Source organism: Tasmannia lanceolata, unplaced genomic scaffold (genome assembly GCF_043159265.1).
Source record: "Tasmannia lanceolata isolate RefF3 unplaced genomic scaffold, GAP_Taslan_0.1 ptg000004l, whole genome shotgun sequence".
NCBI classification, from domain to species: domain Eukaryota; kingdom Viridiplantae; phylum Streptophyta; class Magnoliopsida; order Canellales; family Winteraceae; genus Tasmannia; species Tasmannia lanceolata.
In genome coordinates this window covers 3,052,058-3,124,146 of record NW_027518681.1, presented here as the reverse complement: position 1 = coordinate 3,124,146, position 72,089 = coordinate 3,052,058, and the positions used below count along the sequence as shown (strand labels likewise).

Below are 72,089 nucleotides of genomic sequence, written 5' to 3'. Positions count from 1 at the left end.
TACCTTCAGTTGTATCTGTCACTTTACACCTCCATCAAATTTGGTATCAGATCAGATCTGGAAATCTTTTTAGGCTTTCCTGATCTTTGGGACTACAACATGGTATCAGCATTCCTGGAAGTTTTGTCAGTTCTGATCTCTATCAAACTAAGTGTTTGCAAGATCTTACTAAAATTGATCAAGAACCGAGCTTCAATTGAGCCTTTCTTCACTGTTCAGAATTACTTCAACTCAGCTCATCGTAAAGTTCCTTCTTTGTAGGCTTACATTTGTTGAATTGTTCTTACAGCTGAAGCAGTAGTGTAAGGATCGCTTGATAACAGTCCTGGTTCATTGATCTTTACCTCCATCCAATGTTTTTTCACTAAAAATGTGTCCTTTAGGAGCTGTTTTATCGAAGCTATCCGTAGAATTTCATTTGCTCTGAAATGCTCGGTCAATCTCCTTTGCTATATGTTCGTAAACGAAGCGCCCTTCGTTCTCACCTTAGACCTCTCCATTTAAAGCTCCTCTAGATGTAATGAGATCATGATCTGATCTGTCCAATTGAAACAGATAGTCAGACTATAATTCATGGAATTGTTACCTGTTGCCTTTAATCAATAGAGCTGATAATTAAAGACAGGATCATTAGTTCCAGTCAGGAGCTACATGCTCTGTGCACATTTTCTGGAGCTAATTGGCTCAACTGGAATTGACGTGAGGGTGTGCTAGTTTTATGAATAAGTGATTGTACGCATGTCTTTAGTTCCTTCTTTGGATCTGACTGGCAGAGATCAAACTTTCGATTGGATCTTCCAGTTCCTCATAGAATTTACAGTCTAAGGTTCTGTGTAGTTTTCCTTTTTTCAAAGACCTTTTAGCTCTCCAAAGAACTGGTGTTGATTTGATCAATGTCCAGAACTGCAATGTTGGCAGTTTGTGATAACAAAGACAGAGCATCGTGTAATGCTCTGCCACGGATAATTCCATTTATGAATTCTTATGTTGTGAGCTTCAATTCTCTGAGGGTTTTATGATGTGGAAACAGGTGATGAATTGGAGTCTAATACTTTAATCTCCAAGGCAAACTAAGGAATTAACAGGTCCAGAAGATTGCAAATAGGATTACTAAACCTAAAGTAAAGAAGAAGACTGTGGAATGAGCTAGCAAAGAACATGATTTTTCCTTTGACCTTCATCATTCTGTACTACTCGGTAGAGCTAGCAGTTTCTAAAACAAACTATGACGTTCTTCTAATAGAATCAATGGCTTTGATCTCCTCCATCACCTACTTTCCAAATTCAGTAGAAACTGAATTTTCGGAACATGTGAAATATAAGCAATAAGTAGGGACTTTTGTCATTGAAATCTGGGACTGAACTGTTGGTTGTTTGCCGAGAAGTTTAAGGGCTGAATTGCAGAAATGAAATCTGCTGAAATTTTGCTGGATTCAAAGGCAACTTTGGCATGGAAGTAGAATTGATGAGGCAAAGTTCACCATGTTTACTGTCTCCTTGACAACGAACTAGGGGGCAAGGTTGCCTAATCTGCTGCTTGAAAGTTCTGCAAGTTATTGTTAAAGTATAAAAGATAAATAACACCTTTCTCCAACAGCTTAAGCTTTTGGAGAAGTTGGTAAGTTAACATGGTATCAGAGGTCTCGAGTTCAAACCTCTCAGATAACAAAAATCCACATGCAATGGTCGGCCTAAAGTGGGACCACATGTGCCACGTGTTTGCCAAGTGAGCCACACATGCGGGGGAGTTTTAAAGTATAAAAGATAAATAACGCCTTTCTCCAATAACTTAAGCTTTTGGAGAAGTTGGTAAGTTAACCGTTCTGAACTTTGGACGGCTATTTTGGTGGCAAAAATTCAGCAGCTTGCTGATTTTTCTAGGTGTGAAACAAGCAGGAATTAAGGCTGAATTTGGGCGATGAAAAATGATCACTATGATTAGTTCTTGGTGGAGATCTTGCATTGGACAAGATTAGAAGTGCTGGATTAGCAGCAATAAACCAGAGACCATTCTGTTTTTTTTTTTTTTTTCCGAAAATTGTTTATTAATAATTCCTTAAAAGCATTGATTTATATTTATTTCTATTGTTGTTTAGAAAATAAAAATATTTTGTTGAATGGTAAAATTAGGAGTATGTTTTATTTTATTTATTTATTTATTTGAGTGGTAAAAATGTTTAGTTCTATTATGTTCTTTTTTTAATAATACAATTATCACTTAATGTACTTGCTGATTACTCGTTGCCATATATTATTTCTAGAGATTCTACCCACGCAAGATCTGCTATGTCATTAATGTGCTCCATTTTTGGGGCACATCTAATGAGCTGATATGTTACCCTATTGGGGGCACATCTAATGGATGGGTTGATATGTTACCCTGTTGGGGTTTTAGATATCATGAGTTGAGCACACAATACATATATCATAATCATGTTGGAGATACCCTGTTAAGGTTTGGATATCATGAGTTGAGCACACAATATAAAGTGGTTCAGATTCTGGATTAATCGGCATGTCAAATAGTTACTCTTGGCACCAATTTATGGAGAAAGATTGAAAGCCCTCGTCTACCTTATGAATATAATATGTAGTGTGCGCAAATGGATTTCTATATTGGGTTGGAGAGTTTGGTTCGTGTTCATCTCCCCGTTGCAATGCCATGTCAAAATACCAGTTTTTTTGTTTGCAATCCGCCCAACCCAACTTTACAACATATACAAACCGACCGTTGAAAATGCTCCCTATGAATAATATATGTTGACGGAAAACACTTTGAAAACGGATTCCGTATGGGAAATAAAAATGTATTCCCATTTTCCTAGAAGTGCTCTATGATGATTATTGGAAGGATCTTACAATCTCCAGGTGCAACTGGGGCCCGGCTCAAACCAAACCTGTCTGGTTCAACCCGATTGTGATTGTGGTTGGGTTATAGTGTGAGTAAGTTGGGTTGGGAAAGCTAACTCGAATTTGTTTGGGTTCGGCCTGAGCCGTTAGCAACCCGACCCCAACACTGAACCCGAAACCCTTCTGTCTTCTTAAATTCAAAAATACCGAAAAATAAAAAAGAAATGCTATCAGCACAACCATATTTTGGAATTGGTATTTGCTAGGGACCATCGCAAAAGGCACTTCGCGGATGGTCTGTTGCACGAGAGAGGAGCCACATCATGAATAAAGACAAAATCTGTTGAAAAGTGAGCCTATGTGACTGCTCTCTCATGCAACAGAACATCCTTTTGAATGGTCCTAGCAAATCCCTTTGATATTTGCACAAGCCCAGCTATCTATTCTTCTTTAATTGGCTGGTGAGAGCTTACAAATAAGTCTATCTTAACTACACACAAACTAAAAAACAACTATTAAAGTTAGGGAAATGATTTATGCGCTCAATTGTTTTGATAAACACACGCTCCACTTGTTTGTTGTGTAGTATTTAAAGGGATGTCAGAGGATGTTACGGTTCTCAAAAAGCTCTTAAAACCCATACTACACGACAAACAAGTGGAGCGCGTGTTTATCAAAACACTTGAGCGCAAAAATCATTTCCCTAAAGTTATATCCTACAAATATAATTTATGAGGGATTTGCTAGGGACCATCGCATAAGGCATTTCTTAGGCTTGCATGAGAGAGCAACTACCTCAGATGAATTAAATCAATAAGACAAAATCTGAGCATATCTGGCTGCTCTCTCACGGAACAGACGCACTGCAAAATGCCTTCTGCGATGGTCCCTAGCAAATCCCAATTTATGAATAAAAACCCTAAAATACTATAAAACTTATACCCATATGGAAATATGAAGAATATTAGAATGAAGGAAGTCCTTGCAAAAATGAGATGAAAGGGCTCTCCCACTGGCTGCACATCACCACTGAGAATGGTTCCCTGCTTGAGGATAAAATCATCCCCTTTAACGTTTTTTCATACATTTGAAAGTCAAATAACGTTGTGGGGGGGGGGGGGGGGGATATCATTTCCCTTTTCTAAACAAAACATCCAAATTAAGCCCAAAAAAATGCAGAATATACAAAATCAACAACATAGAAAACCAAATAACACAACAACAGAAAACCAAATAACACAACCATTCCCAGAAGTTGATTATCAACAAAATATGACCCAATCTCCACACCAATGTGTGCAACAATAACTTGTACTCAGTGTTAATATCAGGGCAATACTAAATTGCTCCACAGTATATGTGTTGATATATTTATTCTATCTTGAGTTGTTGGTTAAGTCTATGCATGAGAAACATGGTATAGTTTTTAGTTTGTCATTCATGGTCCTTGGGGCAAATGATCCATGAAATGTCTTTGTACTCTTGATGAGAGACATTAGAAAAAAGCATCAAGACAACGAATCAAAATTCAATCTAGAAAATGACACTCTTATTTACAAACGCCGAATTGACAATGTAAATTCAATCGAGAACTGACTCTCTTATCTACAAATGTTTAAATGATAGCGTAAGGCAGGTTGATAGGCCTAAAATTGATGATTTTTGCACCATTCCTATGTGAAAACAAACACAGCTAGTTGTTTTGAATAAAAAGGCAGGTTTAGAGTTCCCATAATTCAAAACTCTGCCATGCGAATGCACCTGGATATTGTGAGGGTTATATGGTCAGCTTAGGAGAGTATGCTGGTTAGGTTATATGAGTCCACTTAGGAAGGGTTTTTTATTTATGTACAAGCTCAAGTGGGATAAGCTTAAATTAATTCCAATTCGGCCAAAGGTAGGTTGCTTAATCAAGGTTCTATTTAGCTCAACCCAATGTCCACCTAGTTAACCTAGAATCTTGTTTTGTATTCATGTGGAAGAAGGGAATTATTGTTTGCTCTCTTTCCCTCTTTTTGTTGTTGTCCTCATCTTCTTATGGTTGTTTTATTTTAGGGTTCAGTCTTGGCACATTTTTCTTCCCCCCTATTCGACACATAATGTCTCGGACAATGTAGAAAGAGATTGGTTATCGTTCCCTCTCTCTGTCTATTGTTTTTTGGTTCATGCAGATTATTTATTCATTACGGCATGTTCTTCGTGGGATGGTTTATGTTAATTATGTCTCCTTTGTTTGTTACCTCTACAGCTCTACTGCCTTTTGCTTTATGTTAATCGTTTATTCTATGTGGATTGTTGTTTTTTTATGATGATTTATGTAGATTAACTATTCAATCTTTTTTTCTCCATGCATCTCTCTCTCTCTCTCTTGCTTTTTTGTGGATGTTGCTTGTCTATTTTATTTGGCCTGATTATTTGTAGCTAGGCTTCAATATTTTTTAAATAGCCTAGGAAGCTGACATGGTCGAATGTTTTTAGGGTTCCAACATAAGGGCACAAAAGATCGTAAACGAGGGAGGTCAAAAGTGCAGATGAAGCAAGTATTTAGCTATTTTCATGGAACATGTGATATAGGAAAAAAAATAAAGGTAAATTCTTCTTATGCGAGATGCTAATGTATTATATAAGAAAATGTTCCTGAGCTATAGCTCAGATAAGCTTATCTTAGCTATAGCTCAAAAGCACATGTGGCCCCACATTTTTTGGGGGATCTAAAGCATTCATTTGGTAGGCCCTTCCATGAATAGGGTGTGTACCAAAAATCAGCCCTGTATAATCATCCTAACCCAATCAAAGGTGGAGCAAAGGTGGAGGGGAAAATGGACAGACATTCTGTCCATGTTTCTGCCCATTTTTTCCCTCCACAAGTGGCAGGGTTAGGATGATCCTATAGGGCTGTTTTTTTGTACACACCCTATCCATGGAATGGCCTACCAAATGAATGCTTTAGATCCCCCAAAAATATGGGGCCACATGTGTTTTTGAGCTATAGCTCAAATAAGCTTATCTGAGCTATAGCTCAGGAATACTTTCCTCTATTTTTTATACTTTATTTTGTTATTATAATTATAATTTTTTAACATGACTTTTACATGTCCCTGCCCTGCACACATTTTATCAAAATTTAGTGGTGCCCACATTATTTGATGATTGAGACCCTTCATTTATTGGGCCCAAACGTAACTAGGTTATACCCCAAAAATTGTCTCCATCGAATGATACTAACCCTCGAAGCATTAAAGGATTCTATAATATGTCATATTACCTCTAAAAATTAGAGGGTTAAAGGTACCCTATTCAGATGATATTTGAGGTATGCCCTATTTACTTTGGAGCCAAACAATGAATGGCTTGGATCATCTAACTGTGGCTTTCCTCTATTTTTTTTTAAATGCATACACACAAAATAAAACCTCATACTTCATAATATAACGTTTTAGTTTTGTATGTTTCTCAATTCATGCGAGGAGTGCATCGGCTGGTTTCTTCCGTGGCCGACTATTGGCGAAATAGGTAACAAACTCCCTACCTAACTCTCGAAAAGAAGATATGGAGTTAGGTTTAAGGCGGCCGTACCAACTATTCGTTCATCTCTTCAAATATGAAGAAAAGGTGCGACACATGACTGTGTCGTTAGCGCCTTTGAATTCCATCGCCCTCTGATAGGCTTGCAGGTATTCCAGTGGATCTGACGTACCATCATAGAGGTCGAGCCTCGGTAAATCAAAATTTGGTATCAATTGGGCCTATGCTATGGCCTCTATGAGTGGTGATTGTATTTCATTCTCACATTCAGTCAAGAGATCTGGCTCATAAGGTTTCTTAACATGACGCTGCATCTCCCTGACTTGTCGCTAAAGTTTGGCAAGGAGTCCCGAATCAGGCACATTAATTCCGTCTCTCAAATTTTGATGTGGGTTATCATGTCCTTGATTCGGGTTTCCCGCGCTATTAGCCCTTTGGGGGACGTTGTTATTCTGGGTTGGAATAGGCCTAAAAGTTAATTCTGGTGCCCACCGGTTGTTCGCCTCCCTGTTTCCGTGATTCGACCTGGGACTAGTAATTGAAGAAGAAGGTCGATGATTTACTAACCTTCTACTATGAGGGTTTCTGCCCTCAGGCGATTCATCTTGTTCTTCCTCTAAAGGCACATTCCCTACTTCCGCTATTGGAGGAACATTGATGTTTTGAACTATCGGTGGGGGAGGTGGCAAACATCTTAATATTTCCTGAAGAGCAACAGAAGCGTCCCCAACTTGTGTCGCTAGTTGGGTGAACATAGTCATAGTGACTGGAGTAGTATCTTCGTTGGTAGGCGCTTCCTCCGGAATAGGCCTTCCGGGGATTGTGGCATGTGCTTGACTCCTGATCATTACTCCTTCGCCTTGTGGGTTGGCAGTGACAGATTTCGAGGCTTTAGATCTCGAATTTGTCATGGTGGTCCCACGGATGGCGTCAATCTGATGATACCGAAATCCGCTCTACACGATCTAGCATTGATAGAGTTAATCCTGTGTGCGTAGAACCTATACTCACAGGAAAGATGTTAGTAGGCCTGGAGATAAGACTCAGGGTGATATCATAGTATTTATGCTAGAAATCGGAATTAGAAGTGAATTGAAGGGAAGGAGGTTAGATTCAGAAGCATTACCAACGAATAAAAGCGAAGAAAGACTGTGACTGAACTTGGTTGTTGCCAAGCTGCCTACGTACCCATTCTTTGAGGATCAAGTCTAACGTAGTTCCATTATGAATGTAAGGGTCCCTTTTTATAGAGAAAAGAGTTCGCGATGATTAGAATCTTGCTGTTTTAGGAGTCTTGCCTAATTGGCCGACTTCCCCGGGAGATGGGTTTATATCTATTTTTAATAGATATCCTGTCTCCCTAAACGAGCAAGTTACTTTTTAATAAAACTTCCCATGGATAGCAAGTCACCGCCTTAGGGTACGTTGTCTCTTATGAGAGGCGGTTTCCCAATTTGGACGTTACTATTTATTCGGAGAGGATAATACTTCGCTATCTTTTCGTCTAAAACTCTAGGTCTGTTTCTAAAGATCCGGACGTGCCACGTGTCGTTCATCAATGGTTAATGCCGATTTTACCCCAACAGTATCCACTTTATTTGATGATTGAGACCATTCATTTGTTCGGCCCAAACTTAAATAGGTTGTACTCCAAAATTTATCACCATAGGATTCTATAATATGTCTTATTATCTTTAAAAATTAGTGGGTTAAGAGCACCCCATTCAGATGATATTTGAGGTTTGACCTATTTACGTTGGGGCGGAATGGTTTGGATCATCAAACTATGGCTTTCTTCTTCTTCTTCTTCTTTTTGTAAATACATACACACTAAATAAAACCTCATATACTTTAGAATATAAGTTTTTAATTTTATATGTTTCTCAATTCATGCAATAGTTAATTGATTTTTATTTTGGCTTGAAATTTCTTGTGTGTATTTGTCCTACAACTTCTGACTATCATTTCTTTGTAGAGGAAATGAGTTTTGATTATTAACTCTATATTCTTAGTCAAGAATTCATAAGATTCCACTCATAATAAAGAAGAAAAGATAATGAAAACTTTGATAAATGACAACAATTTTTAATTTGAATTTCTTGAAAATGAGATTAAGTGATTGAGGAATGTTATCGAAAGTTGCTCAAAACTTTTTTCACAAAGGCCCTGTTTGGATTGTATGTGGAAAATGTTTCCTTGGAATTTTTTTTATGCACAATTTAGAGGGAAGTGATATACTTATGGCTTATTTAGAGGGATATCATAAAATAACTTGAAGGTCTCAAAAGAATAAAAAAACTTGAATTGATAGCACTGATGCCTTTTCTTTGGTTAAGTTACTTTTTACATTTGTAATCAATGAATGGAACAAGGTTGCCAAGGCGGGAATCGAAAGCGGGATTCGATTCGGGATTCGAAAGCGGGAATCGAAGGCTCCTAGGATGGTTGGAAGCGGGAATCGTGGGTTTGCCAGAGAGTCGACGGAGATTCGTCGGGGATTCGTCGGGGAATCGCAGGGGAATCGCCGGAGATTCGCCGAGGAATCGCTGGGAGTCCCTGGGGAGTTGGGATTTGCTGGGGATTCGCAGGGAATCGCCTGGGAATCGGGATTCCTATAAAGTGGGAATCGGGGTTTTCATAAATTGGGAATCGGGGTTCCGACGGAATCGATTCAGGATTCCCCAGAATCGGGGAATCGATTCGGGGAATCGCGAATCCCCACCCTTAGGTACGAATCCTGCTTCCCTGGAATGGAAAAGTGGGTGATTTTGGAATATGTTTTCTTTTCCTAACTTTTCGACAAAATTGCCTCAATCCAAATAGGGCCTAATGGAAAAACCAAACAAGAAAAGTTGATGAAAAACTTTTCTTTTCCCAACTTTTCCACAAAATTCCCTCAATCCAAACTGTTCTAATGGAAAAACCAAGCTAGAAAAGTTGAGGAAAAACTATTGGCAATCCTAGTAAACCAATGGTGCTTACACGAATGGTTGATTGTCAAAGATAGACTGATAAAGGACCAAGACTGGTAAAGAAAACTATTTTTTTGTTAGATAAGCTGGGGTTAGATAGGAATCTAATGTAGAGGCGGGTAGTGGAAGCTCTGCTACTAATTAATTCAGAGGTGGGTAGCAGAAGCTCTGATAATAATTAATGAGCATCTTAAAGCGGTTCTTGCAAGTAATGGTCAGGCGAGGGTATTGGGAAAAAGGAAAGTCTTAAAGCTTCTGCAACCAAGGGGAAAATTGTGATTTAAGCCATCAAAACCGACCCTCACTACTCGTAGTGGTTGAAGGTGTGTAATGGAAAGAAAATTCATCAGAAACTGAATTTTCTAAACGTCTGAAATCTCAGCAACAAGTAGGGCCTGTTGTCATTGAAATCTGAGATTGAACTATTGTTTGTGGAGAAGTTCAAGGATTGAATTGCAGATATGAAGTCTGCTGAAATATAGCTGAATTCTGAGGCAACTTTGGTGCGGAAGTTTGCTGTGATTGCTGACTTCTGGATGATGAATTCGAGGCGAGGTTGCCTAATCTGCCGCTTGAATGTTCAATAAATTTGAATTTTGGGCGGCTGTTTTACTGGCAAAAATTCAGCAATTTGTTGAGTTTTCTGGGTGTGAAACAAATATCAAAAGGGTGTGAATGCTTAGGCAACGCAATGGTGGCAACCAAAACAATGGCTGGATGTTTTAGTGGTGGAAATGGAGAGCAGCAACAAGGTGGTTTTGGGCTGAGAATCGAGCAGCAAGTGGTGGTGTTTTCTCAGTTGAAGTAAGTTCACTTGCCAGCAACAAGGCTTGAAAACATGGAATGTAAGAGTCGAAAAAAATAGCAATTTTTTGTTGTTTTCACAAAGAAAAACAAACAGGAAGCAGGGCTGAATTTGGGCTATTAAAACTGATTAGTAAGATCAGTTCTTGGTGGAGATCTTGCATTAGGCAGGATGAGAAGTGTTGGATTAGCAGCAGTAAACCAGAAACCAGTCAGTTTCTGATGCACTCTCCAAGAAGAATAATTCGCGTGACTTCACGTACTTCACAAAACTCCTTTTTTAACTCAATAAGGGATGCTCTCTTCATTGATACGTGGGGTATTTATAGAGGTAGAACCTCTTATTAATCCTTGCCTAAAATTTGTTATATAATTAATTTGTACATCATATATGGCTCTTGCAAATCTTTCGAGATAATTACTCCAAGATGTGTACTTCTAATTGCTTAGATCAACCTCATTTTGTTTAAAAATTTTCAGTTTTTTCTGAGCATTTTTTTTGATATTTTCAACCCCCCTGCATTACGCATGCGCTCCCCTTATAAGGTGATTTGACGTGAACAGTGTGCAACTTTAACGTTTTTTGACGTCAAATCATCTTATATAAGGGGAGCGAATGCGTAATGCATTGGGGGAGGGTTGAAAATATCATCGTCCTAGTTTTATTATGTTCTTTTTTTTAATGATACAATTATCATATAATCTGTGTTGATTTAAGGTGAAGCTTGGCGTCCATCTCTCCCTCTAACTCAATTCTTACATTTGATCTTAGGGATGAAAAGTAGGGGGAGAAAATAAACTGTGTGATGGTGAGACATTTACTAAACATTGAGATTCCATTTGACATTGAAGAAGCATGGATATATCAGCGCGCATGTATATTCCAGGACCCTGGTCTCGCCAATTGAAGTACACGGAAGGGTAGAAGAAGCTGATTTTTATAAACTTATCTCCGTTGTTTCTACCAATTTACATTGAAGACACGGACATGCATAGCGCATGCATGTCTATTCGAGGACTTGCCAATTGAAGTAGACAGAAGGGTACAAGCTGATTTTTAGAAACTTATCTCCATTCTATGCATGTCTATTTGAGGACTCTGGTATCGCCAATTGAAGTTGTTTTCAGTAAGACTTTTCTCATTTTTTTCCAGTTTAGAATTTTTTTTTAGAGTACATGATTGGTGAACACGATTGAGTTGTTTGATGCCATTCTAGTAGGCTCTTTTGCAAATGTATATTCTGATGCCCTTGTTTAATTAATGCCCTTATTTAATTGATGCCATTTTCTTTCCATTGAACCTTTTTGGCTTAGCAGGGCTGAAGGTGGGATACATTTTGGCAATCATAAATACATTTTGGCTTAACAGGTCACTAGGTAGTTCATTATGACAATTTTGCTTTGATCAATTAGATTGTTCACCTATTGCCATGATTTTAAGTTTCCACCGAAATCCTAAATTTTGGTCTGAAATTTCGGTCGAGACCGAAACCGAAATCGGGTCTACCCAAATCGTTACAAAATTTTGGCCGAAATTTCTTTTTTCCTGAAATTTCGTCCGAAATTTAAGAATTTTCTCCCAAAACTCTCAATTTTCTTTATCATTTAATATTTTCATTTCCAGGTACAACCCAACGCCTCAAGGCGTTCTTTTGTCCGTGAATCTGTCAATTGGAGGAGCGCTCTTTATGAGGATGCGGATGTAGTATAATGTGAGAATGTTAAATCATAGGATTCAACCGAACTACAACTACTCCCGAAATTTCGTATGATATAAAATATTAATTTAATAGATTTTGGTGGATCTCAACCGAAATTTCAGTTTTGGTGAGGACCAAAACACATTTCGAAACCGAAATTTGAAACCATACCAATTGTCACCCACTTGGGATTTAGATGTCCGGAATGATCCATCAATTAATTGGATGATCGCATCTATCCATTCAACACATATTAACTTTGAAATGCAGGAGTTGGGTCCACTTGGGCCAAAGAGCAGGGTCCGATATTGAAACTAGAAGATATGAGTATGGAAAGGAAAAGAAATGGAGTGAAGAAAATTATAGTGAGAGAACCAAGCTTCAACATGCAGTTGCTTGCCTGTGTGAGTCTACCCACTGTTGCAAAAGCCCTCCAAGTTAATCATTGTTTTGCCGTCCTTTTACCCTGCAGAATTCTCTTCTGCGTTTTTTCCTACCAAGTCAATTAAAAACTCTTTCGCCTGAGTTAATGAATAATTGTCCCCCTCAATCATTGACTTGCCCGAGTTGACTCCTTTTTGCCTTGTCCAAGTTCTTGTCTTGAGTGTTCTTGTCTTGAGTCCGAGTTTTTAAACACAGTCTTCCAACCACCAATGTTATGTCTCTCAAATTGCATTAAAGTATTAGGGAAACAAAAGCAGACTTGATGCTATAAGCTTTCTCATATAACCCATTACCCATTCCACCAAGTGGCATTATGTCACTGTGACCCTCTCCAAAGCAGGGAAGTTTAAAACATACATACAGATGCTCTTCAATTCTATATGCTCTATGATACGTATCTTTCTTAGTCTTGGGAACACAACTGACTCTTCTGCCAATTCATCTTTGCTTGCTAGTTTGTCCATTTCTGCACAATTGAATAGATAACTTGCTTTGAGGCTTTGAAGTTATAGAAACCGGGTAATGTTCTTCAACTTGTGGCAATGCCAGTTGTCTATGTAACGAAGGTTCCGAAGGCATCCATGACTTACCACCCTTCCCTAGATGGTCTTTAAGTTTGGAAGGCCATAGAGGGAGAGGAACTCTAGGCGCAAAAGCCAATTCTGTCCTAAATCAAAACCAACGATCAGCTCCTTCAATTCAGAACAATTGTTAGTACAAGCCTCCGTAGGCTCTTGGCATCTTGGTAAAGTTCATGAACCCCATTTTGCCCAACTCGAACTGATGATGACTCTGATGACGAGCAACTCTCGAATGCATGAATCAACAGTCTTTGTAGGAGGAATCTATAACGCACAGCCTATCGCATCAACCTATTCCATCTGCTTAGTTCATGTAGTACCATGCCAGGGATATTATAATCCGAATAGGAAAAGCTATGGGGCTCCGGTTTAGGGTTTCTCTGAACCACCTCAAGGCCTTCCTCTCATGCAATTAATTTAGGGCCCTTTTGGATACCTTGTATTTTGTATTTGGATTTGGAATTGAGTTTTGAATACAAATTGAATAGATCCACCAGCTCATGTTGAGGGAGACAGAGAGGGAAGGGGTACTTCCTACCGGAGGGGAGAGGTTGAGGAGCAAAGAGGGTGAAGGAAACTGCCAGATATGTGAATTTCCAATTACTTATTTCCACAGCATTTTTGGAAATCTGATTTTTTTCACCGTCACTCGCTGATTTGGAAATCAAGGATTTGATCCGGATCCAAATCACAACACAAAATGGGCTGCAAATGTGAGAAATCCAAATCAAAATCTTCTCGGCATCCAAATGGAAATGCACCTTTTTTCATCACTTGGGACACCCGGCTGCAGTGTATCTATGGCCAAAAAGAGGCTGATGCACTTCACTTTTGAAGGAATGAAGTGATCTGATTGCCATGTACAATGCAGCTGGGTGTCCCAAGTGATGAAAAGGGGCACATTTATCATTTCCCTTAATTTATAAGATAGATACGATAAAAAGTTACTATATACATTGAATCTTTCAAAATTGGGATTTGCTACAGTCCACAGCAGATGGCATTTTGCAGATGGTATGTTGCATCTGACAGCAGCCACCTCGTGAATGAAGACAAAATCTGCTAAAAAGTGAGCCTTTGTGGCTGCTGTCAGATGCAACAAACAATCCGTGAAATGCCTTCTGCAATGGACGCTAGCAAATCCCTTTAAAATTATTATCCCCATCTCCAAATAAAGAAAAAAAGTTACTATGGATAGAGGAGAAATGCTAAATTCAGGGGCGCTCATGCAAAAATAAGCGGAAAGGGTGCCTCCATTAGCTATACCTCACCAAACTCGTTTGACTTTGCAGCCATTATAAATGCACTTTACTGAGGTGAAGCCAATGGGGGAGCCCTTTCAGGTTAGTTTTGCATGGGTGACTCTGAGTTTAGCATTCCTCTAAATAGAGACATCAAAAAAAAGAAAAATTAGTATAGCATTCCTTCTTCTTTTTTCATATAGGTAATGCTGGAGTTTGTCAGGGACCCCTACCGGTTTATTAGAATGTGAAAGGTATTACAATCAGCATACAAAACACAAGCTCTATCACATGATTAGGGAAACAGAGTAACAGACCAAGAGAAGAAAGACAAGACCTATACTTTGAAGCAATATCTAAGGAAAAGTGAAAGCACAAAGTACCTCATGCTAATAATTAAGGGCGACTATCATCCTCTGACTCAACTTCCTAGCTCTTTGGCTCTTCCTCAAATTCTGGTGATTCTTTCTACTCACCTCCTGCCTCGCTTCATTTTCGTAGGGTTAGTGAGTTTGCTTTTCCTTTCCACGAGCAGTTCCATGAGATTGAGGTTCCTGGGATATGGTTTCCCCTGTTTCCTCTGTTTTAGCCTTCCTCTATAATAGAGACATCAAAAAACTTTTTCTTGGGATATGGTTTCCCTTGTTTAGTTGTTTCCTCTGTTTTAGCATTCCTCTATATAATAGAGACATCAACAAAACTTTTTCATTTGTGCCCATTAACATGAATTGGTCTCCACGGATCAACCTTTTTTCCACAAACCCCTTTAGCAAATTTCGTATGCAAGAAGCAGCTACTGAGTCAACACGCTGGGAAAAAATGAACCAACAAGCATATACATTGGCAAACCCTCCAAAGACTTCTGCAAACTTGCAAGATACATCCAATAATTCTATTTTTCTAATATTCTAGTTTCTCACAATTCCCATTAGACAATTCTAACCCTGCAATTTGTGGTCGTGAATATAAACCATCGTTTCTTTCTGTTGTATGGTTAGAATTGTTTAATAAGAATGAAGTGTGATGCATGTAGACCTGGCAAACGAGTGGGTCGGGCCGGGTCAACCCGCGGGTGATGCGGGTGCGGGTCCACGGGTTGGGTGAGGAAATGACCCGCGCGGCCCGCGGGTGGGCCGGGTCAACCCGCGGGTCACCCGCAAATATCAAATATATGGGATTGTAATAATTATCCGATTTTGCCCGAAATGTTTTTTTCGGTAATTGTCATAACCTTTTATATTTTATTATTATTTTTTTCGTAATTTTAGAACTTTATAAACATTTCTAGGTAATTTTTCATTTAAAACTTTATGATTTAGCTATTTTACTTTTTGGGTGTAATGATTACTTTTTTTTATATTTTATTTGCTAGCAACATTTGACATTTGCCATGTGCGCATCTTGCACGAGGATGGCCACACGCCTAGAAGTTGCCATAAGAGAAGTTTGGTAGCAAATTCTTGTAAAATAAAAAACCGAAGAAAATGTTATCCACAGTACTGTTTTCTTATAACCGCACTCTCACTTTATTAAAAGTATGGTATGGCCCACACCATAGGATGATCCAAACCGTCCATTAGATGGGCCATAGCCTAAATAGGTTATGCTCCAAAAATCATTTTCATAGGATGATCCTAACCCTCCAATCTAAATGTTAGAGGGTTGATTCTAACCCTCTATAGATCGGAGGCTTAGAATCAACCAAATGGAAATAATTTTGGGGCATAACCTATTTAGGCTATGGCCCATCTAATGGACGGTTTGGATAATCCTATGGTGCGGGCCATACCGTACTTTTTATAAAGTGAGGAGTTCCCTCCGAAAAAACAGTAGTGCTGATAACATTTTTGAAGAAAAATTAAAAAATAATTAAAAATGCGGGTGCTCGCGGGTTGACCCGACCCGACCCGTGTTTTGCGGGTTGGGTCACCCGCGGGTTAGTTTTTCACGGGTCACTAAAACTTAGACCCGTGCCCGCAAATTTGCGGGTAGGTCGGGTCGACCCGCGGGCACGGGTCGCTTTTGCCAGGTCTAGATGCATGGTCCATTCCAGTTTCCATCATAGTTAGGGGTGTTCGTTCGGTTATAACCGAATTGAATAGACCGAAATTTGATAACCGAAATAATTTCAGTTATCAAAATTTGATAACCGAAATCGAACTGAAATTTTAAAAAACAGAACCGAAACCGAACCGATTAAAAATTCGGTTATTCAGTTATAACCGAATAACTAAATAGTGGGAGAAAAAGAGGAAAAAAAGCAAAATCATGATTTGGATCGGAGGGCTAGGATCATCCTATCAAAATGATTTTTTGAGCACAAACTAATTAAGTTGTGATAAATCAAATGGACAATTTTGATCATCCTACGGAGTGACCATATAGCACTTTTTTGGGAAAAATAATGGTTTTTATCCATAATTTCAATAACCGAATTTTTTTTTTTGAGAAAACCGAATTTCTAAAAAAAAAAAAAAAAACGAAACCGAACCGCAAAGAAAAAAAACTAAACCTAACCGACCAAACAAATTCGGTTCGGTTCAGTTATTCGGTTATAACCGAATAATGAACACCCCTAATCGTAGTACCTGCTTATATTTTGCTTTGAAAATATGTGCTCATCCACCCCAAAATAAGATAACTTAAAATAAATATTAAAAAGGTCAAGTAGGAGAGAGAGAGAGGCTGACTGTTGTCCTTACATTTTTCTTTAAATAAATCAAAATGATATTAGAGAGAGGGGATTTTCTAGGGACCAACGTAGAAGGCATTTCGCGGCTGGGCTTTTGGAAGTGAGAGCAGCCACCTCAGATGAATTATTTGAAAAAGACAAAATCTGCTGAAAAGTTAGCCTGTGTGGCAGCTCTCACATGCAACAACCCAGCCGCAAAATGCCTTTGTTCCCTAGCAAATCCCGAGAAAGAGTAGTCCTTTTATTTTCCTTTAAAAAATCAAAATAATATTTTTAGGGAAATGATTCCAACGCTACCATGTTTTGATAAGATGCACGAAGTATCTTATCGTTTAGTACTGAAAGGGCTGTTAGAAGAATATTTCGTTTCTCAAAAAGCTCTCGGCGGCTTTAAATGCTAAGCGACAAGATGTGCTGCGCATCTTTATCAAACCGCGGTAGCGCTGGAATCATTTGCCTATTTTTAACAAGGGATTTGCTAGCCAATTTCACATAAAGCCATTTCGCGGCAGGCCCTCGCATCTGAGGATAGACAGGTTGACTATTGGCAGATTTTGTTCTATTCATTCAATTCATATGAGGTGGCTGTTCTCACATGCAGAAGCCAGCCACGAAATGGCTTTCACGAAATTGGCAGGCAAATCCCTTTTAAGAATATGGAAGATGGTGCATTTAAAACTTTATGTATTTCAATTTTAATGCACCCCCAAAAACTTATGAATGAGCTTCTCTTAATACATATAGTGTAGATATAGATTGTATGCACAAATAAGGGCGGGGATTGAGCCACTAGCTCAACGGGTTCTTTGAGGTCGAGGGTTCAATCCCATCTTACCAACCAAAAATAATAATAGAGGCAATTCTAATGGCATGGAGGCACTTGGTTTTGATTAAACAAAGAGGGTGTGCATGGCAGAAAAAACTACTGTGGGGCTCATATATTTGGATGATTTGTACCTTTCAAAATTTGTTCATGGCGGTTGATAAGTCATGCCCTGAAAGTGATAAGTCATGCATTTTTTTTTACCGTATATTCCCAGCAAAATACATTTCATTTTTTCACATGTAACAAATAAAATCTCCTCAAAGATACAAAAATGTGCGAGAAAGGTCAAAATATACTGATTTCTGTAAGTTTCTAGGAGCTTTTCATGCTCCTCTCACTCCCACCCTCCCAAGCCTCTCTATCTCAGGCTCATCTCCCACAACTTGCCCTACAAATATTCCTTGGAATACTTTTTTCATGGTGGGCAAACAACTTGACCTTCCTCTCCTCTCTACTATAGAGGGTCATTGAGACAAACAACTTGAACCATCACAGTTAGTTTGAACCACAAATGTGCTGTCTTCTATGGCCTTATCGAGCCCGCTATCTCATGAAAAGGCCATCTGATGCGGTGTGGAAGGAAGATCCATGAGTTTGGATCCAGTAATCAATCTTGAAATCAAAGAAGAAGCAAAGAATTTAAGAAGAAAAGATTATATACCTCTCAACTTTTATTCAAAATAAGAGTAAGATCTCAATAATCATAAGAACGAGTTTTTAAATGGCGCCCGGCTGTTAATTATGTAATACCTAATGTTCTTTATAATTATGACTTCTTATATCGTTATTTAAACAGAGAAATTATATGGTGTAAGGCCTTACAACAATAAGGCCTTTGTACGGTGGAAGTACCACCGGTGGAAGTACCACCCTTGACATTTGATCCAACAACAGCTCCTCAAAAAGCTCAAAAAGTGAGCTGCTGTTGGATTAAATATCAAGGGCGGTACGAAGGCCTTATTGTTGTAAGGCCTTACACCATATAAAATCTCATTTATACATACCATTGTGCACGTGAGACAAATGAATCGGGATCTAACATTGAAGTAAACATTATAAGGCTCATCAAGTTTCTCTTTGCATTGTCTTCATTCTTCTTCTTAAAAACCGAGAAAAAAGAGGAGTAAGAAGAAAGGGTATTTTTGTATTTTTATGATCAAAACTTGTGTTTATTTAAGGATGTAGGGACCTTGATGAGGTGGAGCTTCAGCAGCCTCATAAATTCTCAATTTTCATTCTTATTTTCTTTCCTAGTGGCTGCTAAGAGTTTTGGGGAAATGTAGTCTTTGACAACTGGTTAGATGACTTTTAAGTTTCTTATCTTTGCTTTCTTGTGCTTCTTGCCTTCTTGTTCTCCTTCTCACTTGTTGAGTCTGAGTGTGAGTGTGAAATGAATTGGAGCGTGAGGCCAAAAAGGAGCTCACACTCTAGGGAGAAGGAGATTTATACCTACCTCATTCTTTTCTACTCTCTTTCACCCTTCTGTTTACTTTCCCCGTTGTCCATTATATCTTTTCAATAATCCTATTGCGGTAAAAAATTGGAGATATGTCGATGTGGCTTTTGAAGATGTGGACCTGTGCGAGATAGCAATGACCGACCCGCATGGTTGCTCCGGAAAGGCCCTCCGATGCTTAAGTCAGTGACTGCAACAGATAAGGAAACTCTGCTATGACTAGTAAATTTTGGGATATGGACCCTTACCTTTGAGCCTCAAATGGTTATTTACAGTGGACTGTTGAGTAAGAGATTAATAAAATACCCTTGTACAGGTGTCATGTTGTGACTGGGTGAGGAAGTATCCTGGAAACTTTCAGGGTCAGGACTCGGTCAATGAACTCTTACTTTCAGATTTTATTATTATTATTATTTTTGAATAGTCAAACTGGTAGAAACTGAAACAAAACTGCATTGTTGTTCCTGAAATCCAGATCCCCCTAACCTTCACTGAAATTGTTCTGAAAGAATGGTCATTGAGCTTCTAAGTCCTATAATTGGCATTGCCACCCGTTTATGGCACTACGCTGTTACGCGTAATATACGGTTTGTAGTTGAATTTGATGATAATTTAAGCACTTTGAGGAGATCTCTGATGGAACTGAAAGATGCAAGGGATGACATCAAGAGAGAGGTTATCATTGCCGAGAGACAGCTATTGGAGTGCACAAGTCAAGCGAAAGGGTGGTTACAAAGGGTGGAGGACATTGAAGAAGAAGTGAAGACAATTGAAATTGGTTTGCAGAAAAGGAGGTCAGGTCTGAATTGTCGGTTGAGATACAAGCTCGGCAAGAGAGTAGTAAAGGCGATATCAGCTGTGGCCGAACTGAAGAGCAAAGGGGTCTTTCAAGTTGTACCAGAGAGATCACTTCCAAATCCAGTAAATGAGATGCCTAGCGCGCCATCTGTGGGTGTTGACTCAAGGTTGGAGAAGCTTCGCGGATACCTCAGGGAAGATGATGTGGGAATTATCGGTATCTATGGCATGGGAGGGGTTGGGAAGACGACCCTCTTGAAGAAAATCAATAATGATTTCCTTCAAGGGAACCATGTTTTCGATGTGGTGATTTGGCTCGTGGTTTCGAAAGATCCAGAAGTGGAGAAGATTCATTATGTTCTTGAAGATAGGTTGGGCTTGACTTGGCAAGACCATGAAAGTCAAGATGATAGAGCGGGAAATATATTCAGGGTTTTGAGCAAGAAGAAATTCATCTTGTTGTTGGATGATGTTTGGAAAAGATTGGATCTTGACGAGGTAGGAATTCCTCTGCCCAATGAACAGAATAAGTGCAAGATCATATTCACAGCTCGGTCTATGGATGTTTGCAGTGACATGGATGCCCATACGAAGCTCAAAGTAGAATTTTTAGAAGAGAAGGAAGCATGGGCACTCTTTCAAGAGAAGGTGGGTAAAAAGGTCAGAGATTCTCCAGAAATACGAACTTGCGCCGAGATCATTGTTAAAAAATGTGGAGGCTTACCACTTGCACTCATCACTATTGGGAGGGCAATGGCAAACAAGGACAGCATCGAGGAGTGGACTGATTCAGTAAGAGTATTGAACAAATCACCATCCGAACTTCGAGGTATGGAAGAAGATGTGTTTTCACTTTTGAAATTCAGCTTTGACAATTTACATGATGATACCATAAGAGATTGTTTCTTGTACTGCTCAATATTCCCTGAAGACTATTCTATCGAGAAAGAACAACTGATAGAGTATTGGATTGGGGAAGGACATTTAGATGAATGCAATAACATTAATGAAGCTCAAAATATGGGGCATGCTATAATTGGAAACCTAAAGGCTGCATGCTTGTTAGAGACTGGTGATGAAGAAACACAGGTAAAGATGCATGATGTGATCCGAGGCTTGGCCTTATGGATAGCATCTGAATGCGGCAAGAAGAAGAACAAGTTCTTGGCGCAAGCAAGTCTGCGATTAACTGAAGCCCCTGGAGTTGAAAAGTGGAAAGAGGCAGAGAGGATATCATTAATGGACAATGAAATTTTTGCACTAACAGAAAGTCCCGTGTGTCCCAATCTATTAACTTTGATTTTACAATGGAACATTGGTTTGCACAAAATCTCCAATAGCTTTTTCCAATTTATGCCTGTTCTTAGAGTCTTGGATCTATCATTTACCAGTATTAAAGAATTTCCTGTGGGAATTGGTGAATTGGTTGAGTTGCGGCATCTCGATCTGTCAAGGACAAAAATAACGTCATTGCCAGAAGATCTAGGAAATTTAGCCAAGTTAAAGCATTTGAATCTACAGCGCACACATTCTCTTGAAAGAATTCCTCGTGGGTTGATACCCAGGCTTTCAAGGCTGGAGGTACTGAATCTATACTACACTTTTGGGGGTTGGGAGGTGGGCGGTTCCGGCAATGGGAACGGGGCTGGTTTTGCAGACATGGAATGCTTGAGACACTTGACTACTCTTGGAATCACTATAACTAGTGTTGCTACCCTCTCTAGATACGCCTGTTCAGGAACTTTACCTAATTGCACATGCTATCTATATGTCAATGAGTGTGACTTGAGGCACTTCGAACTGTCATCGGATGCCAAGAGTCTACAGAGGCTTAGTATTAAGAAATGTTCTGAATTGAAGGAGTTAATCATTGGTGTGGATGTGGGAGAGAATTGGCTTTTGCGCCTACAGTTTCTTTCCCTCTATGAACTTCCCAACTTAAAGACCATCTGGGGAAGGGTCGTAAGTTATGGGTGCCTTCGGAACCTTCGTTACGTAAACATTTGGTATTGTCACAAATTGAAGAACATTACTTGGGTTCTGCAACTTCAAAGCCTCGAAGCGATTGCTCTATTCAATTGTGCTGGAATGGATGAACTAGTAAGCGGAGATGAAGTGGTGGATGATTCGATTATGTTCCCAAGGCTAAGAAAGATCTCTATCAGAGAGCTTCCAGAATTGAAGAGCATCTATATGTATGAGTTGAACTTCCCTGCTTTGAAGACGATTGCAGTGACAGAATGCCCAAAGCTGAAGAGCCTCCCACTCGGTGCCCACAGTGCTAGGAGCTTACAAACCATTTATGGTGAGAGAGAATGGTGGGATGGGTTAGAGTGGAACGAAGATAGCATCAAATCTGCTTTTATTCCCTACTTCAATGCAGTTTAAGAGACAGAGCATTAGTTGAAAGACCATTTAAAAACTCGGACTCAGACAAGAACTTGGCCATTGTAAAAAGGAGTCGACTCAGGCAAGTCAATGATTGATGTGGGCAATTGTTCATTAACTCGGGCAAGTCGGAAGAGTTTTAAAAATTTACTTGGTAGGAGAAAACTCGGAATTGAAAGAGAAGTATACCAGGGTATAACCGAGTTGGCTCAGGCGAACCGGTGATTAACTTGGGGAGATTTTAAACAGTAAGAAGACTCTCATGCAGGCAAGTAACTACCTTTTGAAGCTGGTTTTCTCTGCTAGAAAGGTCTTTACTCCATTTATCTTCCTTTCCGTACTCAAATCTTCTAATTTTAATATCAGCTTCCATGAGTAGTACCAATTTGCTTAAGCCTGCCAAGCAATATTGAACATGTCTGTCGAAAGAAGCTCACACCAGTCCCAGGCACTTGGTATGAAGCTAAGGCCACAAATGGGCCTGGCCCGTAGAAAGGGCCACAGCTAATTTCAGGCCGTTTAGTTAATCAGATGGGTGCACTGGGTACTCAAGACATGAGTTGCATTGGATTGTATTTGTGTATATTACTATTATTGTTGGAAATGATCTGCCCTTCCCTGTTTTAAGAAGTAAAGCAATTGACATTCCCCTCTTCATTTTGCACTTTTCTAGTTAGTTCATGTTCAATTCTACAGACTTCCACCAGCCAATTACAAGGGTGTTAATAAAAGTAAAGAATGCCCTTATCAAAACAAGATGGTGTCGAGAGTAATGGCCTGCTACTGTAATGCCCCCAGTATGCATGACATTGTTGCATTGAATCTGACCGACTAAAATGAAGTCATTTTCATGAAAGACAACCGAAAGGGTTGTCTTTCTCAATAATTGCGACAAATATCTTATTTCCTCTCTCTCTCTCTCTCTCTCATGGATTGCACTCTTTCGTTTCATATCTTCATTTAGGCATCTATCAGTAGATAATTTCCTTCTATTATTGTACATTATTTTTCTATACAGTAGAAAAACCTGAGCAGTATTTTACCAAGGAATTCTTCTAAACTTACATGATATCATAGGGCAATCAAGATGTGTGTTGATTATGATTTCGTTAATTTTTTAAATTTCCACCGAAATGTCTAAAATTTCGGTGTCAATTTCGGCAATTGCGGTACAAATTTCATATTTCGGTGGAAATTATAACATTTCAGTGCACATTTTTAAAATTTCGGTGGAAATTTTGTAAAAATGTTCCAAAATGAAATTTCAATTGAAATTTTGACAACATTTCGGCCAAATTTTGGAATTTTTGTAAAAATTTGGTAAAATTTCAACAAAATCTTGTAAAGAAACGACTTCATGTGAATTTCGTTTCGATTTGTGCCAAAACCGAAATATTAACGTTTCGGTCGAAATTTCATGTTTATGTCCCTGCCCTCTTTGATGAGTTCAATGCAATAGCAAAGCTAAATGTCATATCCATCCATCTTTGTTCATTCACATATCGATCATGAAAGCCATTGAGCATAAATTTTATTTAACATGATGGCTTGATTCAGAAAACTACAAGAATCATGATCATTCAAATTCTATACAGCTTACAGCTTATGCATACACTCTGAATAAAGAATTGATTTTGGATACCGATATAATAGATATGAAATAGTCAATTATATAATGTACTCCTGATTGCTCGAGATGAATGAAGAAAAGATAAGAAATTAGAGAGAACCTGCCAGCGGGAAAATTAAAAAGGAAACGATCTCGGCAGTGCACTCCCTTATTTTTTTTATAGCCCCCCTTTTTCCGGAGGCCACCCTTACAAGTTACAACTCGGTATTGGTAACATGTTAGCCTCTCTCTTTGTTTATCGGGATTTGCTAGGGACTATCGCAAAATTAAAAGGCATTAACCGGCTGTTGCATGAGAGAGCAGCCACCTCAGATGAATCAAAGAAATAGGACAAAATTTGTTGAAAAGTAAGCCTATGTGGCTGCTCTCTCATGCAGTAGCCGCTCCGCAAAATGCTGCGATGCGGTCCCTAGCAAATCACTTGTTTACCTCTCCCAATATAATAAGGGAGATGATATTTTCACCACCCTGCAGTAAACATTCGCCCCCCTTTAACATGATTTGACATCGAAAAGCGTTAAAGTTGCCCACTGTTCAAGTTATAAGAGGGGCGAATGCATACTGCCGGGGGAGAAAATATCATCACCCTATAATAAGGTATCTATTTTATCAGGAAATTATATGTTGAATGGGTGTACAAACTGGTATTTGTTGTGAGTGAAGTACCGCTGCAGTTGGATCAAATATCACCCAAAGGGTGGGATGATGAGTTCGAGTTTATTGACTTTATTCACCCATTCATCATATAATTTCTCCTATTTTCTCTATGTAACATATTTGCCTACCTCTTCCTCTAAAACTAAGAGACACACAGATGATATGGTATCCATAGAGGTCCAAACAAAGAAGTTGAATCAGTTCTTGAGAAGGGAAATGAAGCCAATGAGGAATTCTTCGGTGGCGACAACACCTACACCTTACCGCACCGCGGAGAAGGGATGCAGTGATGATGCACTTGAATTCATCATTATTTTAGAAAACCGCCATCAGTGTGGGAACATACACGCAGTAGAAAAATTATGTTAATCCACTGAGATATGGTATGCTACAAGTTCATATTTGAGACAAGAAATGAATCCTAATTTTTGGATGACGGATCCTTCTAATCAAGTCCATATAATGTCCTTTTGATGACGTATCCTTCATAAAGTTGAAAATTTTGTTGAGGTGTGAAGTATGTAAAGGGAACGAGGAAAGGGGAAACGTTTCTGTATTTTTGTTCTTCCAGGGACCTGGAGTTATCTCCTAGGTGTGGACCCCGATCCGAGAGAGGCGGGGGACGAGCCCCCAAAAGTCTCTAGATCATCCACGTGAAGGAGAGCTCTACCAAGGAATTCTAAAAAAGTGTGCCCCTCACAGCATGAGTGGCGATGTAAAGTGAGATACCTCTCGATTCGGGGAGTAGCCCGGATTCAAGACGTACCTTAAACAAAGAAGAGTCGTCATCCAAGGAAGTCAGCCCTCGATCCCATACTATGCTCTGTTGCAATGGATAACCAGAGATAAAAAAGGTTCGTGCCTGATTACAAATTTGGAAGGTCTGAAGAGCACATCATCCTCCCAAGTGCAAGCACCTAGTCTCTTATGTCATTTATTTATTGATTTTGAAGAGTTTTGGGCGAAAGTCATGTGAAATGGGAACATATATCTCAGAGAAGACGTCTACTTAATCATGCATGTCTCGGAGATGACTAATAAACACACGCAAAATAAATGAAAGAAGTGTCACCTAAGAGTAGTTAGGTTATGAGTGTCATACCTAAATGATGTCTAAGTTTTGGTGTGCAAACACATGCATGCTACAGCTAAAGGTATAAGGTCTGGAATTTTAGTCTCTTTGCTTCCCTTTCAGAAAATAAGCTCAAGAACTTTCTACAAAAACTCCACTTCCCTTACTTTTCTTCCTCCTTCAACAGAAACAATGGCTTTTAAAGATGAAGCATTGATGAATAAAGATGATCAGGCCTTTTTCTCTTTTTGCTGCAACTCTTATTTCAATCTCTTGTTTAGCAGATCTCAGATCCCAAAATTGCTTCAAATTTCTCAAGAAAACCTTCAATCTAGCTAACTCTCACTGATCTTCATATTCATATGATAAAAGAAAAAGATTCGAGGTTTCTAGAGGAAGAAGAAAAGAGATCTAAAACTTTTTAGCTTGAGGTACGGCTTGATTGATTTTTAAAAAAAATTTGTCTAGGGTATTTGCAGAGGAAAAAAAATAGAATTTGCAGCATAAAGGAAGATCAAGGAAGAATAAAAGGAATATATTGACCGGAGCTTGGTCGGAAAAATGGCCGGAAAAGGCAAGGATCGCCGGAGAAGAAGGCACAAAGGTTAGAGTGGGTTCTCTCTCTCTCTCTCTCTCTCTCTCTCTCTCTCTCTCTCTCTCTCTCTCTCTCTCTCTATTTTTCAAAGGGGGAAAATGAAAATTTTTTAAAATGAGCCTTGATTCGGTATATTTATAGAGATTTTTGGGGATGATATTCACACTATAAGTGGATTGGGTGCGCGAATTTGCGCAAAAAATTGATGCGCACACACCCGAATCGTGTCTTATTTGGCCATGCATGTCCCTCCCAGGATAAACTCACCCCCCTCTCAGGATAAATTCACCCCCTGCTGCAATTGCATTACGATCACTCTCCTGGCTCGTTTGCAAGGCAAATCAGCTCGGATTTCGACGAAATTTTGCAGGGACCTTGGTGGGACCCTGACTTAGCTTAGGGTGAAATGTGGGACCCTAATTCCTTGATTTGAAGGGTTTTATATTTACACAAAGGGGTTTAGGGCACGGTCAAAATTGGGTGTCTACAGATGCCCATCTTTGACAAAGTGTGCTTGTCGCGCGAATGTCAAAGCTGAACAGACAACACATTTTGACTGGCCCAAAATTGATTGGAGAATAAAGAAAATAATTTTGTGAAGGTTGGATTGTTGGAAAGATCAGATACCTCAGGGGTCTTGATTTGGAGTGGATGCCTCAGGGGTCTTGAAATCGAATGGGTGCCTCAGGGGTCTTCAAATGGAATATGTGCCTCAGGAGTCTTCAAATGGAATAGGTTTGGGTTGTTTGCTTGGTACTAGGGCTGCAACTCGAGCCGGGTAAAACCCGACCCGCATCGACCCGACCCGAAAATAGCCTGGGTCGGGTTCAGGTTTCATGGGTTTCGGGTCGAGCCGGGTTCAGCATTCAAAAGCCCGCATGAATCTCGGGTCGAGCCGGGTTTGAAGGGGCCCGACCCGACCCGACCCGAGTTACATAAGTTATAGTGTGTACATTTTTTTCTATTGTTAGTTAAAAGTTAAAGGGATAATTACATTTACACCCCCTCTAGTTTCTGACACATCCACTTCCACCCCTATAGTTTAAAACGTGACAAATACACCCTTGTAGTTTCAATTTGTTTAAGGTAGGCTCCCTCAGCTGAAGGTTCGTCCATAGATTGGAGGGTTAGGATGATCCGATGGAGCTGATTTTTTTGGCACACCCTAACTATGTCAGGACCCATCAAATGAACGCTTTGGATCATCCAAACAATGTGGGCCCCCATTATTTGGATGATTTTTTGGTAGTGTTTGGATTCGGGTAGGGGTCCACATTATTTGGATGATCCAAAGCGTTCATTTGATGGGTCCTGACATAGATATGGTGTGCCCAAAAAATCAGCTCCATCGGATCATCCTAACCCTTCAATCTATGGACGAACCTTCAGCTGAGGGGGCAAACCTTAAACAAATTGAAACTACAGGGGTGTATTTGTCACGTTTTAAACTATAGGGGTGGAAGTGGATGTGTCAGAAACTAGAGGGCGTGTAAATGTAATTATCCCAAAGTTAAAAGTGAAAACCCACGCACCCACTGTTACTGTATGTGAGTGTAATTTTCTGCTTCTATGAGTTGAGTTGATTCAAGTGTTTGATTCAGCATTCAACATTGTTTGATTACAGCATTGTTTGATTCAAGTGTGATGTGAGTGTAATTACATCATTGTTTGATTCAAGTGTAATGTGAGTGTAATTTCTGCTTCTATGAGTTGAGTTGCCTTGCCAAACAAGAATTTTCTTTAAAAATTTGCGTCAACGTGAAAAAACCCGACCCGACCCGAACCGACCCGAGATTTATCATGGGTAGGGCCGGGTTTGGGAATCGTGGGTTTTCCGAAAAAAAACCCGACCCGACCCGACCCGAGATATTTCTCGGGTAGGGTTGGGTTCTCCAAAACCCGACCCGCCCGACCCGAGTTGCAACCCTACTTGGTACTCTATCAATTTATATATATATATATATATATATATATATATATATATGGAAAAAGTGTTGCCACTCAATCCTGTAGCTAAGCTTATCTACTCGGTCGGGTTAAATACAGTCGGGGCCCACATTGTTTGGGTGATCCAAACGATTTATTTGAAAGCCCCTTACCTAGATATGGTATCCACAAAAAAATCAGATCCATAGGATCATCCTAACCATCCAACAGTGGAGGGAAAAATGGAAAAAAAATGAACAAACACAGTTTGTCCACAAATCTGCCCTATATATATATATATATATATATATATATATATATATATATATATATATATATATATATATATATGAGAAAAGAGAAGGTACTCCCTGGAGTAGATAACTTATCTACTCCCTACCTTAAAATAACAGTTTGGGCCACATTGTTTGGGTGATCCAAAGCATTCATTTGATGGGACCTCACATAGATAGGGTGTGCCCAAAAAATCAGCTCGATAGGATCATCCTAACCCTATGAACTATGGAGGCAAAAATTGACGTGTATAAACCTGCACAAATCTGTCCATTTTTTGCCCCCACAGTTCATAGGGTTAGGATGATCTTATCGAGCTGATTTTTTGGGCACACCCTATCTATGTGAGGGCGCATCAAATGAATGCTTTGGATCATCCAAACAATGTGGCCCCAACTGTTATTTTAAGGTAGGGAGTAGATAAGTTATCTACTCCAGGGAGTACCTTCTCTTTTCTCTCTCTCTCTCTCTCTCTCTCTCTATATATATATATATATATATATATATATATATATATATATATATATATATATATGAGGAAAGTGAAGCTACACCGCCGGTGTAGCTAAGTGCCGGCTTAAAATACAATGGGCCCACATTGTTTTGGTGATCCAAACCATTCATTTGATTGGCCCTCACATAGATAGGGTGTCCACCAAAAATCAGCTCCATAGGATCATCCCAACCCTTCAAACTGTGGAGGCAAAATGGACAAATTTGTGAAGGCTTTTACACGTTCATTTTTGCCTCCACAAATCGTAGGGTTGGGATGATCCTATGTAGCTGATTTTTGGTGGACACCCTATCTATGTGAGGGCCAATCAAATGAATTCTTTGGATCACCAAAACAATGTGGGCCCATTGTATTTTAAGCCAGCGGTGTAGCTAAGTTAGCTACACTTTCCTCTCTCTCTCTCTCTCTCTATATATATATATATATATGAGAGAACATTTCCTACACACTTGTCTAGGTAAGTTACCTACACACTAGCTTAAAATACAGTGGGGGCCCACATTGTTTGGGTGATCCAAACAATTCATTTGAATAATCCTCACATAGATAGGGTGTCCACAAAAAATCAGATCCATAGGATCATCCTAACCATTCAAAATATGGAGGCAAAAAATGGACTAATTTGTGAAGGTTTATACACGTCCATTTTACCTCCACAAATCGTAGGGTTGGGATGATCCTATGGATCTGATTTTTTGTGGACACCCCCTATCTATGTGAGGACCATTCAAATGAATTGTTTGGATCACCCAAACAATGTGGGCCCCCACTGTATTTTAAGGTAGTGTGTAGGTAACTTACCTACACAGGTGTGTAGGAAATGTTCTCTCTCTCTCTCTCTCTCTCTCTCTCTCTCTACACAAAAATGGACAGATTTGTGAAGGTTTTTACACGTCCATTTTTGCCTCCACAAATCGTAGGGTTGCGATGATCCTATGGAGCTGATTTTTTGGGCGCACCCTATCTATGTGAGGGCCCATCAAATGAATGGTTTGCATCACCCAAACAATGTGGGGCCCACTGTATTTTAAGCCGTCGGTGTAGCTAAGTTAGCTACACGTATGTGTAGCTACACTTTTCTTTTATATATATATATATATATATATATATATATATATATATATATATATATATATATATATATATATATATAATCTCCTTTGCATGAGCTCGGGAAACACATCTCAGGTATGCTAATTAGTCAGTATGAGAGGATTAATGATGGATCCCAAGGACAAATAAATGATTTACCCGTCCGCCGACTCTGCTAAATACAAATACACCTCCATGAGCTTTGACAATGGTGTTGATCAATTCCATGATGAGCACTGTTTATCTAGTCAGATTTTTGCTCCACGAGGATAAAGAACCAAATGATCCACCACTTTCATCCCTATTTCAAAGATAAGTTTAAATTGTAATCGGCATTCAACAAAGGGAACCCCGTCTCCAACTTACACACGACAACACAAGGTTATTGCAATTGGTCATCCAATGAGCATCAGCATAGATGTTCAATGATTTTAAGTGTTTGAAAAATTGAGCTTCATTCAATAAATGTGAAACAGTGTCTATTATTTGTTTTGACCATCCATTTAGTTAGTACTTGGATGATTAGGATCCTTCGATCAGTGACAAATTTCAGTCACAGTACACATGTTGTCTTCGCTCAATTGTTTAACGAAAGTAGTTTTCCAACTGCCTGGAAAAATGACATTCACTATCAAAGCAAATATTTTTGAAACATGAGGCAGTCAGTGTTGATAGATCATGGAAGTAGTGCAAAGAAAAATGCATTGGATGTCTTAAATAAAGAAGATATCAAATGTTGCTTAAGTGAACTAAAAGAGCAAAGGTGCCTTTGATGTTATAGAGGAGATATTACAACTAAATCCTGCAAATGATGCCTAGTGATCCATCCCATTTACTTACATGCTTTTCTGTAATAAATAGAGCTTACATTTAAATAAACTAAGTAAAGTGTAATTAGGGGCATGGGCATGCATGATGGGTCCATCATACTAATTTGAAATACATTATAATAAATTAAAGATCATTATATCAAAAGATTCAAAACACAAATGTAAATCTAACCTGACTATCTTGACTCTTAGCACTTACCCTCAGGATGTAGCTTAGATTTTATCCATGAGAAGCTTGGGGCATATACTTCCTGAGTTTGAGTAGAATTGATGAACATACCTCTTACGGATCTTGATAAAATTTACTTTGGTACCATGTTGATCTAATAATACCTCCAGTTAATTCATATGGAAGAAGTAAATTTATGAGGAAGAATGTGGAAGAAAACGAAGAAAAGAATAGAGAGAGAGAGAGAGAGAGAGAGAGAGAGTTCTGTTGGTTCAAATCATGCCGCTTTATATAATAATGAACTTCAAATTATATGATGGTCCCCCATCCTACTAATATAGCAAGTTAAGAGAATTACATCAAAACATAAATATAAATCTAACTGAGCTATCTTAACTCTTAATAAGATGCAATCTAAATCAGATCTCTGTTTCTTGTTTCTCTTCAACTTTCCTTTTCTTTTCCTCATTCTCTCGACAGCATGGAAAAAATGATAAATAAAAACATGAATTCTACAACAATTATGGATGGATGAGAACAAACAGAAAAAAAAATTAATGAATAAAAACCCACTAGACTTTCATTCTTGTTCTTGATCTCTGATCCACTTCGTTGCCACCCATTTCTCCCCTTTGATCACCGGGCAGCTCCCATGAAGCGATGTCTGCATAAATGTACATGTGATAGTTAAGGAGAGAATGATAAATAAAACATGATGATTGACTAAAGCAAAAGCCCATTTCATTACAATAAGAATTAATTACAGCAAGTGACGTGGCAAAGTTCATATTATCTCATAGGGATCAAGTCCCAACCAATATGGGACCAAAATTCAGTAATGTGACCTATGGTTTTGTTACTTGAGTCTTCGGTTTAGGTGTTTCCCGGTGGATATTATTGTTTTTAGTTTTTACCTTCAAACCCTACTTATAGACCAAAAAAATGTCTAACTTAACACGTAGTTCTACAGCACTGCAATTCTTTCTCGAGAAAACTAGATATGAACCACCACAATGGAGAATGACTGTACCAGGTCAAGCAAATTACCCTTCATATAATATCAAGAAACTTTAGAGCACTTTCAGTGAGGATAATCTTTAATTAATTTTTAAGTGTTCATGTTTAGAATTTGTTCCCTATTTAAGCCCTGTTTGTTTTAGATTATGACAACCGATTGTGGAGTCCCTGACCGATTATTGGACCGAAAATTGCACGAAATTTGAGTCCAATAATTGGTTGGGGACTCCACAATTAGTTGTCATAACCTAAAACAAACAGGCCCTAAGTTCCAACTTTAACTAGGAAAAAGCGGAAACGATTATTTACACTCATAATATAAAAGAAAATCGGCTTCCATAATCTGCCAGACCATCAATACCTACACAGCAACTTTTGTACTGGTTTTATAAACTCAAACACGTGGAATTCATTTCCCAAAACCTATATTGGGTGTTTCTTCCTCTTTTGTTGTGTGGAAACCTGTGTGTATGCTGCATAGGTATGAGTACGAGTAATGAATTTTAACAGCTATGGAATATCTAGAAATAGAATTATGGATTTGGCAGCATATTTTGAATCAATTTTAAATTTTAATAGTTTTTACATAAAGGTTATATATAATGGGAACTTTAACATGATATGTAAGTCTTTTTTTTTTAAATTTCCATGTAGAAAGCTTACTATTAAGATGGAAACTCAAGACCCCTGTCAAATATAGTTTATGTTGGTTCAATCCAGGGGAAAAACTATAAAAAAAATAAATTGACAAGTATCGTGTCAAAATTTGTCAGAGGTACTTTCGCCTACGCAGACGACTATGTGTGAGAGTCAGTGTCCATATTGAGGTGATAAATCTGGGGAGATGATATTTTCACCCCCCTCTGCATTACATGCACACCCCCCCTTATAACCTGGTTTGACGTGAAAAGTGGGCAACTTTATGTCAAATCACTTTATAAGGGGGGTGTGCAAGTACTGCAGGGGGGGTGAAAATATCATCACCCTAAATCTAAGAGGTCAACAGTACATGGTGGAAAAAGAACAGCTTTCTCTTCCCCAAAGACTGAGATAGCCGGTACATGATATGCTGAATTATCCATGATATACTGAACATCAGCTTCTTAAATCAATTCCATACAACCACAAATACTTGAACAACATATCCAAATTTCTCTTTATGTATATTAGCCAACAAAATTCAGTATAAACAGATCTAGATGTCTGCTCGCTAAGAAAAATTATTAATAATATACCCTGTATTCATTTCCACTAAAAAAATTAATATAAGACATCATTTAGCTCTTGTGAAACTATGAAACAAGTCACGAGTTATATTAGTTTGAACGTTCACCTCAAGCTTTAAATTTCATCCATTGTTGGCTGCAAAACTAGACCGCAATAATAGTCGAAAAAATGTAAATCCTAAATAGATAAAAAGTTAAACGTTTAAATAAAATGTGTTCCTTCCTTCCAATAATAACTTGTTACTCTAGTGGCCATTTGAAGCCTAAAAAACATTGTTTGGTCAACTCAAAAATTTCTACATTCACCCAATTAAATACTAGGTCCACCATTGACTCCCATAGGATCCTTCCATATAGGATCCTTGATAACTGGGAGCTCATATGAGATAGGATAGTTTTAAGCATAAAGGCTATGCAGAAAGGAACTTTCTGCAAGGAAGAAAAGGAAAAATTTAATGGGTGATGTCATTTGTTTGTTTTGTCTTTTTACCTCTTGCAACCGGATGTCTGTTTTTGTCGATTGTGGGTACAAAGGTGTTTTAAGCTATACAGCAGATCTACGCCTGCAAGAAGGCCATAGCCTCTGAAAATATTACATTGACAGACATTAAGTTGACACCCTCTTTTGCCAGCGTGTCTGCCGAGGAGTTGGCAGTTCTCCTACGATGTGTGAGAGTAGGGCGAATGGCCCTTACAAGGTCCCGGATTTCATCAAGGATATTATGTATTCTCCATGGCCCTCCACCGTTATTAGTCGCCCATGCTAAGACATTAGAGGAATCCCCCTCCACCATTAAAGGCCCAAAGTTATGAGAGAAATACCATCCGAGTCCGAAAAGCAGACCAGTAGCCTCAACTTCGTTCGAGTCGCAAATCCCTGCGGGTCCGGAATATGACATTATAGTTCTCCCAGATGAATCGCGAATCAAACCCCCAAAATCAGCAGGTCCAGGGTTGTCTTGGGAGCTGCCGTCAAAGTTAAGTTTGAGCCATCCCTCCCCCGGTGCAACCCATATCGGTGTTATCTCCCTCCGAGGCAGCCTTTCGTGCGCCATCACATGCCAGTTTTTCAATGCCAGACCAGTAGAGTAGGGAATTCTTCCGTTCGCCTTTGCCCAGGAGATAAGGGCTAATCTGATTTCCAGAGTAATGTGCCTCCAATGCCTCGCCTTGTCGTTGAATATGCAGTTGTTCCGTTCCTTCCAAATGTACCAAGTAATGGCCATCAGAAGAGGTTTCCATAATGCTTCACCTATGCAATGTTGGAAGGCCCCTTTCCAATTAAGCAATACATCGGATATTCGCTCCTGCAAAAACCCATTGAACTCCAAAAGCCCGGAAAATAGCATTCCATATTCTGGTTGAGAAAGAGCAGTGAATGAAGATATGATCGAGAGACTCCTCCTCCATACTGCATAAGACACATCTACTAGCGAGATTAAATGAACGTCTTTTCAATCGGTCACATGTATTGAGACACCTATGGGTGACCGACCAGGCGAAAGCCAATATCCTAGGCGGAATTGATTGCTGCCAAAAGGTGTTATATTGAGATTCAGCCTTACCTCATTGTTCATTTGTTGTAGGAAAGAACAAACGTGAACTCGCCTTCCGATTCTGGCTGCCAGACAATTGAATCCTCAGAATTCCGGGATATGTAACAGCCCTCCAATAATTGAAGCAGGGAGGTGTAATTATTGATCTCCTCTTCTTTCAGATTTCTCGGTAGCTTAACATCCCACACCAAGCTATCAGTCCCTGCCCTTCTATTCAAGTTGTCTTGCACAGATGCAAGGTTGTTACGGGCCAACCTGAATAGGTTAGGGAATCTATCCATGAGCTTTTGCGTCCCAATCCAGAGATGTTGCCAGAATTGAACATTCGCTCCCTGACCCACCTTGAAACGAATTAGAGGCAGAAATTGATTTTTCACAGAACATATTGATTTCCAGGCCCCCGATCCTTTGCCGCGCGGTGGATCCCTACATATCCAATCCCCCCCTCCCTTACCGTACTAGCTCCCTATGATATTCCGCCACAGCGCATCTTTTTCCGATCCGAAACGCCACAGCCATTTTCCCGACAGTTGATTTATTTCTTAATCGCAGCTTCCCAATCCCAAGTCCACCATTTCATTTTGATCTGCAAACCGTATCCCAATTGAGAAGATGTTTGAGTTTCTTGTCGCTTTCCACACCTTCCCACAGGAAATCCCTTTGCATTTTCTCGATTTTTGTTGCAATTGACGCCAGAATCTTGAATAACGACATATAGTAAACCGGTATGTTTGCCATCGCAGCCTTGATCAAAGTAATCCTCCCGCCAAACGACAGATATTTCTTCTTCCACGATGCAAGTTTCTTTTCGATCCTCACCACCACCGGATCCCCTCGCTAGTATAGGGGACACACAGTGTCTGTCCATTTTCCCCTCCACTTTTGACTGGGTTAGGATGATCCTATAAGGCTGATTTTTGGTACACACCCTATCCATGGAAGGGCCTTCCAAATGAATGCTTTGGATCCCCTAAAAAATGTGGCCCCCCTATGGTTTGTGAGCTTATCTGAGCAGCTACTCACAAATCATTTCCTCACACACACACACACACACTTTCCATTTTGGCTGTGTCCCCGTTTCTAAATTTTGGGGGTTCACCTTGTCCGACACTCCGTGTCCGTGTCGACACGCGACACCCATGTCTGTTCCCACAAATCATAGGTCCATCACGCTACTAGGGTTTTTCAATAGAGCCCAGTAACCAAACAAGTTTTTTTTTAATGATTGTAATCAACCGAGGTTACGGTGAATATTCATAAATATCTTAGAATTCTCACATAGTATTAGAGCCCTTGTTCTGATCCAAAATTTTAGTTCTCTATCCTGTCGATTCCAACTTCTCCAGCATCCACTTCTGCTGCTGTTGTGCTTTCTTCTTCTTTGGGCTCTTTAGCCTCTTCTTCTCTAGCTTCGATCATATCCTCCCTCAAACACCAAACTTTCAAAACATATCTCACCATGTTCCATTTAAGTTGAAGCGCACCCACTACAACCTTTAGAGGAGCCTTCATACCCCAATCTTGAACAGTAATGATCTAGTAGCCTGTCTGATAAAGATCTCGTTCTCTAAACACTTCGGACCCGGCAAGTCGTTCATCATGTCAATCGTGACCTGCAATGTTCCTCCTACCTTTGACGAGCTTTATATTACTCAAGAGGCCCTTTGAGAAGATCTGTGGCCTCCAACAAGAGGCTGGTTCTACAAATCGTGGTCGTGGTTGAAGTTCACGTGGTGTACGTTGGGGTCATCGGGTGACTCTGGGGGACTCTCAGAACAATGGACAGCGTGGTATCCATACAAGTATTCTTGGTACTCTTCCTGCACAGCAACCCATCGATAAAGATCATGTAGTCATATGCCAGCTGTGCAACAAGCGTGGGTGGATGGTGCTGATGAACTAGGGTGCTACTCACCATATAACATCGGATGCATTCAGCCTTGTCAATCGCTCCACTCCGATTATCACAACAACAAACAAATCTTGATTGGTAACAATTTTGGGTTACATATTTAGCTAACCGATAGCAATAAACTCTTCACGCCTAGTTCTACTTTCTGTATATGCAATCTATCATCTGTTGCAAAATTTACCCAGGACAATGATTGCGTCTTTATATTTACCTCGACTGTTTCTTGTATTAAGGTGCATGAGTAGATTTCCACTTGTGGGAACGAGTAGAGAGGGATTGTATCCCATTTGGTTTGGTACCGCTGCATTGGACTGAGGACGCTACCAAGTTCGATTCTGGAGCGAACGTGCGCGCAATTATTAGACACTTAGGCTAATGTCTGGCTTTGGCATTTGAGGTTAAACCATCCTAATCTTTGCATCTTAGAAAGTTTGTTTAGGAATCGTGTACATTTAATTGATGGAAAACTTAAGATTCATCAGATTTGTCAGGGTTGTATGGGGGGGGGCAAAAATGCTTGCCATTTGTAAGGTCTATTTCAGTTTCAACTGCACCGTTATATCTTGTTCATTCAGATGTTTGGGAGCCTTCCTTGGTTTTATCACACAACAGTTTTTGCTATTAACTTTTTTGGTGGATAATTTCTCTCGTTACACATGAATATATCCTATGAATCGCAAATCTTATGCGTATGCATGGTTTCTTCAATCTAAGCATATAGTGGAGAATCTCTTTGCTTCAAAAATTCTAATGGTTCAAACCGATGGAGGAGGTGAACATGGCGGTAAACAATATGAATCCTTTTTGCTAGATCATATCATTTCCCATTGCTACTCTTGGGTATTGTAAACATACTCCTCAACAAGATGAAGTGACTACGAGGAATCACTGGCATGTTAGTGAGACAAGCATAGCAATGTTAGATCATTCTTTTTGGCTTGAAGCCTACCCCACTAGTGTGTATTTGATCAATCGCATGCCGGCTACCGTTCTTCAAGCGTTTACCCTGTTTGAGAAATTGTTTGGCATGAAACCCGAGTAAGGTTTTCTTTGGGTGTTTCCTTGTCACTGCTATCCATATTTGGTGCCTTGTAATGCTAATAAGTTACAAGCCAAAACATTTCCTTGCATCTTTCTTGGAAACACTTTGCAACACAAGGGTATTGGTGCCTTGACCGTTCAATAGGACTGACTTATATATCTTGCCACAATTGTTTCATGAAACCTTGTTCCCTTTTGCAGGTGTGCATGAACACCCAACCCCTAACAAATGCTGCCACTTTGCCTCTACCTGATGCAAAACAGTCGGTACCTCGACCCACACCTTCCGCGGCTCATCTGACCCTACATGCCAACTATCCTGCACCAAGGTTTTAAATCTCGGTTTCGGTCTCGGTTTCGGTCATCACCGAAACCGAGACGTTTCGGTTTCGGTACGAAATTTCGGACGAAATCTTGTAAAATGAAATTTCACGGAAATTTCTGAAACGTTTCACCGAAATTTCCGAACAAGTTCCCTCGTGTTTCCTCTCCTTGTAGTGTTCCTCTCTTCAAGAGCCCACTTGCTTCACTCAAGCTTCAAAGAAGCTGACTTGGTGAGCTATATGGAGGACGATTTCAACACTATTCTTCGTAACAAGACCTGATTCCCTCGGTTTTTTTTTTTTTTTTGAATGGCTAACCTGATTCCCTTTTTCCTCATCACCCATCCATGAATATTGTTGGATCAAAATGGGTTTTTAAACTCGAACGAAAGGTTGATGATTTAGTTGAATGTCACAAAGTGAGACGGGTTGCCAAAGGCTTCAATCAACACTATGGCATTGACTTCAATGGAACATTCAAGTGGCAGTTATAGGTATAACAGGAATTTCATTTCTCCATTCAAAATGGAAACAAACATACCATATTCTTGTTCAAATTGTTTGTGAAACTCAAAAGTTATGATCTTAAAGTTCAAATCAAGTTGGATTCTTCTGCATCGGTATAGTATATCCTTAAATCATCATAAAACCCTAGTATTTTTCTACTCCGAGAGAGGGGGGGGGGGGGGGGGGGGGAGTAAAAAGGGTTTGCTGTTCGTCCCACTAAACGTCGGTTATGACTGAAACATTACCGGGTAAACACCCTTGCTTGGGGAGAGTGGCAGTGTTGTCCCGCTTCTCACCTTTTGCTTAGAAAACCCAGCATCGAGCGGGGCTCACCACGCCATAAACCCTTTTGGCTCTGTTTGCTGGTTGACCGAATGGCCACCAACCACTGATCAAGCCACCATCGAGAAGCCACCATTCTCTTCTTTTCTCTTCCCTTTCCTCTGTTCTCTTTCTCTCTCCACTCAAGAAACACTTCATTTTTTTAAAGCAATTTTAGAAGGCAGAGAAACATAAACACAGGGGGTATATATATATATATATATAATATATATATATATATATATATATATATAGAGAGAGAGAGAGAGAGAGAGGAATAAGATTGTACGCTCGACCGTACCTAAAGTTAGGTACGGTAGAGTGCCAAATCCCATGGGTCCCACATTTTTGGTGAGCATCTAAACCATTCATTTGCAAGGCCCCATCATAGATAGGGTGCATACCAAAAATCTGCCCATTTTGGCCTCCAGTTTTGGAGGGGTTAGGATGATTCAATGGTGCTGATTTTTGGTATGCACCCTATCTATGATGGGGCCTTGCAAATGAATGGTTTAGATGCCCACCAAAAATGGGGGACCCATGTGATTTGGCACTCTACCGTACCTAACTTTAGGTACGGTCGAGTGTACAATCCTTTTCCTCATATATATATATATATATATATATATATATATATATATATATTGTATATATAGCTCAAATGTTACCATTCGGTTATGATTTAGAGAAGAACAGCTGAAAACTATCCAGCAAGATGCATCACATCGTGAGACAAATCAGCATATTCTGTTAAGAGAGGCTATGGAAAGTATAGAACAATTACCTGATCAATTGTCCCATTTGGAAACACTGAATAAAATAGAAGACCGTCTCCTTGGTGCGGCTTCACTTTCAGACCAATACACTTTTTGTAATCATAGCCTATGTCCATATTCAAACCATTCTGCACACCAATGCACAGAAAGATTGATTGTGTTAATATTAAGAAAGTGTTAAATATAACAAAGGGATAGACTCGTCCTTATGATCTCACCTCAAAAGGAAACATGGTTTCCCCACCTTCCTCGACATCAGATAGATACAACAAGAAGGAAGCAATCTGCATGAAAATTAATAAAATTTAGCAGTGATTTACTTACAAACAGCCAGTAATGATTAAAAAAAGATGAAAGAACTAATGCCAAACAACAAGAATTACGGATTTCACTGTCTACTAACACTTAAACACAACTATAATAATGGAACCTGAAAAAAATGCAAACAAGCATAGCCGCATAGTTGAGAAAGGATGATGAGAGGAAGAGAGAGAAATAGCATAAAGGGAAAAGTCAGATCTCCAAGTAGTGGAGATGACACTAATATTACATTCATTAATGAATTAACACCACTATAAATTACTAAAATGATGTACGAGCAAATAAGGAACTCGTGAAGAAGTAGTATCCTTTTTATTTTTGTAAGGGAGTTTGGTTTTTAACTCAGTTTCTATTTTTAGTCCCCAAGGTTCATTGTGACCTGGTGGTCACGGGTTCGAGTCACGGAAACAGCCTCTCTGCAAAGCAGGGGTAAAGCTGCGTACATCTAGCCCTCCCCAGACCCCGCAATGGCGGGAGCCTCATGCACTGGGTCGCCCTTTTTTCTATTTTTAGTCCCCAAGGTCCAAGTAGGAAAGTATTTGTTTCTACAGTAGTTCCTACTTTTGGATTGGTTACCTTTTTAGTAGTTTGTTTTTATTTGGAGTTCACTGCTCACATGACAGTGTGACACTATTCACCACATCCAAGTTAGGAAAGTTATTATTTGTTTCTATATTTAGGATTGCTGCTTTTAGTAAGTTGGATACAATTAGAACTGTTAGTACCTTGCCAAGCTTGTTTAGGAGTCTATTTCTAAGTTCAAATAGGATTATTTAGGGCTTGTTCGTTTGAGATTATGACAACCGATGGTGAGCCTCGAACTGATTATTGGACTCAAAATTTAGGCCCTGTTTGTTTTAGCGTATGCAACCTATTGTGAGTGCCAAACCAATGAACTCAAAATTACGTCTAAATTTGAGTCCAATAATCGGTTTGGCACTCACAATCAGGTTGTTGTAATCTTAAACGAACAGGGCCTTAATGTAATTTGAGTCTAATAATCATTTTCGGGGCTCACCATCGGTTGTCATAATCTCAAACGAACAGGGCCTTAGGAAAGTCTTTGAATTTCTCTCTATATGATGTAAGGCCCATGTCCAGTCAAGGTAGACTTGATGAATAAAAAAGAGAGTTTCTGACCTTAAAATACTGTCAATGAGGATTATCTCCCATAAAAAACTGAACAACAGCAACCCCCTTTTGGTGCTCTCTCTCTCTCTCTCTCTCTCTCTCTCTCTCTCTCTCTCTCTCTCTCTCTCTCTCTCTCTCTCTCTGTTTTGGATTTTCAGATATTTATCATTGAGACCAGATCTGTTCAGATATCTTCCTTTTATTTTTACTAAAACAAATTGGTATTAGAGTTAAAGTTGATCTAAGATTTGTGATGGCACCCTGGTGACTGCGAGTGCCAAGGAAAAACCAGGACCAGCCGCCTCCTGCTCCATAGAGAGCTGGAATGGAGGTACTGCAAGGCGACCCGCGGCCTCTTGAATCTCCCAGAAGATAGATCCGAAGATGATGAAGTGAACATGAAAGATGAACATAATTTAGATGAAGGTATGGAAAATCTTTTTCACGAAACTTCGTCACATTTTAATGCTTATGATGATGATTACAATGAGGGAGAAGTCTCTATATGAGGATTACCCACCTATTTATGATTTCTATGATGAGGATTATCCATATTTCAGAAGTGAGGTTAGGAGGTTGGAGTTGGAGTGGTTTGACTTCCTTCCACCCTGAGATTTGTCTTTCTTGTTATTGTTGTTTTATTTTCTTGTAATTTTGGTTGAGGCCCACCTCGGTCCCCTTCCTTTTTAATGAATTCATCTTGCCATTTCAAAAAAAAAGGATTATCCATATTTCAGAACTCTGTTGTTATCCTCCCAATTGCAACTCGTCCTAGAGGAGAACAGATTCCACCTTGTTACCCTACGAAAATGACCGCCTAACAACTAACAGGCGAACCTCCATCAAGCACCACTAACGTGCCAAAGGGGATCCTAGATAGAATGACAAGGAGGCCACTTTAGGCCACCCAGCCCTGTTGAACGACTCTCATTACCTCTAAAACTCCCGGAGAGAGGATGGGATTCACCTTGCTTTAACCAGCCCACCAATAAGCTCAATTGTTCCATAACATAATCGGGCGGGGTTGCGCGCGAGCCGAGTGACGTAGGTGCACAAGAGTATTTAACACCACAACCATCTCTTTTTTATAGGTTCTACGGACCAATGCCTGCTGCTTCAGCCCTGACTACATGGGAACAGATCCTTCTTCCTCGGAATCGACACATTATACCCATTTCCGCTGACGAGCTTTCTCACAAGTTCTTCTCGGGACCATCTCAAAATCGAGCGGCAGCAAGAATATGCATCTTCTGGTACAAATAGCAGATGAGAGAGCCCTTTCAGGGAAACACACCACCCAAAGGCAAGGTCTCTCACTCTGTTGGGGACCTGCCTTAAAGGCCTTAGCATGAGAGTTATGTAATATATCCTGGATGAGGGAGTGGGTGGAGATTTTAGGTCTAGTGGTTTGACGGCGTGATCACCTAGCGACCACCATTTTCAGCACATTCAACACCAGGTTCTGTAACTAAAATTGCAAAAGCAACAACAAGAACACTCACAGTTATGATTTTTTCCTTCTGTTCTCACATGTCTGATTTTCTCGGATCTTCTTTCGTTCAGAGTAGAAAGTGATCCATTCTTCATATATAATCTCATCCCTCTATCTGGCAAGGAACTAATCCCCCTCCAACCATTACAAAAGCGACCGACTGTGCTTCTCAAAGAAATTCCTCGTTTTATGGCTGCCCACAATCATTCAACCTAGATCTTCTCAAAGACACCTTGTCAAGAATAATGGTCCCCTTCCCGAATGAATCGGCTGGAAGATGACCTAGATCTATCGACCTCCGATCAGTAAAGGGTACAGTGAATAGGAAAATGATGGAAAGCTCTCCCCAAAGCCATCAATGCATGTACGTATTTTCTTAGTTAAAAGAGAGAAATATGTGCTTACATGCATTAATTTCTCCAATAATCAAATATAAAAAATTTACTCTCTATGAGTCAATTGATTTAATTGTGTTGCCCCATCCTTCTTACAATAAAAAGAATCTCATATTATGTTAAAGAAGATTCATACAAATGGGCATTGAATACTAATATTGATATAGCTGCTTGTGGACATCCATACAACTAAACTTAGTTGCCAGCTATAATAAGTCGAATGAGAATTATAATATCTGTCAAGTTTAGGACTAGAAAAGTAAATAAATCGATAATCACATGAAGCCATTAAAAATTATCTTAAAGCTTTCGTATGATGATTCCTTTTTTTTTGAAATAGCATATGATGATTCCTCTACCACATGTTTCCTACACTTTAACTTTCTACATTTATCATTCGAAATAGTTAAGTTTGAACAAGCAACAAGAAGAGAACAATTTTGGTTGCTCACACAAGTTCAATGGCATGTACTAATGATGTCTAAGTTTAATTGAAACAATCCATGGCATTTCGAGAGGTGAGTATATGGAGTCTGCAGAGCATAGTTTCAGTAAAAAATTGATGCAGTTCGCTGGAAGAATGGATGGGCACAAACTAGAATAATGAAATACATGAAGGAAAACAATGTAGTCAGTAAATGGGCGCAGAGACACAAACTTTAAAAAGTAACATGTGAACGGAATACCAAATAACATATTTAGTAAACAATATACAGCAATTCTGTTATAATGTTGACTAGAACGTACCCTTTGGCTCTGTTGTGGACCATATTCAGTTGGATTGAACACATCATAATGAGAATGATACCTCTGCCCAATCTCATAACGTAAGACATTGAATGCCTGCAACATGGTGACATTCCCAAACAGTAACAGATTATTTTCAATTACCCTGGAATATAATATTAACGAATGCAACAATGGCAACTAAATGACTGGAGATATTAATAATGAACCATTAGAGAAGGCGAAAACATAAAACAAAATCCAAATATGAAAAAATGACAATGTTGTTCTTCTAGCACCAGCAAATCCCCTGAAGAGCTACAAAGTACTTAGCAACATTCTCCTCTCCTTGGCAAAGAGTCACTATATCTTTCCTGTGTTGATAAACGCTGACATGGTTCTTTCATTGCGAATAAGTCCTCACATGACCACAAATCTCTTCGGAAGTACCAAGAAACATCATAAAATGGGGATAATGTGGCCGTATAGAACTAATCATCGATGACATGATCATCAAATTTTGTTCCCATCTGATAAACTCAGAGAGCAATTTTTTCGTTGAGAATTCCCCGTTCCCTTTGGCTTTTGGATTTTCCCTATTACGTAGACTAACCTTCTTCGTCCACTGATGTAAATTTAGGCCGACTGAGAGCACTTCAATTAGTTCGTTCCATCCATTTTAACAGTGATGATCATGATATTAGGGGTATCACTTATCCCTATTACACCAAATCCATTTCTCGAAACCTAGATAGTCTTACTGGCAATCTTAGAACCCAAACGAGTGGACGTCTTGGTCATCTGACAACTCAACGAACCCTAATTGACTACAAAACAGGCTTCTGTCACACCCTGGACAGGATCCATGGTATTTGGTCGCCTTACTGCGACATATGATCGAAAAAGGTGTGGCAAAATAGATAAGGGGAAAATATCACAACTCTCTCCACACTTCTCCAAATCCCGTGAGATCATTTTTTATGCCTCAGGATTTTTAATCCGCACCAAAACTTCACCATTTTTCCTCTAAACCGTTGATTGAGCAAATAACATCAGTTCTATCAAAACTGAATTTTTTGAATTTTCCGAGAAAACAACTCAAAAAACATCCAAACGTTCTCAAATAATTCTCAAAAATATACCACACCTTGCGAAATCATGCTCTATCGGCCTGCATCAATTCTCGGCTATGCATAGTTGTACGGCTGTTGATGTCAGCCTACAGCATGATAATGTCACCATTTCATGCATAAGGGAAAACAGCTATGATTTGTGGACACGGAGTGTCGGACACGCCGAACTCCAAAAATTTAGAAACGAGGACACGCCTAAAATAGAAAGTACATATAATCATGATTTGTGGACATGGATTCATGTGCCGAGTTCCGACACGGATATGAGGTATCTAACATGGAAACCCCTAAATATCTAGAAATAGTGTCACATTCATACACATACATACATATAAAGTTACCGACACTTCTAGCAGTACTCATAAAAGTGTCTAAAGGAGTGTCGACACATGTGGACACGGGTGTCGTGTCGGACACGGCACGACACGTGTGCCGGCAATAAATTCAAGGTGTCAGCCAAATCATAGGAAAACAATAAGAAAAACCTATGATTTGGCCGACACTTTGAATTTATTGTTGACATACGTGTCGTGTCGTGTCCGACACGACTCCCGTGTCCACACTTGTCAACACTCTTTTCAACACTTTTAAATGTCTACAACAAATGTAGGTAACTTTATATGTGTGCGCGTGTATGGATGTGCCACTATTTCTATATTTTTAGGGATTAGCCATGTCAGACGCCCTATATTCGTGTTGAAACTCAGCACACAAATCTATATACACAAATCAAGATTATATAGACTTTCTATTTTAGCCGTGTCCCCGTTTCTAAATTTTGGGGATTTTCCGTGTCCGACACTTTGTGCCTGTGTCGACCCGCGACACTCATGTCCATGTCCAGAAATCATAGAGAAAAACATGCTACAATTTGATCGTAATCACTCTGATACCAAGTAGCAATGAGAAAATGCAAGAAGAGAGCAGAGGGAGAAGAGAGGAAGAAGACAAGAAAATAGGGTTGTGGAGTATTAGATCGACCCCTCCCCCCACACCCACCCCACCCCACGCAAAAAAAAAAAAAAAAAAAAACAACCAAACACTAATCGCGATTACATTCATGTAATAAGATAAAATTACAAGTATACCCTTATTACTCCAATAATTATGAGAATATCCTTGAACATTAATCTTTGTTTTACTAGAAGTTATATGAGAGTAATTTTAGCTCTAATGTTGACATTTAAGGTCCTTTCACACAAATGAGAGAGAGAGAGAGAGAGAGAGAGAGAGAGAGAACCTCTGTAAGTTTGGGGAAGTAAATATCCATCACTTGGGAACTTAGATTTCTCAGAACTGTTGCTCAAACTTCAAAGACTTCATGTTCAAGTTGCTTTTCAGGATCAAAACAAGCATGAAAGTACAACTTTACTATTCTTAGCCTAGCATGCCCATGCATCGTATTTCCGTCGACTTTGGTTCTTTGAAAATTTTTTAATTGATAAATAGAATGAGACAATGTAACATAAAACTATATTGAATGTCTGATAGATTCTGTGTTGCATGGCTTCTTTGCCCCCGACCCATTCCGAACTCGTGTCGACACGTTGCGCACACAAATCGGACATGGATTCGGGTGGGATGCAATCAGATTCTTGTCGTAGCAGTGTCCTGCACGAATACTGTTTTTTTGGGTGAATCCGACACATCGTTGTTTCTTTAAAAATTATTTTATATTATTTTAGTTAATAAAAAATACAAAATCAATGAATCCTACTTTTTGGGGTTTGCCGAATCCCACAACTCAAATCAGTGCCGGATCTTGACACGCGAATCCGAATCCATAAAACACAGGATATATTATAAGTAGTATATGTATGGGTATGATATGAAATTGTGAATTGATAAATGAAATTGTGAATTGATAATTATTTTTATTTTATCCGCAAGTTATCTAAGTGTTTAGAATTATTATGAAATGATTGGAACATTATTTTCTTCCAATTACTCCAGTAGTTTTTTTTCCAGTTTACTAGCTTGCCATCTTTTAGATAATTTGAGCAGAAACTTACGCCTTAGGATCTACTTCTAGAATTTGATTCAATCCACACTCCAATGGTTCAGTTACAATTTTCAATTATAGAAATATCTAATTCTAGAATTCGATTCAATCCACACTCCAATGGTTCAGTTACAATTTTCAATTATAGAAACCATGAGTATGACTATGCCCAAGCAGATCTATCTATGCCTTAAAAGTCTATACATAGCAGCACATTGTGAGAGCTGTTCAAAGAATATAACCATCGGTCAAGAAAGAAAATCATGGATCAAAAAGTTGCCAATGAAGATACCTATTGGTACCACCCAAGATATATCACCTTTTTGGCATTAAAGACCCGAGCTATTTATTGCAAGTGCATAAAAATCATGGATATTTGGATAATGCTTAGAATATTTTATACTTAACAGTGACTCAACCACTTAGGCATAAAATACCTATATAATGCATAATAATGCATGTCTTTTAGATGGTGCTTTTTCATTTCCTTCTTTTTTCTTCTAAATTAGTAAAAGAACAAAATAAATAAATAAAATGAATTTGATAAGTGCTAAGACTGGAATAATTAAATTACCATGATTACCATTAGAAAAAAACTAAGTTACCATGATAGGCCATTCTTATGAAATAAAAATTTTCAAGTAACATACCTCTCCGTGGGACCTTGGAATCATTGTAGCCATTGCAATCTTTTTCTCAATAATGTCCAAGGTTCCCGTTTCATCTTCAGATGCACTGATAAATGTGCCTGAACTGTTTCCAGGAAATGAATAAGTTAACAATGATCAATTTATACAAGATGGAACGAATCAATATTATATGAAAATTTGTAGAAGATATAAGATAATTTCAGATATTATGGCATTCAGTACCTCCAATGTAGCACTGATTATAATGAAGGGATGTGGAAAAATGAAACAAAAAACAAAAAATGAACTCAACCAAGGAAATCATTGAAGCCTATGAAAGGGTAAATTCAACCAAGGATATTAAACAGCTGAGAGATGGCACTTCTTCACAGGCAATTCAAATTTACCTTCAATGATATGTGTCAAAACTTGTGCAATAAAAAGAAGCAAAACAAAATTAGAACCTGTACGGGACATTGGTCTAAATTGGCTTTATTTTTTACCACCAGACTTGAAATCCAAAACCTTCAAAAGATATTAGACTTCACATTCACTGCCGGAAAGAAAAGGATAATATGAAAAACAAACAAATATTGGCACACAGGGAATTACTTCATTACTAGCATAATTGAGGCTCAGCTCGAGTAAACTTGTCTTAGTATTGCTGGAGGAAATGAAGCCCAAGAAAGAAGAGGCAAGAAATAACATCAGAACATAGTCAAGTTGAAGAAAAAAACTGATTCGGGACTAACCTAGGACTTTTGAATTTGGCGAACAACATTAGACTTATCAATTGGGCAGTTAATTTCTGGTTTTACATTTCCTTTCTAACCAGTAACATCTCTGATGTGCTAGCCTTAAAATCAGGTGTACTTATGGCAACTCAAATGGACTCTGCCAGTCTTTGGATAGAGGGAGGGTCAAAGGACATGATCAACTCTCTTAGCTAATATAGAGCTTGTCATGGAATCCAGAGCTGCTGTTTAATGATTGCATCACCTTCTATCTTCTTTCCAAGGATGGAAGGCTTTGCCATACCTTCTGTGAGGCGAATCAAATGGCTGGTGAATTTGCTTCATTTACAAAAGTCCCAATTATTTTACATGCAATTTATATAAATATAATTATGTAGGGCCTACTCTCCGTCGTCTCACTCTCTGGCGGATCTCCGGCGAAGGGAAGAAGCGGGAGAAGAAGAAAAGGAGAGGAAGAACACAATGGAAAGAAAAAGGATATTGCGCAAAGGCATTGTAACCCAAACTCAGGGATATCTCAGACGAGGGGATTGGGGATGTGTAGCATGCAACTATCAGAACTTCAAATGGCGCAAGGTTTGTCAAAGATGCAACAGTGGAAAAAGTGGTCGATTCGTTGTGCCATCTAGACCCAAGAACGAAGCCTTACAAAACCAAAATTCGAAGGAGGAGAAGATCTGGCCAGACTCTGGGGAAACATCAGTTATCATGAGCGATGGAATACCGGGGGTCCTGGTATCTGGCAAGGAAGTTGATAAAAGGCAACAGATCTAAAAATCATGCATGATTGGAAGACTTAAGCAATCTGTGTGGAACCTTGAAGATCTATGGAATTGGGCTAAATGGTTTTGGGATCTCCCCACTCTACCTAAACCATCCATTCTTGACTCTAATGAAGTCCTTTTTATGTTTGAGGAGGAAGAAATGGCTACTAAGATAATGCGATTGAGGGGAAAAGCATATGGTCCTTATTTATTATCTCTTAAAGAATGGAACCCGGGTTACCAGCAAGGAGCCAAAAAATTTGGGTCAGATTTTTGGGAATCCCACAGGCCTAAGGATTGCCGACTGGAGGTATGTTCACCGGCACAAGTTCAGGCGTGGAAGAGGCGGAGGAAGTCACCGGAAACTAGATCGGCAAACTCTTGCGACTTAGAAACTGCTGGAAAGACGAAGGCTGGCCCAACTGCCATGTGGCAGCCACGTGTCCGACCACAATGCTTCCCTTTAATTTCTCAGAAGGAGCTCCCAAGGTCCCTGTCCAACCACAATGCAATCACTATGGATATTTGCAATTTCTCTGGGGGGTCACGACCGTTTAGGTTTGATTTGGACCTGCTGGAGGTAAAAGGCTTCGAAGACAAGGTCAAGCTATGGTGGAATGAAATTGAAATCGCAGGCCGGAATGGATACGTCCTCTGCCAAATATTAAAGGGACTGAAACTTAAAATCAAAGAATGGCAAAAGGTCGTGGATGAAGATACCTCTCGAAAAAGGGAGGAGATATCAAATAGCTTAACCAATCTGGAGAACAGAGAGGAGAATGGGCCGTTATCAGCGGAGGAAAAATTTGATCGTTTAAAACTTTTGGAGGAAAACGAAACGATTGTACGCAGAGAAGAGATCCGATGGAGACAAAAATCTCACGCTTTGTGGCTTAAAGCAGGAGATATAAATTCTAAATTCTTCCACCAATCAGCCAATGCACGAAGGCGAATCAACTCAATTAATTGTTTAAGAGTTGGAGATTCCATATTAGAAGATCTCAACCTCATCCAAGCTAAAATTATGGAATTCTACTCGGTCTTATACTCAAGACCCTTGGAATGGCGTTTGAAGCTTGACGGCATTCAATTCAAGTGCATTACTTATACCCATAGACTAATGCTGGATTGGAACTTCACAGAAGAGGAGATACAGCAAACTATTTTCTCAACGGTTGGGGACAAAGCACGGGGTCCGGATGGCTTTCCAATGGCATTCTTCCAACAATTTATCCTCAAGGGGGACATTATGGCTTTTTTCCAAGAGTTCCATTAAAGGAGCATTATCAATGAGGCAGCAAAAGCAACCTTCATTGCTCTAATCCCTAAAAAAGAAGGCGTTATTGAGATCAAGGACTTTCGCCCTATTAGTCTCATGCACAATATCCCCAAAATTGTAGCTAAGCTACTTGCAAGAAGAGTGAAAAATATTATGGGAGATATTATATCACAGTTCCAAGGAGCCTTCGTTGAATCGAGGCAAATCTTGCATGGTGTTCTAAATTCTAATTGCCAATGAACTTATTGACTCGGTGAAGAGAAGTGGCAGTTCGGGTTTAATTTTTAAAATTGACTTGGAAAAGGCCTACGATCACGTCGACTAGGATGTCCTTGATTTTATACAAGAAAATATGGGCTTCGAGCTAAAATGGAGGCAGTGGGTTAGATCGCTTATATCATTTAACTCTTTCTCCATACTTATCAATGGCTCAGCGGAAGGATTTTTCAAAGTGTCCAGGGGTATCCGTCAGGGGGACCCACTAGCACCATACCTCTTCATAATGGTGGTCGAGGCCCTTAGTCAGATGCTAACTGACGCGAACCGAATCGGACTGATCCGCGGGCTGCAATCTGGTCCGTCAGGCGAGGAAATCACTCATTTCCAATTTGCGGATGACACGCTGGTCTTTCTTCATAATGACTCTCAGGCAATCCCAAATATAATAAAGATATTTAAGTGGTTTGAGGTCACCTCGGGGCTTAAAATCAACTTCAGCAAAAGCATGCTCCTGGGAATTAACATGGACCAGAGTGAGGTTCAAAGATAGGCATCGCTAATTGGGTGTAGTGCCGGGACCTTCCCTGTATCCTACCTAGGCTTGCCTTTGGGATTTGGCATACCGTTGGCTGCCCAGTGGGACCCGGTGGTAGAAAGAATTGAGAGAAAGCTAGCAATATGGAAGAAGAAGTATATCTCTTTTGGGGGAAGAATAACATTAATAAAGGCAGCTCTTTGTAACATGTCGATGTATTTCATGTCTCTGTTCAAAATTCCAGTCAACGTAGCATTGAGTATTGAAAGATTACAGCGGAACTTTCTATGGGATGGAGATGGTAAGTCAAAGAAGATGAAGCATCTAATCAGTAGGGACAAAATTACACAATCCAAACGGAATGGGGGCCTGGGCATTGGCAAGCTCAGAATGCGTAATAAATCTCTACTTGGAAAATGGTTATGGAGATACGGTGTGGAGAAATCAGCACTATGGCAAAAGGTGACAGGGGTGAAATATGGATCAAAATGGGGGGATTGGAATATTAAGAAACCTTCGGGAGGGAAGAGATCGAGAGCTTGGAAATCTATTTGTTCTGTCAAGGAAGACTTCGAACAAGGAATACGTTACAATGTGGGTAAAGGAACAAACGTGCGATTCTGGTTGGACCTTGGTGTGGTCAGTCATTGCTAAGCATGGGATTTCCAAGATTATTCATAATTGCCATATCTCCTGAAGCAACGGTTTCAGATTACCTAATCAGAGAAGGTCAGGGAGGCAGAGGCTTTTGGGATATCCGCTTATGCCGGAACCTTAAGGAGGGGGAAATCCAAAACCCACAGAGGCTTCTTTCGATGTTGGAGAATACATATTATTCACGACATAAGGATGATGAGCGAATTTGGATTCCGGCATCCAATGGAGATTTCAGTGCAAAATCTTTCTTTATGACCTTAAATGTTGGACACTGTAGACACCCCATTTTGACCGTGCCATAAACCTTCCAATTTTGTGCAAAACCCCATCAAATGAATGAATTAGGGTCCCAAAATTCACCCTAAGCTAGGGTAGGATCCTACCAAGGTCCCTGCAAAATTTCGTCGAAATCCGAGCGTGTTTGCCTAGCGAACGAGCCGAGAGAGGACCGTAGTGTAAATACGCAGAAGGGGGGTGGATTATCCTGGATGAGGCAGACCCAGAGCCGAATAGGACACGATTCTATTGTGCGCCCATCACTTTTTCCGCCCATAGTGCGCTTATCAAAGATAGTAGTGCTGATATCAACATCCCCTTTGCCTATAAATACCATCTTAAGCCATTAGTTTAGGGGGAATTTTCATTTTCTAAAAATCAAGAGAAAGAGAGAGCAAAATCCCCAAATCTCCAACCCAAACTTCTACTCCGGTCAAGTCTCTTCTTCTCCGGCCGTACTCCGGTCATATTCCGGCAAACCTCTGGCCATGGCCCCTTCTTCTTCTACTATTAGCTTGTGCTCCCTCTATTTCTCCCTTTCATGATCTTAAACCCTAGGTTCAAGAAAAACCCTTAGATTTATAACCATAGCCTCTTCATTTTCTCCTCTATAATCAAGATCTGATTCAATCCTCGCAAGATCCTTTCATTTATTTTTTTTAGAAAAATCAAGAGAGTGATAAATGTAGAGAGAGATCTAGAAATCCTTTTGAAACCCTAACCTCATGTTCATCTTCTCCGGCGAAATCTGCCCGGAATCCGGCAGATCTCCATGAATTCCGGTCACATTCTTCAGCCAGTCACCATTTTCCTTTTTAGTTATTCACGCCGCTATCCGATCTACATTCCTCGGCCCTAATTTTCACCTCCGGCAGTTTTCTTGATATATGCAAGGAGAAGATCTAGAGTTTTCAAAGGGGAATTTTAGAGAGTGTTTCGAACAGATTATAGGGAGGAGCAAGAGCTCCGGCCACTCACCGTTGATCAACTCCGGCACCTCTTGGAAGGAGAAGAAGAAAAGGATCATCGTTTCAAGGTAGATTTTCTGAAAGAACACTACAGAAAAGGTAAGTATCATCATTCAAAAATCTATATATTTTAGATAAGTGCTGGCTTCTATGTGATCTCATGATTTTTGTGTTCTGTAAATTTTCTTAGTTTTTCATTTATAAGATATAAAAGTGCATGTTTATAAATCAAGCTAGAATATGTATTTGAGATAAAAACATATGTATGATCTTCTTCATTTTTTTTAGAAAAGATTTTTTTTAGTGTAAATTCTAGCTTTGAATGTGAAATTGTTATACGGAAAGGTTTTGTTCGTAGAATTTTGTGGTGTCTGTGTGAATCTATGCTTCTTTTGGTTTGTTTAGTTAAAAATAGTTTTGTGACTCATAAAAGTTGGACAGATAGTCATTAAAGAGTTTTAGTCTAATTTAGTTTAATTTGTTTAGTATTCAAAATTTTCATTTGAAATGAAAGTCACTATAGCTTCAATATTCTTTTATGTACTGTCTGCTCTGTGTTCTTTGGTTCAATCTAAGATAATCTGAAAAGGTAAAACTGAATTTGGAGAACTTCTTCATTTGTGTGGTTAACATGTGGCAATTAACCATGAATTTTACCCTATGTCGAATGAGTGAGTTGATATGATTAACTATTGTACTCAACTGGCAATTAGGCCTGGGATGTGTAATGTGCCTTTCTATATCCATTGTGACCATTCCTTGATTATTTGGATTCAGAGAATTCAGATATCATTTTTCTTATATACAAGAATGTTATCATGCCCCATGTCTTGAACCATGATTTCAGCCCCCACACATCTTTGATATTGGTAGCCTCACCTCTTTGATATTGGCAGCCCTCATCTCTTTGGTAATGACACCCCCTTTTCATTTTGATGGTAGCAGCCATTACCTTAATAATGGCAGCCCTCTTTTTCTCTTGATAATGGCCGCCCTCTTCTCCTCTTGATAATGGCAACCTCTTTTCCATTTTGGTAATGACAGCCCTTTTATAGATGTGATTTTGACAGCCATTTTTTTTTCCTTTGATATATTAGCAGCCCTTTAAATAATAAAAGGCAAGGTGAGTACACACAAACATTGGTTTAATGGCTGCACATTGATCCTAGTGGTGACTATTTTTAACTTTAAAAGGTTGTCTTAATCGAAAAATTAAATTTGTAGACAATAAGGCAAGGTTTTGATTAGTTGTGGTAATAATATGTCATGTTGTTAATATCATTGATTTATAGTTGGTACTAGTTATTTTGTAGATCTGTTGTATGAAATTTAATGATGACAATACAATTTGCTAGTCTTTTATTGTTCGAACTGCAAGAAGTGAAATGATAGAGTACCTGTCCTAATGGAGTGGATTGTATACCTTTGTTTCTAGATAGAAAGGTAGTCATTCATGTTTTTAATGGTTATATAAGGTTAGTCATATTCTACAGAGTATAATAATAGTGAAAGACAAGATGATTTAGCTACAATTGCATAGACAGGGTAGTGTTATAACGAAGGCATTATCTATTAGTGCTTGTTGTTGCTCACACAATCATGTAATAATTACACAAGTTCAGTTTGCTGTTTTGTGGAAATGATTATCTAGAAGTTGATTTAAAAATTTCTTTTATAATGATAATTAAGGGATGATTGAATAAAAGACAGGATAAATTAGTGTATCTTTTGAAAATATAATTATTGTGGTGCAATTGTTTCGAAGTGGTATCAGGGAGATAATGCTTGTATTACTATCTTGATAGTGGAGTTATTATGTTCTTTTTCTGCTTATCAGGTTAAATAATTAGTTTACTTACATATCATGTCATTGGTAAGGTTACTGTTTGAATAGATGAGTGGATAATAATATTTGCAAGGGCTTTATTCTAGTGTTATGATGTTGATAGGCATTGATATTTGTACACAGATACACAGATTTAAACTGTTGTGTTTCATATGCCTTTATAGGTTTTAGAGATATCATCCTTACCTGGTTATCTTTATCAGTTATAATGATATTAGTTGGGGGCGATGAAGGCGTTAGCCCAAGCCCATCCTTGGGGGACTTGCTCAGTCCAAATAGCACTCCCCTCTTTAATTTGGAAGACTTGCCTAATCTTTTAGATACCTTTAAATAATTAGATTCTCCTCCTCATTGCGAGGGCAATGAAAGAGTCATCTAGAGCCCTTTCTAAGAGACAAGCTATGTCTCGTATAGAATAGCCATATCCTTTAGAGACAAGTTTTGTCTCCCTAGTGAGTCATGTTTAGGAGACTATCTGAGTCTCATAAGTTGTACCCCCTACTAGTTGAAGACCAACTTGGTCCATTAATTGCCAATTCCATTTATCGTCGCAAGGGCAATGATAAGGATACTTGGAGCCCTCCATAGGAGATACTCAGTGTCTCATTAGAGTTAATTGTTTCCCCCATAGGAGACCGGCTTTGTCTCATTGGTTATAGTTGTTCCCCTTTTTAGAAGACATGCCTTGTCTTATTAGTACTCCTCTCAGAGTTATCAGTTTATGAGTCAGTCTATTAGCATAGGAGTCTGTCCTTAGCTAACAAGTCAGTCTTTCAAGAGTCAGTCCTATCATCATAGGGGTTAGGATTCTGTCCAACCTTTCATCAAGTCATTTGATTTTATCCAATCCTTGCAAGGTATAGGATGTTGTCCAACCCTTGCAGAGTCGTGATTCTGTCCAATCTCCCGCAAAGCATAGGATGTTATCCAACCTTTGCGAGATATCAGGAGTCTGTCCTACCTTTATGATGATAGGATTCTGTCCTCTTGAATAAAAAACATCAAAAACAATTGGAAATTCAAAATCCAAAAACATCTGAAAAACCAAAAGCATTCTCAAAAGTCTCGAGTCATTAGGAGTAGTTAGGAAAGTCAGTTCCGAACTACATTGGCTTGATCCTCTTCCACGAGGTACGTAGTGCAGCTTGGGATCTTTATCCCAGGTCCAGCAAAACCTTTCAAAATAAACATTTCAAACCTTCCAAAAATATAAAAATTCTTCAAAACCCTTTCAAAAAGATCTTCCCCTAGAGTTAGGAGTCTGTCCTAGATGTTTGGGGTGTTTTAGAGTTAGGAGTCTGTCTTGATTGTATTGGTATGATGTGTCTTGTCGTGTGAGTGTCCTTAGAGTTAGGAGGCCTCGAGTCATGGTCGGTTAGACATTTAGTCGAACCGATGACTAAACTAGGAAACATTTAGTTATCCCATGGTTTTTCTTAGGATGCACAGCCTAGTTACACATAAGATGTAGGGCCCACCTGCATTAGCTTAAGGCTAACCAACTTGCATTAGTTAAGGTATATAGAGAGTCCTAAAAATTACAATTCACTTGAACTTAAACAATTGTACAAGAAGCTTTAAAAACTAGTCAGGTTTAGTTGTTTGAGTCTAGGATAGCGGTCTTAGATGGTTAGGCATCGTAGTTTAGAATAGGTCATCGAACTACATTACTTCTGATTCTTCCCGAGGCCGGCATACGTAGAGCAGCCAAAATGGATGGCATCTTGGTCCGAGTCAAGTATCACATTAGAGTTTAGGGTTTGTCGTGTCAAGTCGTGTGTGGAGTCGAGTTGTGTTATGTTGTGTGTTTTGTTGTGTTTTCTTACTTTCATGTACAGACCTTATACCTTTAGCTGTAGCATGCATGTGTTTGCTCACCAGAACTTAGACACCAATTAGGTATGACACTCATAACCTAGCTATTCTTAGGTGACACTTCTCTCATTTATTTGCGTGTGCTTATTATTCATCTCTAAGACATGCATGATTAGATAGACGTCTTCTTGGAGATATATGTTCCCATTTCACATGACTTTCGCCCAAAACTCTTCAAAATCAATAAATAAATAGCATAAGAGACCAAGTGTTTGCACCTTGGGCGGATGAGGTGCTCTTCGGACCTTCCAAATTCGTAACCAGGCACGAACCTTCTTTTATATCTCTGGTTATCCGTTGCAACAGAGCATAGTATGGGATCCAGGGCCTACTTCTTTGGATGGCAACTCTTCTTTGTTTAAGGTACGTCTCGAATCCGGGCTAGTCCCCGAATTGAGAGGTATCTCACTTTACATCGCCACTCATGCTGTGAGATGCATTCTTTTTTAGAGTTCCTTGGTAGAGCTCTCCTTCACGTGGATGATCTAGAGACTTCCAGGGGCTTGTCCCCCTCCTGTCTAGGATCGGGGTCCACAGACAACCATCCCCAATTAGGTGGATCTGGAAATCTTTAGCACCCCCAAGGGTGGTTGCTTTTGGGTGGACGATGATCCATAGGAAAATAAATACCTGTGACCACCTGAAGAAAAGACAATTCAGCCTAGCTAGTATGTGCATCCTCTGTCAACAACACGAGGAAACGTTGGATCATCTCATGCCGCATTGCCCATATTCATACCAGCTATGGGTAAGAGCAATTGCAGCTTTGTGTATTTCTTGGGTATCTTCCGAATCTATCAGCACCCTGTACCTTGGATGGTGTTCTGGCCCTTTCAGTGTCACAAGTCGAATGCTTTGGGCGACCTTCCCCTACGCTATAACTTGGAATATCTGGAAGGAGAGGAACAGACGCATCTTTGAAGAAAAAAGTAGAAGTTGCAGTCGCCTGGCATCGGACATAAAAGTGGAATTGGTCTCATGGACAAAGTCAAAGAGGCAAAATCCGTATGGGATGGGTGATCTTATAAGGAACTGGTGGTCGGTTATATGGGACAAAACTATCAGAACCAAGCATAAACCTACATGGACTCCACCACCAAATGGGTGGCTGAAACTCAATTTCGATGGATGCTCCCTTGGCAATCCAGGGAAGGCGGGTAGTGGGGGAATCATTAGAAATTCTTCCGCTTCAACGATTATGACATATTCTGCACCAGCTGGTATTTGTGATGCCAACGAGGCGAAAATCAGAGCTCTACTCTTCGTATTGCGGTGGGCATTTGAGAATAACTAGCGACCCCTAATTGTGAAAGGCGACTCCACAAATGCTGTGGCCTGGGCCTCTGGCCTCTGGCCTCTCAAAGGGACCTTGGAAGGTACAGGAAGTGGTTGTAGAAATATTGGATCTGATAAGGGTACTCTATCCGAGAATTGAACATCGAAGACGATCTGCAAATGAGGTGGCCGACAGCCTAGCTAAGTCTGGAGCCGAAAGGAACGACTCAAAAATAGTCTCATGTCTGTAATAATCCTTACTGCATAAGAAAGGATTGAGTATTTTGGATTATTAACTTGTCACTACTACTTTCTTCTTCTGTGTATTGGTTTTGGGTATGCTAGGGCCTCTATCTAATATTTTGTAAAGCAGGTTGGGACTCCTGGCCCTGAATGCTAATTTGATATTAATGGAATGCGTCAGTTTTCAAAAAAAAAAAAAACAGTCCCAATTGAGATGATGAGGCACAAGAAAGGAATATGCAATTGCTACATTTTAAAATCTAGCCTTACAACTCTAACTGCATATGGTCTCTAATCAAGAGCTGTAGTAGCCATCCCTTCGGTAATCTATCTTCCGTCCACATTTGCCTCTCTCCGTAAGTGATTCAACTGCGCCTAAAAGCCTTCTAATCTAGCCAATAATTCTTCAAAGTTCAAACACATCTGTAAGACTCCATGGGAAGCCAAGACATGATTTGATCCAAGGTTTTAAATCTCGGTTTCGGTTTCGGTACAAAATTTCGGACAAAATCTTGTAAAAATTTCACCGAAATTTCACCGAAACGTTTCACCGAAATTTAACCGAAACGAAACGTTTCGGCCGAAATTTCCGAAACGTTTCGACGAAGTTTGGTACTTTTCCCACTCACTGTGAATTTCGTTTTGTTTTCCACCGAAACCGAAATATTTCGGTCGAAACGAAACATTTCGGCCGAAATTTAAAACCATGATTTGATCCACCTGATGATGTTTAATGAATCTCATCAAAATCAGCGATTTTTTTAGGGAAAACTCACTCTAGATGCAACCGATGGCATTGTGCGAGTTCCATTAATAAAAAGCACTTTATGAAGCAACTTATTCAAGTTCCAAAACCACCATACAACAATTTAGATTCAACTAAAGAAACTATTACTCCTTTAACCCATGCATATTTAGGAAGGAATGAAGTTTCATCAATTTGCACAAAACTCAAACTAGTTACTAGCCATTCCATGGGTTTTGATTTTGATATCCAGATTCAATTTGAACTAATTTTTAAAAACTCGCAAATTCAATGATTGGACTCACCCAAGTTGACTCAGTTTTGGCCTGTCGAGTTAATCAAAAACACATTTGACATGCCCGTATGAACATGGTTTTTCCTTGGTGAGTTGTTGACCAAGTATGGGCTAAAATGCACCTGTTTTAAAGTGAAGAATGATAGGCCCATTGGAAACAAAATAAAGAACTTAAAAGAGTCTTGCTAACATGCACCTCACTTTGTTGAGGCTTATGTTAGCAAGAGGGAAACAAAGAAATAAGGAAAATGAGATAATTCGTGTGATTAAGAGAAGGAACCCCTAGGCAACCTAATGGTGAAGTCCTTGGGTGGAGCAAAGTGATCTGAGTTTTTTTTAAGAATAAAGAAAGGAAGTGAAGGAAAGGAATAATACGTGAAAAATATGGAATAAAAGGTACGGAGGAGAAGAAGAGCTAGTGGTTTTGGTTTTCAAGGACATTGAAAGGGAAGAAAGGAATATCTTTAAGAAAGATGAATGTAATGAAGATTGCTTGTTAATATTGATCTAGATTGGCCTGCTATGATACCATGTAAAGAATACGAGCATAAGATATAGTGAAGAAGGTTAGTGAGGTGAGGGATAGATTTCGGTTAGTGCATAGTTCCCTTCCACAACGAGGGTTGGATTAAGCTGAATTTTGATGGTAGTAGTAAAATTCTTCGTGGAAATAACTCTGCAAATAACTCTGCCCCTCGAAAGGCGAGCATAGGTGGGGAGGGTTCTCTGACCCTTATTGCATAATTATTCTATCTTTCTGATGCGGCAGAAGTTATTTTCTCAACTAAGAGTCACTAAGTTGTGGATCGAAGGTGATTTCCCTTAACACGGTTCGGTAGCTCAAGGATGTCTAGCCCATCTTAAAGAAAAGGGGGGAATTACTAGGATCTCTAACCCATCTTACAGAAAAGGCCCAATTACTGAAAGTGGAACAATAGACACGGCAAGATATCTGAAATTATCTAGAAAAGTGAATCACAGAAAGAACTTGGGCCCTATTTGTTTTAGATTATGAGAATCGATTTGGAGTTCAAAACTCATTATTGGACGCAAAATTGAGTCCAAAACTGATCATTGGTCTCGAAATTAAATTCAATTTTGAGTCCAATAATCAGGTTTGGACTCAAAATCGATTCTCAAAATCCAAAATGAACAAAGCCTAAGAGAATTGATACACTTTGATAAATAGCAAGAAAAATGAAGGTATGCTCTTCTTCCAAATGATAAAAGGTTTAGCACTAATTATTAAATTCTTTAAGTTCACTGAAGATGGCAAATCAGCAAAGAAAACAAAAAGGAGAATTAGAATAACAAAATCTAGGTATCAAGTATTAAATCCAAAAGTATGCGAGAGTACTCCCAGATTTCCAGGCAATTTTGATGACCACTAAAAGAACTGCTATCAATGGTTTTCACTTTGCATAAATTTTGTTCACTTGATATCTTCTAGAAACCATCCAATCCATATTAATTTGCATTCAACAAATGTAGGTATTATTCCTCTCAGAGAATGCAGCATTATGTGAAAATCAACTTTGCTTCATAACAACAATGTACAAGGTTAATCTCTTTCTCCCCAGGGAAGAAGCATCATCCTCCCCTTCAATGACAAATTGGATGGAACCTATACCTGACATGTCAGACTTTTCCCTTCACTTGGGCAAATCAATGGGACAAAGGATGTTCCTTCCTCACTTAGCATATGATATAGCATGCCCTAAAAATATAGATAAAAAAATTACCTTGTTCTTGTTCCCTTGGTGTTCTCATCAGTTTCTCCCTTCCGCAAAGCCAATGTCGAGGGTTTAAGGCTTGTCTTTGCAATTTTAATGATGCTTTGGCATTGTTCTGGAGTTGCAAATTTAGGAAAATATAGTGCACGAGGTTTCCAGCTCAAAACCTGTTTTCAAACATTATAATAGACAAAAATGAGAAGAAAAAATAATCCATTGAATTGGCCACAGAGAAGAACTTAATCCAAACTTGTTACTAGACAGATTGAATATGTTGTACAACAAGGGACTACAATCCTGCATTAAGAAAAATTTAATCTCAACTTAATTTCTATAAATCATTTCAAATTCTCAATGGAAGAACGCAAGTACGCAAAATAATTATAAAGAGTGTAAGAAGCAACAAGCTTTCTTGTAATGGATTTATAGTTAACTAGTTTGTAAATTTTGAGTCTAAATCACGAGCAAGTTCACCTAATAAAGGATTGGAGTGGTTCGGTCCATTCAAAGATAAGTTTACTAAGAGCAAAGTTCAGTGAACCAAATTCTCTCTTCGTTTGCGTGTGCTCTCATGCTTAGGTCCCCAAAATTTTTAACACAAGCTCTGTATGGTGATGGTGGCTTATATATATATATATATATATATATATATATAAAGAGAGAGAGAGAGAGAGAGAGTAAAGTGTTTCTGAGCTCGAGCATCAAAAACTGATGTGGGCCACATTTTTGGGGTGATCCAAAGCATTCATTCGAAAGGCCCTTACATGGATAGGGTGCGTACAAAAAATCAAGTCCATATGATCATCCTAACCCATCAAAAAGTGGAGGGAAAAATGGACTGATATTGTTTCTCCACAGATCTGCCCATTTTTTTCCCTCCACAAATGGAAGGGTTAGGATGATCCTATGGACCTGATTTTTTGTAGGCACCCTATCCATGTAAGGGCCTTTCAAATGAATGCTTTGAATCACCCCAAAAATGTGTGGCCACATGAGTTTTTGAGCTCGAGCTCAGAAACACTTTCCTCATATATATATATATATATATATATATATATATATATATATATATATATATATATATATATATATATATATAGAGAGAGAGAGAGAGAGAGAAGTATAGCTACACGTACGGGTAGCTAACTTTGCTACTCCGTCTGCTTAAAATACAGTGGGGCCCACATTGTTTCGGTGATGCAAACCATTCATTTGATGGGCCCTCACATAGATAGGGTGTGCCCAAAAAATCAGCTCCATAGGATCATCCCAACCCTACGATTTGTGGAGGCAAAAATGGACGTGTAAGGAGGCAAAAATGGACGTTTAAAAACCTTCACAAATCTGTCCATTTTTGCCTCCACAGTTTGAACGGTTAGGTTGATCCAATGGAGCTGATTTTTAGGGCACACCCTATCAATGTGAGGGCCTATCAAATGAATGGTTTGGATCACCCAAACAACGTGGGCCCATTGTATTTTAAGCCGACGGAGTAGCTAAGTTAGCTACCTGTACATGTAGCTACACTTTCCTCATATATATAAATATATATATATAGGGCAATGATATTTTCACTCCCCCTGCAATAAGCATCCGCTCCCCTTTTGACGTGATTTGACGTCAAAAAGCGTTAAAGTTGCCACTGTTCACGTTGTAAGGGGTGCGAATGCGTACGGCAGGGGGAGTGAAAATATCATCGCCCTATATATATATATATATATATATATATATATATATATATATATATATATATATATATATAGAGAGAGAGAGAGAGAGAGAGAGAGGAAAGTGTTCCTAAGCTATAGCTTAGATAAGCTTATCTAAGCTATAGCTCAAAAACACATGTGGCTCCACATTTTTTTGGGGATCCAAAGCATTCATTTGGAAGGCCCTTCCATGGATAGGGTGTGTACCAAAAATTCAGCCCTATAGGATCATCCTAACTCTGCCATCTGTTGAGGGAAAAAATGGGCAGAAAGATGGACACACAGTGTCTGTCCATTTTCCACTCCACCTTTGATTGGGTTAGGATGATCCTATAGGATTGATTTTTGGTACACACCCTATCCATGGAAGGGCCTTCCAAATGAATGCTTTGGATCCCCCAAAAAATGTGGGGCCACATGTGTTTTTGAGCTATAGCTTAGATAAGCTATAGCTTAGGAATACTTTCGTCATATATGTGTGTGTGTAGCTTAGGAATACTTTCCTCAATATGTGTGTGTGTGTGTGTGTGTGCGCGCGCGCGTGCTTCATTAAGAAAGCAAAAGGTACAATAAGAAGATCGAGATGGTCTCAAAGGAAAATCACAAAATGAAACTCAGATAGGCTATTCAAACAATTGCTTCCAGAGGATAGGAATAAAAAAGATAGTCTCTTAAAACCCCCTCCAGACTAACTCATCCGCCATCTCATTGACTGATTATATAACATGATAAAACAAAACTTCATAGCCCCTTATGCAAAGGACTCAACCACTCCACAAATCTCCAAGGAAAGACCTCCTTGGATTGCATTCATCTAATCACATTCCTCTAATCTCCCTCCATGATCAAAGATTCAAAGGATCAATCTTTCACTCGAACCTTAGTCGGATGCCTCATCAAGCAGGATGACCTCGGCCTAATTGGAGTCCTTGCAACCAATAGGATCCGAATAGGCCAATCCCAGCCAAACTCGAGTTCCCAACACTAGAACCATCAAAATGCCGCTTAATGGAACTAGGGGGATTGGAAATCCTCCCGAAGAACATTGAAGCAATAGATGTCCCATGAACTCCTAAGCTCATCACTAGGAATACCAACAAATAGCTTGTTCACCACCCTGGATTATAAAGCTAAAACATAAACTACGGAGAACGCTCACTGGTTTTCCCTAGTGTTCAGCTCTTTCCCGATCATCCTAAAGATGACAGAGAAACACAGATTCAAAAGAAGCTTACCACAAGCGGTTCAATTTGTTTTTTGGACAGATATTTTTTATCAAAAATCAGATCTATCTGAAAAATAGGTTTTTGAAAATTTGAAAACCTACAGAAAACTTTAATTGGAGAGGACACTTTGATCAACTATTGGATTTGTCTGATATTTAGATACATCCTTTCTCTCATCATCCTCGATCCCACAACCAATTTTTAGACTGGTCCAACAGTCAGATCTCTACTGATTACTGGGGCCAGTTTTTACTTTAGTAACTTTTTTCTTGATCTAAAAATTTATTTTTAGATTCTTTGATTATTTTTGTTTTCTTAATCCTATTCTTGATTCTTGAGCCATAGATTTCCCATTCAAGGGCCCTAAACCAAACTTAAAACGTTAGAAAAAAAATGGTCTCATTCCCTTTGTTCTACAATTTTCCCCAAAGTTGTCATACACCATCAAATCCTTCTATTGTCATTGTATTGGGTTTATTTGCATTCATTTTTGTGTTTCTTTTATTTCCAAAAGGCGTTTCTTCTACTTTCAAAGGATGTTTTTCTCACGAAGGCGAGGCTTGGAAGTGAAGGAGTATTTGCTTTTCTTCAAAACGGTGTATATTCAAAAGTGATATCCAACATACACCACACATACTACATTTTAGATTTTATTTGCATTTGTTCTAATTCATGTTAGTTTGTACTTAATTTTTCTTTCTAATTTCAATTAAATTAAAAAGAACAAGACAAGTACGGGACCTTTCGGAGGAGGCACATCTATTGGTTTTGCTCCCACGAGAAACGATGACCTAGTATGGGCTTATGGCACACTGGTGTCTGGCCAACAGAATAAAAAAATGTGCATATTTTGTAATAAAAGTATATCGGATGGAGATATTACCTGATTAAAAGATCATCTAGCAGTGTATTAGGGCAAAGTGACGGCATGTAAGAAGTTCTCATCAGATGTAAACGGAGAGTTCTGACTTTTGAAACTTTAAGAGGAATACAAAAGAGAAAAAAAATATTATTATGGCGGAGGTAAGTAATCCATATGGACCACAAGAAATTGAAGAACGTGAAGGGAATGACGATGAGGATAATGATATTGGTACTAGTGATATTGGCATTACTAGCCTCCCAATAGCTAGATTGGGGGATAAGGGAAAATAAATTGAAGAAGGGACGAGGAATGAAGGAATGGGCCCCATCTAGTAGTTAGAAAGTTAAATAGGGAGTGATTTATAATGTTTTAAACCAGTAGGGGTATTTGATGTTCGAGTATATGCCGCAAAAGCCAGTACATTTTATATTTCTTGTCATTTGTGTATCAATAAAAGTATTATTTCGTGACATTTATTGAGTATTATTTAATCGAATGTGTGTGATGTGCTTATTATCCAACACATATTCATCCTTAGGTAGCAAAGTAGAAAAAACATGCTCAGAGATTCACAGATCCTAGGGAGCAAGAAGATATGATACACCAGTTCTTTGCAGAACTTAAAAATTTCTGATTGGGGTCGAGATTTGATATCCCCTCCTATATACAACCAACACCAGTCTTGCCTACATGCATGTGCCGTGAGGTGGCTTATCTCAGTCATCTGGGTAGTGGACCCTAAGTAAGATGAGTGGGTGCGGCGATTGGATCGCGCATTGAACAGGATCACATTAGAATTGCCCGTGGACAAGAGTAAGTAAGGTTATTCTACCAGACAGGACCCTTTGCATGTCCTTTGACTTGAGGGGTCATATTGGCCTGTGGGCCCATTCTAGGATTTTGGTCTTACACTGGTTCTTCTGAGGATCACATTAAGGTAGTATTGGATCTCAGGACAAACCCACGAGGCTAAAAGGGACACCCAACATGGAATTCTCCACCCGCATTTATTAGATTGCACAGACGAATTGGATCCATTGCATTGGATGCAAGGGAAAGATATACATAGTCTTTCCGTAAATACACCACGAGGACATGTATGGTATATTACTTTAGTTAAGTGTTAACTAAAGGGGTAATTTGAGAATTTCGAATTATTAAGGTTGGAGCTTTTATGCCACTGGATGAGGTATTTAATTATTGAATGAAGGGATTTTATTTTAAATACTAAATATGAAAGATAAAAAAGAGAAAACATTTTTGGGGTTATTTAATGGGGTGGGCCCCACCGAAATTCGTCCATTACACTTTCGTATTTTTTACTATTGTATTTAAAAATAAAGAGAGAAAATAGGAAAGCTAGAGAGATAGAGAAATAATACAAGTTTGGTTTTGAATCAAACTCAAGTTGATAAATAAAACAAGAGATTTTTTAGAGGAGAAAAAATGTCCCACAGCTGTGGAATTTTTGTCTAACTCAAATTCTCATTGTATTTAGATTCTTTATAAAACTAGTTTTCAATAAAACTAGTTTTCAAAATTGATAAGAATTGTAAGAGACTTTTTAGGAATTTTGAAAAACTGAAACACCGCACATTATATTTGATATATCGGACGTTTTTTATCAAGAGAATACTGGAAAAATTTGTCTCCCGCACTCTTGCAAAAATCGTCCTCTCTCTCTCTCTCTCTCTCTCTCTCTCTCTCTCTCTCTCTCTCTCTCTCTCTCTCTCTCTCTCTCTCTCTCTCAGATTCTATCGTCTAGTTTTTGAAGTACAAAAACAAAGCTCCATTAGAAATTCGAGCTTTCCATTAGGGTACTGATTTAGATCAATATCTAAATTAGAAGAAAAGTTCTTCTCTTTCCTTTTGAGCAATTTAAAGGAATCCATCGGTTCAACTTGCGAGGTTGCGCCGTTGAGAACGATCGTGGCCGTTCGAGGAGTAGATCAAGCAGAAGATCAAATAATTTCCTGCAGTATCTTAGGTATAAAATCTTCACTTTGTATTTATTTTAATCACCATGAGATCATCTAAAACCCTGGGTTCTTAACGGGCAAGATTGATCAAAAAAATTTATTCTATGCGATTTCTAGTTCTGTTGCGTATAGCGATCTTGCCCGGGGGGTAAAACCCTTCTAACAGTTGAGTTTCTTTCTTTTTAAATCACTTAAGTCACATAAATGAGTTTTGAAATAAGATAGGGCTAATCAATTCCCACAACTTTTTAAGCTGGGGAAGGATTATTTTTGTAGGAAAGGGATAAGTTTTCATTTTAGTGAGTTTTTGACGGGGGGGAATCCTCTAGAGTTTACGGTATGTGATTTGAGGGCCCACTTAGGTTGAGTATAACTCTGTCGAAGTCCTTTTGTGATTCTATATATGTAGGCCTTAAACCATCGTTTTGGATATATTATGTATATGAATGAAGAAAGCTTGCTTGCACAACCTTGTAAGAGCTTTTCCTCTCCAGTTGATCTTGAAGTGATTTATTGATCTCCTATGAGTTTGAAGCCATCAGATCCAACGGTGTGATGTCCTGGAGTTCTATCTCTTCTCTTCTTTCAATCTATTGAGATAATATCAACATACTTTTCTCTTTCTTTACTCGTTCGAATTTGAAGAACTCCTCTGTTTCTTGCGATTTTGATTTCTAAAGTTCCCTTGGATTGTTGAGTTTTACTTTTACTATAACCATCTTGAGGATCATATTGAACGAATATGAGCTTAAATATGATGGTCGGATTGACTTAAACTTAACCATCAGATTTAGTGATTGATTTGATCACAAGATCCAATTGTCATATTGGAGTAATTTTACCGTGGATCATTGTGGTTTAACTAGATCTAAGATTTAAGGGTTAGATCTAGTTCTAGTTTTGGGAAGATCGTTCAAATCCTAGATTGGCTAGAAAAGAGTTAGTTTTAACTAGGCAAAGGGTAGAGGAAACCTCTCTCCTAGCTTTGCATCAGTTTGGTAAGATGATATTATTCTAATAAAGATTGCATTCATTGCTATGTTTCATTCTAAGCAGGATGATCACCACTTGTATTCTCCTTTCTTCTTCTCTGCCTAAAAGTTAAAAACTCTCTCCTTTCTTCTTCTCAGGCTAAAACCCTCCCTCCCTCTCCCTAAATTGTCTCAACCCTCTCTGTCTGTATTGGGATTTTTTCTGTTTTCTTTTCATCTCTCTCTTTCGAATTTTATTAACTCGTTTATTGCGTTTAGCAATTTCCCATCAACATTGTCCTGCATCAACTCGACCAATTTCCTAACTAATGGCAAGTTTTGAACCTTCATGTGAAGTGAAAAATGGAAAAATAGGGAAGACTCCAGAAGACCACTTCTCTCAATTTCTTCAAATCCTAAATACACTATGGCTTCAATAACTCTTATAAAAAACAGTCAAGTAGAGTGCTTACCTCCTCACAAATTCAATTACCCTATGTATCTCATAAAAATTTCATCATCAAATCCCCATTTCACTTCCATTTGATGCATCTTCACTTTACCTCCTAAAAAAATTCAATTGCCCTAAATATCTCATAAAAAATTCTTCATCAAATCCCCATCTCACATCCATTTGATGCATATTGACTTTAAATACATATAAAATAGAAAACATCATTCAACCAATTGTTCAAACAGTCTGACATCTATGACCTGATGGTAATTCGAATTCATGCCATCAATGTTCAGCAAAGAAGCTCAACGAAAGAAATCTAGAACCTGAAAGGGTATCTCGGTGACCAAAGAGTCTCCTGTCTTCCCATGATGCATCGCTAAGACTGACTCTCCACCTTCGTCCACCCCTTCAAGTAGTCTCTGCCGAGGAGTGCTGACAGAGATATCCTACAAAAGCTTGAATCGATCAGAGAATGAATCTAGAAATGGATGGATGGATGGATGATGATGAAGGTATACCTGAAAGAGGAGCATGGATCCGAAGAGTCCAGCGAGGAAAAAAAGGCTGCAGAAGAGGAAGACAGCCGGAAGCCCTAGCTTTATTCCAAGGCTCAAAGAGCCTTTACTTTTGCCTTTCATCGGTAGAGATTCAGATTAAAATCTAGATCTTCTATTCTAATTCTATGGTAGCTACTGATTTTCTTTCTCTCTTTTACAGAAGAATTGACAAGTTTCCTTCTACTTCTGATGTTTCTGCTTTGAAGAAGAATTGAGAAGTCTTGTGTTTCTTATTCTTCTTCTCTTCTCTAGATTTTTTTTGGTTGATCTTCGAAGTAGTGCGAAAAGACTATTTTTAGACTTGACCATCAAACGGCGGGAACCGGCCTTCGATTTGCTTTCTTAGTTTCTTATGCTCATGCGGTCAATACCTGCTAAATTTTGTCACCATACTACCTCTCTCCACAACCCAAATCAATTCTCGTGATCTTTTGGTATTCCCAAAATACCCCACTTTTCCGATTGGATGTTCTCTATAGATCCGAGGGTTAGGATCATCATGTGGAAATGATATTTGGGCCTTTGAAATAGAAGGTTTGGATCATCGGGTTGTACCTTACTTCTTCTTCTTTTTTTTTTTGAAAAATACTGGTTCATTCGGCCACATATCATGTGATATCTCTTATTACACAACCACCTCTCTTTCTTGGTAGTTGAACTTTTATTATGACAAAAGACCCATCTATGTTTAAGCCCCAATATTCTCAAAAGACCAGAGGAGTTTATTAGTTTAGATTCAATATCCTCACAAGACTAAAAAAACCGTTACTTTTGGGAGAATGTAGTAGTTTCTCCATTTAAACCATGATCAGTTTCATTATTTAGTGCAAACCAAGGTTTCAAATTTCGGTTTCGGTACCGGTTTCGGACCGTGAAATTTCAAAATTTCGGTCGAAATCTGGTACTTGCCCGAAAATAATATTTTATTCAATATTAAATTTCGGTTGAAATTACCAAAATTTCGGTGAAATATTAAATTAATATTAAAAAAACATTTTTTGGGTCAAATTTTGGAAAAGCCGAAATTTCGACCAAAATTCCGAAATTTCGGTCAAAATAAATGACCTTTTCGGTTCTGATGTATTTCGGTGTCGGTCTCCACCGAAATTTCGGATTTCGGTTGAAATTTAAAACCATGGTGCAAACTCTCACCAGTAATTACTTCATCCTGAGTGTAACTAGAGGGGTTTATTAGTTTTCGAAGTTGTTACTAAAATCTGCTGCGAAGTGAATTTTAAACGCCCTCCTAAATTATTGGCGGATCTTCATGTTCTTGGATTTATTTTCGGTGTATTTTATGTTTTCTTACATGTCATGGACTGTTAGAATATGTTTACAGCTGTTGTTGTAGATTAAAAAAAAAATTACACTAATAAAGTGGCATGTGGAGAAGTACGTAAACACCATCTATACCCCTTTCATGATCAAAGTGATTTCAGAAATAGTGGAACAGTGGGGTTGAGTTTCTCGACCCTTTGTCTTAGGATTAGTTAATTCTATTTCTTGATGGGGGCAGGGAAAGGGTATATAACTGAGTGCTTGAGAGAATGAAATGTCCGCAACGCAACCTAACCACCATCGAAATACTTAAGTTGGGTTGCGAATGAAACCCGAACATTTCGTTTCTGAACAGAAACACCACTTTCAATTAGTCTTCGATCGATTATATATTAATCAATTCTGAACCAACAATTGGGATAAGCACGAAAATTAAAGCTTCTATAAATACAGATACACCCAATACATCGAAACTTATTGCCCATGGATAAAGAAAGACTATTTCAACATCAAAAACATTTTCTTCTGTCTGAAGAAATGATTCATCGAAATAATGAGTCACACGTTCCATTGATATGGACACATTTGAGATCACCAAATGCTTGGGAGTTCCTCTATTCAATCATTTTCCTTCTTCTTGTTGCTGGATAAATCGAAAGTTCAAAACGATTGGGACTTTTTCAAAGATTGGATGCAGTTACTAATTCATGATCTGGCATGTACAGAATGAAAACTTCATTATCGATTCTACGAGAATTTTTATTAAAGAGTTTTATTTGAGGCCCTGAAAGAAGAAGGAGGGCTGGAATGCCAACAAACGTCTATTATCTTATTCACCCAACCCGATAGTACCCATTTTGGGAACATCCCGTACCAAAGTCACTGGGTAGGTAGTGGTTGTGGTCGATTCGATAGAAAGGAGTAGTTTGTATTTTTCGTTGGGAATTTTTTGGAATAAATCGTCGGATCTTCATTCGATTCATTATGAGATGGAAATCACAAATATTGAGATGTATAGGGATACAATCTCATGCATAACACTTTTAGGTGACATTAAAAATGTTTATGGTTGTGCCAGAGACTATTGTCATCATTTATTATAAATTGTCTAATGTAGAGTTGGCAAACTCAATCGAGGTTATTTTTTGTGATTCCCAAGTGTTAGGGAATATTGGGATTTGCTAGGGTCCATTGCAGAAGGCATTTCATGGCTGGTCTGTTTTATGTCAGACCAGCCACCGCGTGAATGGAGACAATAGCTTTTGTCTCCATGCACGAGGTGGCTGGTCTGACATGCGACAGACCAGCCGCAAAATGCCTTTTGCGATGGACGCTAGCAATTCCTGGAAATATTTGATGTTAGGAAGAGTAGGGAGAGTAAGATATACGATACTCAAGATGGTATTGGTGGTGATACTAATGATGAAAGACTCACAGTGGTAGTTATGTGTCACACAAGGATGATGAAAATGATGACATTGGTGTAGATACGTCTGCCAATGATGATTGATACGGTCCTCAGACTCATGAAGATGAGGTGAGGGATATTTTGTGTATTTTAATTTTATCGTTTTTATGTGACCTTGATATGTTGTATTGTGGTAAGTGTCATGTGTCCCTCTTTTAAAGAGAGAACCTCAGGTATGTCTTGTGTCATTTTCTTTCTTTAAAGAGAGTGTCAAGTAGCTACCCAAGCAGTTATGCCCTACAGAAACCTCCATTTTTCCATGTGTCATTTTTCTTTTAAAGAGAGTCTTAAATAGTTATGTAACTACCAGAACCATCCATCAGCCTTATATATTTTAGAATGATGATAGAATGAAATAAAGGTTAGAGATTTCGCTCTTGGTAGAGGTGATTTCCATTATTCTTAGACATGAGGGTGATGCTCATGTTTGTGTGATGCCGACTAGTTAGTAGTGTCACGCCCTTAACTTCTATTTGCCTTCTCTTCAATTATACTATCTTTTCTGAACCCAATCTATTCATTCCATTTTGTTGTTTAAATTTCATGCACT

At 38.9% G+C, this 72,089-nt stretch overlaps 3 protein-coding genes across 3 annotated transcripts in view; 1 reads left to right on the top strand and 2 right to left on the bottom strand.

Moving 5' to 3' along the window:
* LOC143875928 (DNA replication licensing factor MCM3-like) overlaps positions 1-350 on the bottom strand; it is a 19,479-nt gene extending 19,129 nt beyond the window's left edge. Inside the window, exon 1 of the mRNA XM_077377509.1 lies at positions 288-350. Within this exon, the coding sequence (XP_077233624.1) occupies positions 288-350 (63 nt within the window). The remainder of the gene's footprint in view (positions 1-287) is intronic.
* Positions 351-19,486: 19,136 nt separating this feature from the next.
* Positions 19,487-22,934, top strand: RPS2 (NB-ARC domain-containing disease resistance protein). Its single transcript, XM_077377653.1, has one exon. It carries the CDS (start codon positions 19,602-19,604, stop codon positions 22,275-22,277), a length of 2,676 nt encoding a protein of 891 aa, XP_077233768.1. The 5' UTR covers positions 19,487-19,601; the 3' UTR covers positions 22,278-22,934.
* An 8,408-nt stretch (positions 22,935-31,342) lies between these two features.
* Positions 31,343-69,337, bottom strand: LOC143875717 (2-oxoglutarate (2OG) and Fe(II)-dependent oxygenase superfamily protein). Its single transcript, XM_077377318.1, has 8 exons — positions 68,755-69,337; positions 68,560-68,682; positions 61,039-61,196; positions 47,586-47,688; positions 43,822-43,917; positions 39,954-40,019; positions 39,744-39,863; positions 31,343-31,720 (listed from the first exon to the last, which is right to left on the bottom strand). The coding sequence occupies exons 1-8, from the start codon at positions 68,872-68,874 to the stop codon at positions 31,637-31,639; spliced, it is 870 nt and encodes a 289-aa protein (XP_077233433.1). The 5' UTR covers positions 68,875-69,337; the 3' UTR covers positions 31,343-31,636.
* Between the last annotated feature and the right edge of the window lie 2,752 nt (positions 69,338-72,089).

Excerpts from the sequence above, each read along its gene's own strand:
- RPS2 (XM_077377653.1), top strand. The coding sequence starts at position 19,602 with ATGGTCATTGAGCTTCTAAGTCCTATAATTGGCATTGCCACCCGTTTA.
- LOC143875717 (XM_077377318.1), bottom strand. The coding sequence starts at position 68,874 with ATGAAAGGCAAAAGTAAAGGCTCTTTGAGCCTTGGAATAAAGCTAGGG. Across the intron at positions 43,918-47,585 it reads TTCCAAGGTCCCACGGAGAG|GCATTCAATGTCTTACGTTA; the intron begins GTATGTTACTTG and ends ACCATGTTGCAG. Across the intron at positions 40,020-43,821 it reads GTCCACAACAGAGCCAAAGG|ATTGCTTCCTTCTTGTTGTA; the intron begins GTACGTTCTAGT and ends ATTTTCATGCAG.